This window comes from Microtus pennsylvanicus, chromosome 5 (genome assembly GCF_037038515.1).
Source record: "Microtus pennsylvanicus isolate mMicPen1 chromosome 5, mMicPen1.hap1, whole genome shotgun sequence".
NCBI lineage: Eukaryota > Metazoa > Chordata > Mammalia > Rodentia > Cricetidae > Microtus > Microtus pennsylvanicus.
The window spans coordinates 49,420,287-49,492,375 of NC_134583.1; the positions used below are offsets into that span (position 1 = coordinate 49,420,287).

Genomic DNA, 72,089 nt, shown 5'->3' on the forward strand with positions numbered 1-72,089 from the left:
TGTTTAAATTTGTTTTTATCGTGGAAAAATTTATTTTCTCCATTTATAGTGAACGAAAGCTTGGCTGGGTATAGTAGTCTGGGCTTGCATCCATGGTCTCTCAGTTTCTGCAGTACATCTATCCAGGACCATCTGGCTTTCATGGTCTCCATGGAGAAGTCAGGTGTAAGTCTGATAGGTTTACCTTTATAAGTAATTTGGCCTTTTTCCTTTGCAGCTCTTAATATTCTTTCCTTATTCTGTATGCTTTGTGTTTTGATAATTATATGGCAAGGGGATGTTTTTTTTTTTGATCCAGCCTATTCGGTGTGTAGTAAAATGAGGCGGCGGCGGGGCTGCGTCCCCAAACACCCCAGCCGCCTGGCTCTGCCCGGCTAGCTTATGCCCCGAAATAATTACACGGACACTGTATTCATTTAAACACTGCTTTGGCCCTTAGCTCTAGCCCTTACTGGCTAATTCTCACATATTAATTTAGCCCATTTCTAATCATCTGTGTAGCGCCCCTAGGTGCGCTTACCGGGAAGATTCTAGCCTAAGTCCATCCTGGGTCAGAGCTTCATAGCGTGCGTCTTCCCTGGAGCAGGTAGCATGGCGTCTCTCTTGCGTCTGCTCCGGAGAGGAGAGCTGCGGAGTCTGACCTCACTTCCTCTTCCTCCCAGCGTTCTGTTCTGTTTACTCCACCTACCTATGTCCTAACCAATGAAATGGGCCAAAGCAGTTCCTTTTATTTTAACCAATGACCTTCCTCCATCATTTCCCCTTTTTCGGTTTAAACAAACAAAAAAAAAGGCTTTAACTTTAACATAGCAAAATTACATATAACAAAACAGTTATCAAGTAAAGGTTACATCAGAAACATTTATACATATAACAAAATTGACCGTAAATCTCTATCAATAAAGCAAAATCTATACTAATGCAAATTATTCATGTCTATATCATATCCCCCTTTAAATGTAAAAGAACATTTATAAACCATATTTGGGAACATGGGCGCAGTTTTTTCTCTCCAAACTGCTTCCTGCTGAATGGGGGCGTCGTTAATTAGGTCTTTCATGGTATAACCTGTGTGCTAGTTTCATCTCAGTTGGCAGTTGAGCAAAGCAATTTTCTGAAGATGTTCACAGCAACCCTTCAGGAGGACGTGGTCCATCATACCAAATCGGAATAGAAGAAATCCATAGAGTCTCATCCTCTGTGAAAACAAAAGAAGACTCTCTCCAAAGCATCATATCCTTAGACCCAAATTCTGAAATCGTAATACCCTTATATCCATTCTGGTTTAGCTTGGCAGCCCATGTAATGAAATGTCTCTCTGTACTTAGCTCCTTCACAGTCAAAAATTTTAAAGAAAACACAATAATACAAAGAATCCAGACTCTCTGTGAATTTTTCATCTTTACGCAGCTTATTTTTACTCTATCACTTTACTTTATTCTGTCTCTTTAAAGACTTTACCTTTTTTTTTAAACCATTAACTTTATTCTCTATATTCTTTTTCTTCTCTGTCCCAAGCCTACGTACATTCATCCAACAGTGTGACTCATTCAGTGGTCTGAATCTGTCCTATTGTGAATCTGCAATTTTTTACTATCCAGGAGCACTTTTGATTTACGCCTTTAAATCACTAGGTGCTTAAGAATCTAAGCTGTGACATTTCTAGGTTAACTTTTTGCTTTTTGAGCGTACATCTTTGACCAGGCTGTCTTTGAACTCTCAGAGATCCGCCCGTCTCTGCCTCCCAGGCATTGGGATTAAAGGTGTTTGCAACTACACCTTGAACTCATAGAGATCTGTTCGTCTCTGCCTTCTAGGCACTGGGATTAAAGGCGTGTGCTACCACACCTTTAAGTCACAGAGGTCTATCTCCCTCTGCCTCCCAAGTGTTGGGATTAAAGGTGTGTACACACAACAACTCTCTTCCTTTTTTTGTTTTTTGCTTTAAGAACTTCAACTTTCAGCTTGCATATATTTTTAACACACTTTAAACCATTCAGAAATTTACTCTGTCTTTGAATCTCTCTTTACTGTATATCTCTCTTTTTCTGACCACAAGAGCCTTTAATTTACCAAGCAATATCAGTAGGACTAAAGCCGTGGCTTTAACGGCTGGATCCTTAGCTTTCCAGCCTCATGGCTGAGGTACTGGCTGTAGCCATGTTTACTGCCATAACTGGCATTTCAAGGTCCCTGCCAGCCAGCCAGCTACAACAGACAACACTCAAGTCCTCTCTAGGTAGCCGGCCCTCCTGCCTCAAACAGTCAGAGTTTGCCCTGGCAGGATGGCCCAGAAAGCCAGCATTTTTAAACGGCGCAGCTTTTTTCCTGCTACGGCTGAAAACCGAAAAGCATGTGTTCAGCTTTTCGTCAACCCCGTTTAAGTGTTTCGTGGCAGGACCTCTTAATAAGCTGCAGGCTTTGCAGCTGAAGCTGAGTCAGGAAGCCTCTCTTATATGAGAGCGCTTGCTTGCCTCTAGCAAGCAGAGCAGACCCAAGAAATTGCCATAAGAAACATGCTTTACTCTATTCTTTTCCAAGCTTTCTCAGGCTTTCTGTGGACTCAGTTAGCCACACGTCTGGGCGTCATTTGTAGTAATAGGGGCGGCAGGGCTGCGTCCCCAAATCCCCAGCCGCCTGGCTCTGCCCGGCTAGCTTATGCCCCGAAATAATTACACGGACACTGTATTCATTTAAACACTGCTTTGGCCCTTAGCTCTAGCCCTTACTGGCTAATTCTCACATATTAATTTAGCCCATTTCTAATCATCTGTGTAGCGCCCCTAGGTGCGCTTACCGGGAAGATTCTAGCCTAAGTCCATCCTGGGTCGGAGCTTCATAGCGTGCGTCTTCCCTGGAGCAGGTAGCATGGCGTCTCTCTTGCGTCTGCTCCGGAGAGGAGAGCTGTCGAGTCTGACCTCACTTCCTCTTCCTCCCAGCGTTCTGTTCTGTTTACTCCACCTACCTATGTCCTAACCAATGAAATGGGCCAAAGCAGTTCCTTTTATTTTAACCAATGACCTTCCTCCATCATCGGTGTTCTGTATGCTTCTTGAACCTTCATAGGTATCTCTTTCTTTATGTTGGGAAAGTTTTCTTCTATAATTTTATTAAATATATTTTCTGGACCATTGAGCTGCACTTCTTCTCCTTCTTCTACTCCTATTATTCTTAGGTTTGGTCTTTTTATTGTGTCCCATATTTCCTGAATGTTTTGTGATGAGAGTTTGTTGGACTTGCTGTTTTCTTTTATCAGTGTGTTTATTTTCTCTATGGTATCTTCAGAATCTGAGATTCTTTCTTCTAACTCTTGTATTCTGTTGGTTATGCTTGTTTATGTAGACTCTGTTTGTTTACTTAAATTTTCCATGTCCAGCTGGCCCTCTGTTTGTGTTTTCTTCTTTGCTTCCATTTCAGTTTTCAAGTCTTGAACTGTTTCCATTATCTGTTTGATTGTTTTTCCTTGGTTTTCTAGGGTATCAGTCACTGATTTATTCAATTCTTCAAACTTTCTGTTATATTTCTCATCCATTTCTATAAGGGTGTTTTTTACATGCTGTTTAAGGGCGTCAATCACTTTCATGAAGTCAATCTTTTCTACTTCTTCTTGATTAAGGTGTTCATGTCCTCCCGTTGTGAGGTCGCTGGTTTCTGGTGGCTTCATGTTGCTTTTCAGCTTGTTGGGCAAATTCTTGCCTTGGCGTCTGCCCATCTCTTCTTCCAAATGCTCCCTTAAGGATCTTCTTTTACTGGATCAGGTCTCCTTGCCTACCTAACGCTGGCTCTCCCCAATGTTGGCTCTCCCCAATGTTGGCTCTCCCCAACGCTGGCTCTCCTGGCACCCCAACGCTGGCTCTCCCCAACGCTGGCTCTCCTGGCGCCGAGAGATCAGGCCTCCGTGCTGATGGAGCAGCTCGCAAACAACGCGCCTACCCTGCTTGGTGCAGGCAGGCCATAGAAGCTAAGGAACTTCCACCTGCTTGGGTGCCCTGAGGATTTGGACCCAGTGCCCAGACAGGCTGGGCTGGGTGATGTTATGTGCCAAAAGAGGGCGGTGGGGCCGAAGTGGGGAGGGTTCTGGATGGAAGCTGGGTGGGCTAGGAAGAAAGAGGCAGTATGCCGGGAGTAGAGGCCCTGCAGAGAGCCCAAAAAGGATAGGGGGCCAAGGAACCTCTGAGCTCCCTGTCCCAGGCTGGCGCCGGGTGGGGCCAGAAACTCACCCCAACGCTGGGTCTCCTGGCACCGAGAGATCAGGCCTCCGTGCTGATGGGGCAGCTCGCAAACAAAGCGCCTACCCTGCTTGGTGCAGGCAGGCCATAGAAGCAAAGGACCTCCCACCCGCTTGGGTGCCCCAAGGATTCGGACCCAGTGCCCAGACAGGCTGGGCTGGGTGATGTTATGTGCCAAAAAAGGGTGGTGGGGCCGAAGTGGGGAGGGTTCTGGATGGAAGCTGGGTGGGCTAGGAAGAAAGAGGCGGTATGCCGGGACTAGAGGCCCTGCAGAGAGCCCAAGAAGGATAGGGCTCAGTTTGCAATTATTTGATTGTAAAGTTTTACATCTGTGTTCATGACGAAAATTGGTCCATAAGTCTCTTACTTCATTGGATCTTTATTGGTTTGGGTATCAGGGCAACTGGCCTAATAAGATAAATTGGGTAGTGTTCCTTCTGTTAAAATGTTAACTCATCTTTGAAAGTCCAATAGAATTCTACAATAAACATCTGGCCGTAAACTATTTTATTTCAATGGTCCCTTCTATTTCACTAGGGCAGATGTAGATCTGTTTAAAATGCTTATCTATCTTTATTTCACCTTGGTAAATGGTACCTATACAGAAAATTATCATTTCCTTCAATTTTCCAACTTGATGGAGTACAGGTTTTTAAAGTATTTTGTCTGGATTGTCTCATTGTTTGTTGTTATATCCTGCTTTTCAACTCTAATTCTGACCATTTTAATAGATATACTCCAAGGTCATTACCCAAACCTCATTCAAGAGATTTATTGCTAGGGAGGAACCCAAGAGAGTGGCTGCCTCTACCAGGGTGGGAAATGGTAGCCCCAAACTGAATTATAGAGGACTTATATAAGGTTTCTTAGTGGTGGAGTTCTTCCAGGATGAAGTATTTCAGAATGGGAAATGATCAAATTTCAATTCCTGAGCTTGGACAAGATCAGAGATTGGCTGGATTTTATACTTAGGGATTGGTTGATCGTTTCTTTGGCTCTGGATTCAGAAACAGTATGTTTCTTTCACTGGCCCTTTTAAATCCTTTGACTCTGGTTTCAGGGTCAGGGTGTATTTCTTTGGCTCTTGTTTCAGAATTAGGGTGTGTTTCTTTGGTTGGTCTTCACCCTACTGTCCTTTCCTATCTCTTCTGATTAGTTTTGTTTGAACTCTATTTTGTCAAATATTAAATTGGCTGCACCAGCTTGCTTCTAAGGTAAATTTCCTTGGAATTTTCTTTTCATCCTTTTACCCTGAAGTAATGTCTATCTTTGATGGTAAGGTATGTTTCTTAGCAGCAGAAGGATGGATCCTGTTTTCAAAACTACCCTGTTAGTCTCTGTCGTTTTAGAGAGCATCTGCTACCATTGACATTGAGAATTATCAGTGAGGAATGTTTGTTGATTCCTGTTATTTTGTTGTAGGGTGGTGATAGTGGTGGTGGCAGTGGTGGCAGTGGTAGCAGAGTGTTTGTTGGTTCCTGTTACTTTGTTGTTATTATAATGGTGGTGGTGGTGGTGGTGGTGGTGGTGGTGGTGGTGTGTGTGTGTGTGTGTGTGTGTGTGTGTGTGTGTTTCCCTTCTTTTGATTTGCTGGTCTGGATTTTTTTTTCCTCCCTGTGTTTTCTTGGGAATGATTAATCTCTTTTGGTTGGAGTTTTCCTAGCCCTTTTTGTAGGGAAGAATATCTAAATAAATAATTGCTTGAATTTAGTTTTACCATAGAATACCTTATTTTTCTCCACCAATTATGATTGAAAGTTTTGCTGGATATAGTTGTCTGGGCTGATATCTGTGCTTTCTCATATTCTATAGAACATCTGTCCAGACTGTTCTGACTTTTAGAGTCTCTATTGAGAAATCGACTACTATCCTAAAAGGTCTGCCTTTATATGTGTCTTAGTTATGGTTTCTATTGCTGTGACCAAAACAATGAACAAAAAGCAAGTTTGGGAGTGAAAGGCATTTTTTTGGCTAACACACATTGCTGTTCATATTAAAAGAAGTCAGGACAGGAACTCAAACAGGGCAGAATCTTGGAGGTGATAGCTGATACAGATGCCATGGAGGGGTGCTGCTTACTGGCTTGCTTCTCATGGCTTGCTATGACTGCTTTATTATAGAATCCAGGACAATCAGCCCAGGATGGCCCCACCCAAGATGGGCTGGTCCCTCCTGCTTTGATTACTAACTGAGAAAAAGCCTTACAGCTGAATATCATTTCCTCAACTGATGACACTCCCTCCTCTCTGATGACTCTAATTTGTGCCAAGTTGATACACAAAACAAGCCAGTGCAATATGCTGCTGTCTTTTTCCCTTTCAACTTTTAATATTCTTCCTTTGTTCTGTATGTTTAGTGTTTTGATTACTATGTGCCCAAGGGCCTTTCTTTTCTGATCTAGTCTATTCAGTGTTTGGTATGTTTGGGAAATTGTCTTCTAAGACTTTGTTGAGAATATTGAGCTTGTTTTCTGTCTTTAATCTATGCCTATTACTATTCTTTGGTTTTCTCTTTTCAGAGTATCTTAGACTTCCCAGATGTTTTATGCTGGAAAATTTTTAGATTTATCTTTTTTTTTTAACTAAACTATCCATTTTTTCTATCAGATCTTCAATGATTGAGATTCTCTCTTTCATCTCTTGTACTTTATTGATGAGACTTGCCTCTGAAGCCTTAGTTAAAGTATCTAAATTTTTAATTTGCCAATTTCCCTCCATTTTGTTTTGTTTTGTTTTGTATTTTGAGATAGGTTTCTCTGTGTAACAGTCCTAGCTGTCCTGGAACTAGCTCTTGAAGAACGGCTAGCCTCGAACTCACAAGAGAGAGATCTGCCTACCTCTGCCTCCTGCGTGCTGGGTTTAAAGATGTGCACAACCACTGCCTGGCTAGTTTGGGTTTTATTTACTAGTTCTATTTCTATTTTGGAAGTTGGATTATTTTATTTACATTTTTCCACTGTTTGTTTTTCATACATTTCTTAAAGGATTTATTAATTTCTTCTTTAAGGGTAACTATCATATTCATAAAGGCAATTTTAAGAACTTTATCACATGCTTCAGCTATATTACATTTCTCAAGGCCTTCTGTAGTAGGGTTGTTGGGCTGCAGTAGAGATATATTGTCCTGACTGTTAATATATGCGAAATCCACACTGAATATTTCTGATCTTGTATGCACATACTTTTGATTTTCTGATTTTCTGTAATTATATACATTTCAAATATCTCATATCTTTAATAAAACTAATATATTACAGACTATGTTCATTCTTCCCAATATCCACAAAATGGTACTAGTTTTATTTCTTTTATATATTGCTTTCATTAACTTCCATACTTAGTATTTCTGTATTTCTTTTGGCTTGAAAATCTTTTTCTGCACTTGATGGGAAAATTTGAGCCTTGAGTGGTTTGTTCATTTTCAATTTACCTCCATATATCCCTGGGTTTTGACTACACTGCATACAAGTTCAATCCTAGAGCTCTCTTGGCTGCTATCTACTCATGGCTTGCTTTCTTGTATTTCCTGTTCTCCTGAGCATATGTGTGATGTCTATCAACAGCATGTTTCATAGGAACATGCCATAGTTTTGTCTTTTGCCCCTCCATTAACCCTCAGTGCATGTTTGTAGTACTTTCTTCTAAATTATCAAATACCTTATGTTGGAAGAGAATATTTGAATGTTAGGTCCCCCTATCTCTGGTTTTCATATGTTCTATAGATGTTCACAGAATTCTTATCCTGTAATCTCTAATTTGATATTGAACTTAGCATTTATACTTGTTTGGGTTGTGGTCCCATGGGTTTGATTAAACTGACCAATGCTGCCACTGTTGCAACTGAAAACTCTAAAGTTGATCTAATTCACATGTGTGAGTACTGACTTCACACAACTAACAGATCAGAGAGAGCCCTCCATCCGAGGTGAACGGAGGACTTCCTGTGGTCCTTGCTGGGGCATTGAGCTCTAAGAGATAACTATGGTGAGCATTCTATGCCCTAGTACATCAACCTCTTCTACTCAGTTCTTTTTCTTTTTCTTTATTTTTGTTTTGTTTTGTCAAGTTTTTGTCTCACAGTATCCAACCTAAACTCATAGACAACATCACTTACTTTTAATTTTTGTTCTTGGAATCCTATTGTAGAAGATAAATTGTATTTTGACCATTTCTCATTTGCAACACCAGAGACATAGAATAGAACTATTATATGTAAAAATTCTAAACTGTATTTCTAAAATATATTCAAAGATGGAATTTTCTTTTGAAGCACTCAAGCAGAGATAGGAAAGGGAATGAATAAGTGTGGTAGCCACCATCATCGGAAGATTGCCTGAATCTCTACTGAAGGTAATCACAGCTTCAGGAAAAGACAGCAAGAAAGCCCCAGCATGCAGAGCAGGGTGTGTCTCTGACCATGAAGTTTTTCTAAAACTCCTTTTCTCAGTCTCATGATCGAACATAGAAGCTTGACTCTTCTGGAAAAGTTTTTTAGTTTGTTTCTCTTGGCTCTTAGAAACTTGGGAACCTTCTCATTTCAGCACAAGAACTCCTACTTTTGTACCTGGTATAGAACAACACAGATTAGCCCAGGCAAGAGGCCAGAGCTGGGCAGGGGCACATAGGAAGAAGTTCAGGGAGGCAGGAATCATCATCCGAGAGAAGTTTGTGTTGCTCCCAACCTTGGTCAGACATGCTTCTCTATGCAGAGGGTAGAGGTTAATACCAAGCGTTATAGCTGATCAAAGTACTCTGTGTGTTCACTTGAGCATGAGTCATCAATACCAATATCCACCTTAACAGTCCCAGAGAACTTGTGTGATAGCCAACATCAGCTGAAGATTTCCTGAATCTCTACTGAAGGGAATCACAGCTTCAAGAGAAAGACAGCCTTTGGGAAGGGGAACTGGAAAGAATGTAAAAGCTGGCAAATTGAGAAAAGTGCTGTGAAATGCTGACTTCTAGATATAACTTAGCTGTTGTACAATGAATACAGTTACCTGTGCAAGATAAGGCCAATCAAAATTCCAGCAGGAATGGAAGAAGAGCCCTGTCCCACCCCTGTCAGAGGAGCTACTGGCAGTAGATTGTTCTTCAGGAGGGAGAGTACTGGTATGCTACTTACCCTGTGGATATCCACACACACACATGTGCATAACTAATCTAACTCAGATGTTATTAATAAAAGCAAAAAAACATAAGCTATGAACTATAAAGAGCAAGGAGGGATAAATGGGAGGTTTTGGAGGAAAAGGGGAGTGTAATCATATTATAATCTCCCCAAATAAATGACAAAATTTAAAATATTTAGAAGAGGATTATTAAGTTGGAAGTGCATTGCATGTGGGTACTATGTGAAGTTTCTGAAAGAGAGTAGTTAGTGGGTATGATCAATATACATAGTATAATGTATGAAACTTTCAAAATGTAAAAAATTATTAGAAATGTAAATCCACAGATGAATTAGATGTAGATACCCTCCTCTTCTCTACAGACCCCACAATTAAGCTATGACCAGTAGCTAAGACCACAGATCATAAATTTTATAGGTCTAAACAGTCCAACCTTACAGATAACCTTTCTACAATATTCCTAGATATTTTAGTCTTTTGTTGTTTCTCATCATGCAATCGGATGGATAGATGTAACAGATTTATCTCAAGATAACTTAGTGTTTAAAAAACGGAAAACATATCCCAAAGGACTGAAGACTCTATTAACCAGCTTTCTGTTACTATAACGAATAACTAAGTTGATCAACCTACGAAAAGAAAAGGATTTGCTGGAACAGAATTTTAGAGGTCTCAGTCCCTGGTGAATTAAGGCCATAAATATGGTCTCTGTTTGTACATCATGGTAAAGATCTGTGATTGAACAAAGTCGCTCACCTCCTGACCGATAAAGAAAATAGACAAAGTTCTGAGTGACATCACATGTATATGGCATGTCTTGAGTAAAATAAATATCACAACTATTCTCAGTTTATAAATATTTCTAGCATTCCCCTGAGTGCCACAAATAGGTAATAGGCTTTGGCCAATGACATGAGACTCTGGGGAAAATTAAGATCCAATCTGTAACCTGGTTAATGATGAACAATGTTGAAAAATATTAATGTGGCTTCAAAATCATTTTAGCAATTTATATTTGTATAAATAATTTATGCCCTTAATTATAAAATTGATTTAATTTTTGTTAAAGAAACTTCTAATTTTCTATGTAATATAAAATTTGAACCCTCCTGTTTATTGAAAAGCTCCTCACAAACTAACATGTCATCAAGCTTTTTCAATCAGGACACTCACTTTAGTAATATATCAATTAGGCATTATTAATATATCAAGTCTTAGAAATAACAGATAGCTCTAAGAAGAGGGTTTCCTACCAAGTTGTCTCTTCAGAGCACCCTTGATCTCATTATTCCTTAGGCTGTAGATGAGTGGGTTCAACATGGGGATCACCACCATGTAGAAGACAGACACCACCTTGTTCTGGTCTGTGGAGTAGCTGGACTTGGGCATCACATAGATGAAGGTGATGGTTCCATAGAACAGAGTGACTGCAGTGAGGTGGGAGGTGCAGGTGGAGAAGGCCTTCTGGCGGCCCTCAGTGGAGCGCATCTTCAGGATGGTGATGAGGATGTAGATGTAGGAGACGGCTATGACAAATACTGTCACCACAATGATGGAGCCAGCAGAAAATGAATCTAGAACTAGAAGGATGCTGTTATCAGAACAGGAAAGTTCAACTACAGGAGTAAAATCACAGAAAAAGTGATTGATTCTGTTTGGTCCACAGAAGAGAAAAGAAAAAAAGGACATAGTGAAGGAGGAAGAATTAAGAAAACCACCAACATAGGATACTACAAGCAACTGGACACAAACTTGTGTGGACATTTTGGTTGAATAAAGCAGAGGGCTACAGATTGCTATAAAACGATCATAAGCCATGGCAGCCAGAAGGAAACATTCAACTGTCCCAAAGAAAACAGCTGAGCCCAGTTGGATGGCACATCCGAAGTAGGAGATGTTATTTCTCTCCACCAGGAAGCCGACAAGCATATTGGGTGTGACGGAAGATGAGTAGCCTATGTCAGCAGAGGCCAAGTGACTCAGAAAAAAGTACATGGGGTGATGGAGCTGGGAAGAGACTCTGATGAGGAGGATGGTGCTGAGGTTCCCAGACACAGTCACCAGGTAGATGCACAGGATGATGGTGAAGAGGACGACTCTAAGGACTGGGTCATCTGTCAATCCCAGTAAAATGAACTCTGTCACTGCAGTGTGGTTCCCTTCCTCCAGGAGAGCCATGGGTAAGTGTGGCTGCTTACAGAACAAGGCTGTGAGGAAGACATCACAGAAAGGGATTTATAAATGGGTAGTTTTACTATCATTAATACACAAACATTTGCATTTAAAGATGCCCAAGCAGCCATATTTATTTGCCTGCAGGGATGAGTCACTCTGTAATATTAAAGTTCTTTAGCAGAATCACATAAAAATTTTCCCTCACATAATATGCCCTTTTCTCTTCACATTATATTGTTTAACCAAGTACACCTTAAAGCAAAATATAAAAGTAAAAGATGAGAGTAATAGAAATAAATCCTGGGCATGTTAAGAAAGATGAATGCATAGAGTTTTGTAGGAAATATTCAGATAGCAACTAATCTTTTAAATGCTTCTAAAAAAACAAGCATTAATATAAGAATTATGCATAGATGCATATAAGTCATTTATGGAATTGCAATATTGTCATAATTTTTTGGTTTTATATAAAATCTTACATTTTCATAAAATATTATTTTAGTAACTATATTTTAATAACTTTAATAAGATTCCTTAACTTGCATGTGATACATAATAGTAAAATCAGAATTAGATACTCAACCTGCCCGAACCATCCTACTTAATATCAACATAATAAAAAGTCATATAATAAAAATCTTAGACTCCTATAAGCCAGAATTGATTGGAAAAATGTTTTTAATAGATATTGTATGAGTTCCCTGCATAGATAAGATTATTAACTCACACACCTACTAGATAGGAATTTTAAATTATCAATAAGATTATTGTAAATTTGTTAGATTTTGTATATATTTGAAACAAAAAGTATTTTACCACATAATTTGAAATATCTATGTAATCACTATGAAAAGAACATGCTAAAACTTAACACACAACTAAAAGAGGTTTATTGAGAACAAATGACTTCTTGATATAACACTAGTTTCTAACCAGATTTTTATAAGATGACATAATGTTATTCTCAGCATGTATGCAATTGCATAAAATATGGTAAACTTTTTCTAAGCAAAGTTAACTCCTCATGCACAGTTTTTAACAACCTTTAAATCTCTTACTCTAATCCTTAAATATCAGTAAATGCCCAAAGATTTCAACTCTTTTAACAGTGACACGTTTAGATAATGTTGAAAAGTAGGTCTTGCTGTGTTGTGTGTAGGTAAACAGGAACCCTGGTTTTCTGATTGTGACTGCTTCCTCTCTCATAAATGGGTGGTAGAAACACATCAAACAAGCCAAGGTGGCACACAGGCCGACTGCTTGATTATACCTGCCTTTTTAGTGCTATGACTGACTGAGTACATACATGTTGTTCTCAGATGATAAATGAAAACCAGTCAGCCAGATTCATTACCAATAGCCAAAGTCCTACGTCTTGAAGTGAGCATGCATTCATCTTTCAGTGAAGAGTCAAAGTTGTGGTGGTTATAGCCGTCTTTTCTAGTCACCTTTGGGCATAAATCTCTGAAGATGCTAAAGACTCAAGTGTGAATTCTGAAGTACCACCGAGCATTCTTTTCTGTGAAGGATATTGAGTGATTCAATTCACAGGAAAAACAATTAAGCTTCCAAATCATGTCAATTCTCTAGTGGTCAATTTATTATTTTGTTCTCTCTAGGTGTTCATGTATAGCCATGTAGGATTTAATATTTACTACATCATAATAAAACAAAATTTTTATGAACAATTAATTTCATGTTTACTTGGATGTTTGTGAGAAGTAAATACTGCTAAACTTCAAATATAAAAGCTAAACCCATTTTTATCCATTCAATATTTTTATCAATCAGTATTTTTATTTTTGCTGTTGTTGAATTCATACATGAAGTTGGTTGCCAAGTGCTGTATGATACTTCCGACCTGCTACTAGGTGGTGGTGTAGGCCAAGTCAAGGGCTGAGGAACATTCAGGGTTTCTGCAGTCATGGTTCAAAGAATCTTAGATGCCTTCCCTGGGATGTGTCCAGGACAACAGGTCGCGAGACAGATGACATTCCTCACTAACAGGCTCTGGGCACCAGCCACGTGCACAACTCTGGGCTGGCTAAGCAGACTGACACCATGTATAGAGGGTGTGGTCTCGTACCATCCACCTTTTTCTTATCTGCTGTGCTGTGGGTTAACTCACTTCTGTGACTACAGCAGCCTGTGTAGAAAGTGTGCACTTTCCTTAAGGTAAACTGAAAACCTTCCCTGATGCCCAGCTATTTCAAGACAGTTTATTTCCAAAATGGGTCAGAACATTAGCTTTTGGCCCATTCTACCAAATGCACAAGCTACAAATGCTTGCTCAGCAGCTGAGGGGTACACACTAGTATCATATTCAAAAAGTGAAAAAATCCATATAAAACAAATATTCAAAGTTTCCACAGAAACAGAGGAAAGTGGACCCATTTCCTAGCCTTCTACACTGCATCCATGCCAACCCTACTCTTACAAAGACATTTCATAACTAGGGGTAATTAAGTTAAATGGTCTTCCCCAAATCCCTTAATTCAAGCTAACCATGCAGGTAAGAGCTATAAGAATGGCACCTACAGATTGATGCTAGCAGAAGCACAGGCTACATCCCACTCTCCTGGACACAAGATGTGGGCAGAGTGCCAACATTCTGTTCCTCCTCTTCTGGTGGGATGCCAAGGCCCTGGATCTGCTTCATGAGTTTCCACATCAGCCTCGACATTACATAGCAGATAGAAGGCCTCTGGAACCCATTGAAAGTAGATGCAGCAGCAGAGCAGCCACTCACTCTCATGCATGTTAGGCAGGTTACAATGCTCAACTCTCTGAACAAGGCCATCACATGCTGGTCCCCAGATGTCTCATCTGGCTTGGGTCTCTTCGGCAGCAGGAACTTCACATGTGCATGATCATAAAGGATGCAATTAAATGTTCCATACATTCCGTCCCTCACATAATACATGAAGGTTTGTTCATTTGACTCATCTTCATCATCAGAGTTGGTTTGCTCCTTCCATACCATTTTTTTGGCAATGATATTGACTGCCAGTGTGAAAGCTGAAATGGCAGGGTATCTGCCTGGCTCAGTTGTGACTCTCATCCCAGTCTGGTAGGAAGTACTTGTCCAGAGCTGGTGATCTCTTCAAATTTAAGCTTCCTATCCTCAGATACAGGAAAGCCACAAGCAATATCAAGCAGATACATGCTAAAACCAACTTCTGTTCCCATGTCAAAGACACAGCAGTCATGAGACAGGACCATATGAAGGTCTCAGGGTCAGCAAGCACATCCACTCTCCACATGGAAACTGACACCAATGACATCAATATTTAGCTCTTTTGCCCATTACAAGAGAAGCTTGCTGGTTTTGAGTGTGGCACCAAACTTAACACTTGTTAGAAGAAGGGGCTACTTGTTGGTCCCTGGCTGCTCAGAGCCCCAAAATAAATCACACAGAAACCATATTATTTAAATCACTGCTTGGCCCATTAGCTCCAGCTTCTTATTGGCTAACTCTTACATATTAATTTAACCCACCTCCATTAATCTGTGTATCGCCATGTGGCAGTGACTTACCGGCAAAGTTCCATCCAGCATCTGTCTCTATCAGGGGCTACATGGCTTCTCCCTACTCTGCCCTTCTTTCTCCCAGCATTTAGTTCCGTCTTTCCCTCCTACCTCTTCTCCACCCTGCCATAGGCTCAAGCCAGCTTTCTTTATTAACGGATCATATTCATAGCATACAGAAGGGAATCCCACATCTAACACTGAGGTGACAAACTGCTTTGGAATCATCAGTGGCAATCCACAAAACCAACTTTGCCTTTGGATGTGCTTAGGCGACCATCATCAACTCAACCTCACTGGCAAAATCACCATCTGGACTCCATTACTGGCAGCATACTTGATCTGAGACACTTGTTTAGAAGGATTTGGAAAGATAATCTTCTCTGGAGGCACTCCAAGCTCCAACTGGATTTCAGTCTTGCTTGCACAGTCAAAACCTGTCCCAGTGGCAGCTAAGGTGGTCACTATGGCTCTGCTGTCATTACTTTTGACTGCATAAAAAGGAGTGACATGAAGAAGAGCTTTTAGCCATCTTAGTTGGTCCTTCAGAGTATCTCCCAGGTCCAACATAGAAAGCATCCTTGTCATCAAAGGAAGAAACTTCATTCATTTTTTGGTCCAGAATGTCCTTGGCAGTAAAGCCTTCATCAAGGATATGGCTGTCAAACTCTTCCTTCTTAAAACTATTCATGGTTCTCGATGTGCCCATAAAAAAAAAATTTAGAAAAAAAAAACAACCTGGAGGTGGAATTAAATTATTGTCAGCTCCTCACAAAGCAAGCTATTCAGGAACTCTGAACGCTGTCTCTTTGCAGCGGTAGCAGTGTTCTCACGGTGCACTGACGCTGCTGGCCAGCCCCACGAAGATGCAGAAAAGTGCTCTGCCACCCATCGCCACCCCAGTTGAACCCGCAGCAGATGCCGGCCCAAGGTGGCACTGAGCTGCTGGCTGGGGGCAGGCAGACAGTGGCGGCCGCTGCAGGGACTGACCATCAATAAGTATTTCTAATTTTTCCATCTTTAACATATGCCATCAAGTACTCTGGAGAGCGTGAAGTGGAACTTCACATAAAGTTGAATTTTAAATAACAAAATGTTTTACACATTTCCATCACTGTATAAGAAGACAGAGCAAGAATGTCTTAAACTTGCATGAAGAACTAGAATTTTAAAATGACCTGGATGCCTTCAAAACTGGAAATAGAATCAAAGTGTCACCTCTTGAGTACTCCCCTTGTGTAGGTAGGTCATGGCAGAACACTAACTCTTTAGCCCAAAGACTCAATGATACTTTAATTCTCTTGATAACCTTAATTTCAGAATCCCTTGTAACCCTGTTATTTCAGGGTTGGGTTGACAAAGACTACAATAATTACAAACAAAATTTCCCTTTATATGGATAATTATGCTAAGAACTTTACACGTAGTAAAAGTTCACAGTGCGTTTTGGAGTAGATGCTTTTATTGTTCTCATGTTTTTATTGTATAGAGAAGAGACTAAAGAATTTAAGCAATTGTGTACTGTGATTCTGAGCCCTATTTATCACCCAGTGGATAGATATCTACAATCTATAAAGAACTAAAAGCAAACCAAAACAAATACAGACACAAAAAAGATTATCCATACATTAATGAATTAAGCAATCTTGAAATAATAATAAAAACTGCAAATAAGTATGTAAAAAAGGAAAACGTGTGTTCACTAGTTTTAGCCGTTTGGGAAATAAGTATTAAAATGATATTGGGAGTACATTATGAAAAAAAATAAATGGCCACAAAGGTTGGAGAGAATATGGATAAGGAATTATTATATACTTTGTAAGTCTCTCTCTCTCTCTCTCTCTCTCTCTCTCTCTCTCTCCCTGTTCCCTTTAAGACAACACACACACAATATTTAAAAAATGGAGTTACCATATGATCTGTCCATAAGACTCTCCAGTATAAACTCAAGGGAGTCTAAGTCCGAAGACGCCAGAGATACTTGCGTCCTCATGTCTATTGTTGAACTGTGCACAGTGTCCTAGACATGTAGTGGTCTGGAGATTTATCAACAGATGAGTGAATTAGGAAAGCATGAAACATATGCACAATAGAATTTTATCCCTCTGTTAAGAAAAAAATAGCTAATTGATTAGAAAATGAATGGAACTTGTGGCATGATTGAGCCACAGCAGAAGAAAGGATAGAGAAAAGATGCATACACCATGGGCTATTATTCAGTTATTTAAAACCCTGTGGTGTGCAGGACAAATATATGCAATAATTGAAATCTTTTTTTTTCAGATTTTTTGAGACAGGGTTTCTCCGCAGCTTTTGGTTCCTGTCCTGGAACTAGCTCTTGTAGACCAGGCTGGCCTCAAACTCACAGAGATCCACCTGCCTCTGCCTCCCGAGTGCTGGGATTAAAGGCGTGCGCCACCACCGCCCGGCAATAATTGAAATCTTAATGAGCCAAATATATCATATAAAACATCCAATGATCTTTTTTATATTCAGAAACTATTTTTTAAAGTAGCCTGAAAATTGAAGAGGGACCATAAGGGACTGAAAAGAGCATTGAGGTAGGGGAGAAAAAAGTTAGACATCAGAGAACGCAAAGTGGACATGACCAAAGCATGACATATGATTATACAAATTCCATCATGAAGGCTATTAATTTTTTCAGTTGATAATTATTTTTGGAAAATACGTGATGGATGTTTGAGGCACTATCTATGTTGAATTACTAATTACTATATACATTGTGTATTAGTACCAAAAGATCACATATGCCATAGTCATGTATTATTTTGCTTCTCCATATTTGTTAAAAATTAATTCAATTTACATTTTTAAAATAAGTGCTTTAAATATTTATATGCTGTGTATTAGTTTAAAAATAAACCTAGTTTAGTTGTATGAGTGTGTTTGTATATGTGTGTGTGCATGTTCACTTATGTAGACAAAAGGACAACCTTGGGCACTGTTGCTAAAATGCGATCCAATTGGGTGAAGGGTGCTGGTATCTCTCACTGGCTTGGAACTCTCCAAGAAGGCCGGACTAGCTGCCCAGTGAACCCTAGGGATCCTCCTGCCTCTGTCTCCTCAGTGCTAGAATTACAAGCAAGGGCCACCACATGGTTCTTCTCACAGATGCTGGGCATCAAAGTCAGGTCCTCGGATTTATGCATCAGGCACCTTGCAGTCTGAGTTCCCTACTCAGCCCTAGAATAATGTGTTGGCTGTTTTGCTGTAGTGTCTGAAGTTATGAGAGTAAATATTGAAGAGAAGGTGTGATTTACCATAAGTGGTAAAGAGTTTGAGATACAGATACCGAGATGATCATTCAGAAGCCATTTACAGGAAAAATCAATGTCAGCGCACTAAGCAGGGATTTGTATGAAAGTCAATGTTCTCTGTAAACAGCATCTTCTCAACAAAGCCGCCTTATGAGAAATGAATGACACAGATTATATTGCATGTTCCTTCTCTTCCTGTCCGGCTCCTTCTGTTTCCCCAAGCAATAATCTCATAACGCTCATTCTTCTACCATGTAAATAGAGTAGCAGAAGACTGAAGGACTTGGCAAAGTTCCAAAGTCATAAAACAAATGGTGTTATACAAGAGGTATACACCCCCATAGAATCCTTTGCACCCCAAGATATTAACACGTTAATCTTAAACCATTTCCAGATATTCATAAAAGTAATAAACAGAGGAAGTCCCTATCACTTCTCAAGAATTAGAAAGCCCTGGGTGGATAAGACATTGGATAAAAGCCCCATAAACACATAATTTCGAGTACCAAAAGCAGTCTCAAGATAATCATCTCCAGTGGCCCCAGGACTCTCATTAAAACCTTGAGTGTTCTAAGCCCCACCCTTAAGGAATGCGGAAGACATCTCCTTAAATTGTAAGAGACTAATTTCTGCAACTGGTCACAGGCATCCACGTGACAAAAGCAGCTTCGCTTCTCATCCCTGCATTATGGGATGTATAAACTCTCAGAGAAAGCCACCCCTGAAGGGAGAGATGAAATTCTTCAGATGCTCTCACTTCTTGGTTTTAAGAGAGTGGAAGGTGACTCTTCTCCTTGAGAAGGTGGGGGGGTTGTGGAGGCTTCACGTTGTTGTCGTTCCTTACAATGAGTATGTGCTTGGCTTTTGATTTTCAAAATCAAGATCCAGTGGCTGTTTATTTCTTGGTAGAAGGTATTAGGGGAAGTGTGGACACAGATGACAAGAAGTTAATAATGTTGCCATTTTCTTGTTCCTCATAGAGATGAAGCCAAGAAAAGTACACAGGGAAGTGATGGATGGAAAACAGAGAACAGGATGGGAAATCCTGATGCAGGTCCTGATAATCTCCAGAGGGAAAAATATCAATTAATGCAATATTGTAAGTATCTTGTTGTCTAGTGGCAGTCATTGATAATGGAGGATTAAAATGACATCACACTGTCCTTGTCCCACTCTATTTCAATAGATTGGGGAATTTATCCTCACATACGTAAAAATCATTGTGAGACCATCAGTCAAAGTCATTGACAAAGTCTGTAGAAACTAGACATCCCCTGGTACTATGGTATTACTCTCTTGAAAACACCAAGAACTTGTAGTGAGTATGAGGGGCTACTGGTCAATCAGCGTTTTATTAAACCAATACAAGTGACAAATCTTTGCAGTGTACATGAGCATTATCCCACTGTAGGGTTTTTGTTTATTTGTTTTTGTTTGTTTTTCACAAATTCTACCAATTTTAACATTCCCTTAATAAAAGACCACTTGTGTAAACCAGGTGTGATTTCATACTGCATCAAGTAGGGATAGTGGCTAGGAATGCGGAGATAATTTCTTTCTCCCAGGCTCTAAAGCAAGAACTCCTGCACTTGACATTTTTGTCGCCTTGCTAGCTTGTTTATCATTCATGAATGCAATTAAGCAAAAAGGAGTGAAACACCTGCACATTCATTCACCGTGTTCAGTGTACAGAGTCCTGAGAACACTGGGCAATTGCCAAAATGAAGCAAATACAAATATATTAAAGACTGTGTTGTAAATGGATTAGCACATGCACATGGATGTTAGCTGGGAAAATGTATCTGGAGGGTAAAAGAGATTTTTCCTATAGTTGCTGAGCTAGTCATGGTCAAAAACCTATATTCACTAGACTGACACAAAACAAAACAATTTAGAAAGCTCAAAGAAATGATTAACACAGAAAGGGAAGTTTAGGAAGCTTTCCCAGGGCAAGTAGCATCTGAACGTTCTGTCAGAAAGGGCATTGCAGGTGAGAGCAGCAACACACAAAAGTGGAAGATCAAAAAACAAGTAGCTGCAACTGGGATTCTTGAAAGCTTTCTCACAAAGAGAAGTTTGGCAGCAGGAAATGATGATGGACAGGCAAGACCTTAAATCCATACATATTGGGAAACTTTACAGTCAAAGAGACAAGCAGAGGTTCCCAGACTCCTGTTGCCCTGCTGTGACTATGCCACACAGGTGCACTAAGTACCTGCAGAGCCATCATTTCCTTGTCACAGGGCAGACCACTGCAGTAGCTCTTGTCTCTCATGACAGCTGTGAGGATACAGAAATATTTAGTAAAAATTACAGAAATCACTAGAGATTAGTAAAGTTCCACTTTACACCTCTGGGTGTGTCTGTGAGGAATTTCCAGAGAGCATTGAACAAGGTGGAGGAGCATCCCCTGATTCTGTGGGATCATCCCACAGGCTAGACACACATAGATGGAATAAGAGGCACAAGGTGAAGAGAGACTAGAAAGCAAAGGCATTCTCTCTGTGTGTTTTCATGAGGCAAATAGCCTCCTCTTGTTTGAGTTTCCATGTCACCACCACCTCAGACCCGAAGCAGTGGAATCAGGCAACCACGGACTGGAACTGTGATGCAAACAGACAGTCCTTCCCTTTGGTGTTCCCTTAGATTTTGGGTCCCAGTTTTGGAAAGATAACTATCACTGAAATTTTGGAAGCAATAGTTTCTACAAAAAGGAGGAGTACCATGATGGGAGATTTGATACAGAAGAGTATAGGAACAGGAAAACAGATACTAGAAACTACTGTAAAAAAAATCTAAATGAGTGAGAAAGTAAAATGGAGGAGGCATTTTAGCTTAGATTCCAGAGCCCAGAGAATGGCAAATGAGTAAAGGCAAATAAATTTAAAATATGTAGGACTCTAATGAATAGGGGAAAGTTAAACAAAAGCAATACCATATACAAAGTAACAGGATTGGGTTGCATTTGGAAAGTAGAGCACATCTGGTGTGCGCATAGCATAGGTAGGGCTAGAGTAGGGCTGAACCAAGACATTTTCTATTTGTTTATAAACAAAACTGAGATTCATGCTGACCCGGGCATTTATGTCTAGTTCTATGAATAGTGGATACCTACATACTGTTTTTGACACTATCAGCAAATTGATTAATATGTCCTGTCTAGAATTCTAACATCTGGTCACAGTGTGAAGAATGAAGTGTGTGTGTGTGTGTGTGTGTGTTAAACCTAAAAGTTGCAATTTACTCTATGGGAAATGCCCAATGCAATTAAAAGTACACCTTATATTTAAAATAGAATATTAAATTTGGAATGTAGGAAGTAACTTGTTGGGCATAAAGATGAGAAACAAGTTTAAAATGGAACTATTAAATCTCTCTAATGACTATAAATAACTTTTAAAAATACAAGAGACATGATGTGGCCAGATTAGCCATAAAAATTCTGCTTTCAATACTTGGAAGGTGTTGAATCATGTTCAAAGAAAACTGAACATCTTTTTCCATAGAGGTTAGACTTATAATCACAAAAGGTTGAAGAAATTTTCATGGAAAGGGCTTTCCTTTAGAAATAACTAAGCTGAGAAACCTTCAGAGGAAAAAATTCTGATCTTAAAGATAAACCACAAGAGTTTCAAGGAAGATTACTGGAGAACGTTTTGTTACTCCCAAGAAGTCCTTTGTTAGGCACACCTGTAATATCCTTTCTCCTGCTCTTCACATGGCATTCTGCAATCCGCCTAAGTATCTCACCTCCTCACACAGGCCTTTGCTGATCGAACAGACAATAGCCATGCACTACCACATGATAGATATCTGTCCACCTGGATCCATACTGTGTGTCTTGGGCAATGAAATGCACATGGTGGGTGTTTGGTCGATATAAAGTGAATGAAGTCATGACTGTTACTAGACATTCAGCCACTCTTTGTAAAATCTGAGTGCTGATACCTACCACATATGTTTATGAGGGTTATATGAACACTGTCTAACCCCAGCATACTTTGTAGTTCATCTTCTGTGTTGAGAGGATGCTGTTCACATGGCTGAACTCATATTCTGTTCCTGAATCTTCAGTACTGATTAGAAAATAGGAACTCTTCAAAGAGCAGAAAGATATATCATCGTTTACATTAATCCCTGTGAATTCTATATATTGATTTCCAGCCAGTATCTCTTTTGTTGTCTGTATTCCTCTTCCTTTTTAATCACTGTCTTCTATGATTTAACAGTGATTGATGTTTAAATCAAAATAATATGCACAGTCCTCATGTCATTCTTGCCCATAAATTTCTGTATGGACTGGAAATTTAATAAACAAATGATTTAGAAATATGTAAAATTTGATGTCAGGAATTTAAAGTGGTTCCTTCAAGTCTCTACTGCAGAACCATCGGAGTATAGCAGCTGGAAAATAATGCTGATCAAACGCCTATGACTAAATTTGACTGACAGTCTAAAATGACATTGTTCTCAAAACTCACTCCCACCCCAGATGCTTTCAATGCAATGTTCTCAACAACTACAAAGTCATTGAACTAGCTCACTAAGAACTACTAATATTATTATTATTGTATATTTAAAACAGTCTGAAATTGCCTGGTAAATTGCTTATCTCATCTAGTTACTTTCAAAATTGTCACTGTTATAGCTAATCTTGGTTGTCAGTTGGACTGCATCTGTTGTCAACTAACACCCAAGTGGCTGGGCACACTTGTGAGGATTTCTCTTGACTGGATCATTTGAGGTAGGAAGACCCATCCTAAATCTGGGCTATACCTTCTGGTCCAGGCTATCTGAAAGGACATTGGAGAAGGAAGCTCTGCCTGCTTGCTCTCATTCTCACCAGCAAGTTCATCTATCCTGTTGCTGATGCATTGCTTCACTGGTGTTAGAACCTACTTCTCTGTGGTTCCAGTGAAGACTGAGGACCGGCTGAGGTGTCCAACATCAAAAAACTCTCAGATTCTTGGACTTTTTGATATGAGCCAGACACTGTTTGAGTACATCGTCCACAGCCAACAAGCCTTTGCCCTAACCTATGGAGTTTGAACAGACTTACTTACTAGAAATATTTGTGTCATTTAGACTCCTAACTTTGTCCTTGGTCACTGGCATCCAAGACTCTCCTGTGGTTATTAAATTTATTTCAGGGGACCTTGATGAAAATCCTGGTGACGTCATTGCAGAATCTCTTCACAATTGTCTCTGAGTCTTCACCTGAAGTATACATTCTGCCTGGCCAAAAGTGCTGCCACCAGGAGGATGGGCAATCACACCACAGTGACCACATTCCTTCTGTGGGGATTTTCCAGTTTCCCAGAACTACAGAATCTACTCTTTGTTGTGATTCTCCTCTCCCATGTGACCATTCTCCTAGCAAATGCATTGATCATGTCAGCCATCAAGCTCAACCATAACCTTCACACTCCCATGTACTTTTTCCTCTTTGCTTTGTCCTTTTCAGAAACCTGCACCACTATGGTGATCCTACCCCGAATGTTAGTGGACTTGCAATCAGAGAGCAAGGCCATTTCTCTCCCTGAGTGTGCCACACAGATGTTTTTCTTCTTTGGGTTGGGAGGCAACAACTGCTTCATCTTGTCTGCCATGTCCTATGACCGTTACACCGCCATCCACAACCCCCTGCATTATCCAATCCTGATGACTCAGAAGATCTGCTTCCAGCTCATCATGGCTTCTGGGGTGGTTGGCTTCGCAGTTTCTCTGTGCATTGTCATCATAATATTCAACTTGTCTTTTTGTAACTCCAACATCATTCAGCACTTTTTTTGTGACATCGAGCCTGTGGTCTCCCTTGCCTGTAATTACACATTTTATCAAAAAGTGATTCTCCTTGCATTCACTGCCTTTGTGTTGGTGGGCAGCTTTGTTTTGATCATGGTTTCTTATGTCTTCATTGTCACAATAGTTGTGAAGATGCCCTCTGCCAGGGGGAGGTATAAGACCTTTTCAACTTGCTCCTCCCATTTCACTGTGGTTTTCATACACTATGGGTTTGCTTGTTTTGTCTATTTGAGACCCAAGAACAGCGACTCTTTCAGGGATGACACACTATTGGCAATGACATACACCATTCTGACACCTCTGCTCAACCCCATCATTTACAGTCTAAGGAACAAAGACATGCAGACAGCCCTGAGAAAGGACCTAGGCAACATAATCAAGTTTTTTCCTAAAATGATAAATAAAAGATCCTAAAAGACTAAAGTGTATATGCTCTTATAGGGGAAATGGGATAAAATAGTCATTCATCTGACTACAGAGCAAGGCCAGTTCAGGTACCCTCTCCACAATTGTTTAGAGTCTTAGCTGGGGTCATCCTATATATTTCTGGGAATTTATCTAGTGCCAGGTTTCTTGATAGTCCCATATGGCCCCCTCAATCAAGATATCTCTTTCCTTGCTCTCCATCTCTGTCCTTCCCCCATTGCTAACTATCCCGTTCCCTCAAGTTCTCCTCCCTCCTTCCTTGCAAGGTTCAGTAAACTTCCAGGACTTCCAGAAACCGTATATTGGCAGGTTCAAGTGCTCCATAGGACTACAGAGCTTAAATAATTGAAAACAAGGTTTCCTGGGGTGCTAGGATGGTGGAATCCAGGGTGCCAGAGTGAGAGACAGACAGACAGAAAGACAGACAAACAGACAGACAGATAGGAATTTTTAATATACTAGAATCTATAAAAACTGTAGAAAACTCTGTCAAAACCTATCCTTCCCATTCCTCTACAAAGTATTAAATTAAATGGTTCAAAATTGACTTCTTCCCATCTTCAAACAAGTATTTTGTTTTAGGGATATAGCTTAATGGTTTTGCTCTTGCCTTGCATGAAAGAGGGTCCAAGGTTCAATCCCTAGCACTGGGAAAATAATAATCCTACTATTAAAATTGATACAGACCATAGAAAACCAAACAGTATGTCATTTATAAAACCCGGAGAGTTTAGATGTGCTGTATTTAACTACAATCTTAGTAACAATATTGCAGTAAGGTTCTCAAGTGAATTATGAAGAAATTCATATTATGAGGAGGTCTAAGATTCTAGGCTTTTCCAGGTCACGTTAATGGCTCTCCACAAGATGATTCTGGAGCAGAGCAAAGGGCTTGAGTAGGGTAAAAGATCTGGACCTGGACAAAGTCTTTAATAAGTGAGGAGAAGAAAATGGTTGCTCAGTAACACTCTCAGGACAGTGGTACTAATTGTACCAACTAATACTGATATCAATGCTTTGCCATGAAGATGGCTGATAAATGGTTTGGAAATGGGATGAGGAGCCAGGAGAATGCCAACACTGGGTACTAGTGCTTATAGAGTATGGAATGCAGCAGTGTCCCCTCAACAGAGCTTTGAAGACAGTGCACTTTGCTCAGATACCCAGATTTAATTAGTTTGAGAGGCACAGAATAGGTGGTGTGAAAGAGAAAAGATTTCAGAATAAATTAAAGAGTTTTGGGATGGAGCCTAGGCAGTTTGGATGCTCACCTTAGGAGACCTGGATAGAGGTGGGCGGTCCTTGGGCTTCCCACAGGTCAGGGAACCCTGATTGCTCTTCGAGCAGATGAGGGAGGGTGACTTGATCGGGGGAGAGGGAGGGAAATGGGAGGCGGTTGTGGGGAGGAGGCAGAAATCCTTAATAAATAAATAAATTAAAATAAAAAAAGAGGGGGAAAAATAAAAAAAAATAAAGAGTTTTGGGATGATGCAAGGAAAGAAGAAAATGTCTAGAGAGAAAAAGGCAGGGGCCATCCTGGACAGAAGGTCAGTGAGGAGAATTTGTGAGGACCAGAGGTTGGGACCTGAGCATAAAGAATGTCAGAGCCTGTAGGGACTACAGATCTCAAGCTTAGCTCAACAGTGGATCACAATCTGCCAAAGGTTCTCTCTGTCCAACCATTTTACGTTCTGTTTTCCTGAACACCCCCACTTAAGTGTTAGAGAGTGTGCTTCCTCATGTTAGAACTTCTTGGCTTTCTTGTGTAATGATTAATAATACTCAGTTTGCAGTCTGCCAAGTTCTCTTCTTCAACCTCATGATGATCCATGTCCTGGCTAGTTTTTTGTTGGTTGGTTGGTTGGTTGGTTTTGATTTGTGTTTTGTTTTGTCAAGTTGACAAAGATAGAGGAACTCTTAATTGAGAAAATGCTTCCCTACAGTCATTTTGTAGAAAGTCTATGAGGCATTTTCTTGACTTACGATAGATGTGGGAAAATACAGCTCACTGTGGGTGGTGCTAGCCTTGGGCAGGTAGTTTTGGATGACAGAAGAAAAATGGCTGAGCAAGCATGGGGAGCAAGACAGTAAGCAAAGCTCCTCCACAGTTTTTGCTTCAGTTCCTGTCCTGACTTCCTCCCTTTGCTGACGGAGTATGACCTGAGAGTTCTAAGTGAAATAGACCCTTTCCTCCCCAAGCTGCCCTCAACCATGATGTCCCATCAAAGCAATGGAGACCCTAACTAAGACAATTCATCTCTCAGGAACCTAAGTAAACAGAGATATGAAGAACACAAGTCCATGGTGGCACTGATTTTTCACTCCTTAAAGAGGCTCCTGCTAAAATGGAAAGTCCAGAGTTGTGCAATTAAAAATATCATTGACACTGAAACAGAACTATTTTCCATTTTAAAAACTATTTTATTCTTTGATAATGTCCCTTTTTCCTTTTACTGGAAATGGATTCTTTTTCTTACAGAATATATCCTAATTACAGTGTCCCTTCCCTCTACTCCCCCAAGACCTCCCCACTTCCCCTCCCCTCAGATCCACTCCCTTTTCTGTCTCATTAGAGAATAAGCAGGCTTCTTTGGGGGAGTATTGCTAGCCTAATTTTTATTTCTTTTTTTATACTTTAAATTTTTTGAGGTTATAATATAATTACAGCATTTGTGTCTTCCCTTGTCTCCCTCCAAATCTTTCTATGTACCCTTCTCTCTCCTTCAAATCTGCGGCCTCTTCTTTCATTAATTGTTATTGCATGCATATATGTTTAAGTACATATATATTTCTAAATATAGCCCACTCTGTACATGTAATGCTGCTGCTGCTGCTGGGGTGTGTGTGTGTGTGTGTGTGTGTGTGTGTGTGTGTTTTTTCCTGGACTAACAATTTATGCGTTCTTCCTGGGGAGGACCACCTCTCCCACTCCCAGCTTTCCTCAGTAACTTTTGTATAGGTCTGAAACCTTCTGGGCTTTTCTCTACCCATGTTTGCATATCCATTGTGGTATCATTGTTCTTCCCACCTTCTAGGCAGTCATGTTGGTGAGACTTCCTGGGTGTGCCTTCTGATATTACTAGAATATACCATCTTATAGCAAATTTCCTAATCTCCTATAAGCATAGAGAATAAGCAGGCTTCTAAGGGATAATAATAAAATATATAAAATAAGATCAAACAAAAACAACACATCAGAAGAGGGTTGGAATTCATGGCTCTCTTTTTCTGTATCTTCTATGTTTCTGGTGCCTTCTCTTGGACTCTTTTCCTTTTTTTGTCCTCTTCTGATGTGTTGTTTTTGTTTGATATGAAACAATAAACCAAAGCAATCATGCATATTGAAAGTACCTAAATGGAGACAGAAAACATATCTATAATAAAATAAAAATAAGATTTAAAAAAAGAAAAGCCCTGACTAGTTTTATGAGACAATAGCCTCCAAAGATGCCTTTGAGTTCATTTTCTTTTTTTATTACTTTATAAATAATACCAATCAAAATTTCCACTTCCTCCCCTCCTCCCACTTCCCTCCTGCTCCCCCACACAGCCTCCCCTCTATGCCCCCTCCAGTCCTAAGAGAGAGCAAGGCACCCTGCCCTGTGGGAAGTCCAAGGCCCTCCCCCCTACATCCAGGCTTTAAAAGGTATGCATCCAAATAGGATAGGATCCCAAAAAGAGTTGTTTGGGGATTTCCATGGGACACCTATGGACAAAAGCTCAATTAGAGGTAACCTAATACTAGAAGATCATTTGGTGACAAATGATGGTCAGCTGGGGCTCTGTATCCCCCATTAATTGATGATTTTATTTAGATTACTGTATTCAGTTTCCATACTACACCTCAAATGGCCCTTAATTTTAGCTGTCTTTCCTTGTATTTCCTTCCTTGTCCCTCTCTTCCCTTCCTCTCCTGATTTGATCCTCCCATCTCAGGTCCCCCTTTCCATATTTATTCTATTTCCCTCTCCTCCTAGGGAGATCTATCTGTCCCTGTGCCCCAGCTAGTCCCTTAAACTACACCTAACCACAGATTGCATCTTGGTTACCATCGACTCAATAGCTAACATCCACATGTAAGTGAGTACATACTACAGTGGTCTTGTTGAGTCTGAGTTACCTCACTCAGGATTATTTTTTCTAGCTTCATCAATTGACCTGCAAATTTCATAATTTCCCTTTTTAACAGATGAGTAATAGCCGAGTGTATTTGTACCACATTGCCTTTAACCACTAATCTGTTGAGGAACATCTGGATGGTTTTCAGCTTCTGACTACTATTAACAGAGCAGCAATGAGCATGGTTGAGCAAGTGTCTCTATGGTAGAATGAAGTGTTCATTGTATATAAGCCCAATATAATATATCTTGATCATATTCGTCTCCTCACTCCTTCCCAAAGTTCTCCCAGATCCACCCTCTATAGCACTATACCCTCTTTTTTTCCATGACCTCTTTTAACACTACTTTTATTCACTATAGCACTACATACAAAAACTTCAGTAAGACATTGAAGTGAGTTGTATTTAGGTACATTAAGTGAAAACTCAAATATTGAAACAGCCATTCTCTGAAAGATGCAACATTGTCATTTCAGAGTAACAGAAATATCATTTTCTCTACATCTTCAAAAGACCTAAGTATAAAGCTCATCTTGGAAAATAACTATGAATTTTACTTCTATCCATTTCAAGGAAGCCTATAACCTCTAATGAGTGAAAGAGTCACTAGGGTAGACTTAGAAATGAACTGACTTTAGAGGTGAGAAACTTCCACAAAGATGCACACAAACAGGAACTAAAATTGGATAATGCTTCTTGGTGATCTTAATGGATAATAAATAATAAAGTGTGCAAGTCAGTCAATAGTTGTTTCATGTATTTCGATGTCCCAGAGCAGATGATGTATGTTTTCATGGATGAGTTAAAAGCCACCATTAAGACCTTCACTGACACTGATGTTCTCTCGTTGTGGTCTAAATATGTTTGTTGTCTGTGTCACAGGTTTCTTTACGTTTCTCTCCTCACTAGACTGATGACTCCAAATAGTGAAGTAGGACCAGACTAGTGACTAGTGAGTCCCACCTTCACTGTCACCAATATCCAGATTTGTCCCAGTTACATATCATGTGTACCAACCAAGTATGGTGAGTTCCCTAAACCCTACATACACACACACACACACACACACACACACACACACACACACACACGATTCCCAGACATAGTTGGATATATGGATATCCTTGGGCTGATTGCTGATTGCAAGCTGTGCTGAGTTATATCTGGGAGTGTGAGGATGGCATGGGTGGCTAGGGTCTTAGGCACTCAATAAGCTGGGCCAGCATACAGGTTGTCCAACCTAGGCTACCCCTAAGTGTTGGGAATAGCCTGGGCATTGAGGTACTAAGAACTCACAAGGCTGAGCCAACTATGCCTGAGTATTGAGAAGGCATTGGCCGGCTAGCATCCAAGAAACTCACTAGACTGAACCAGAGCAAAGAATGTATGACTTTCCAGGGATAAACCTGAAGTTTAGGTATAGAAGATGCAGGCTAAAGTCAGGCGGACTCGCTAGACTGGGATGGTGTGTATAATGTGTGAGCGATACTAAGCTCAGAGAGGAGGTATCTTAGTTAGGGTTACTGTTGCTGTGATGAAACACCATAACCAAAGCAACTTGCGAAGAAAGGAGTTGCTCGGCTCATGCTTCCACTTCACAGTTCATCATCAAAGGAAGTTCAAACAGGAACTCAAGCAGAGCAGAAACATGGATGTAGTTTTCTATGTTACTTCTTGCTAATTGGGGGTGCTAATAATGTTATGAGGACCCAAAGAAAATTTAGGATTATGGTCAAGTCCTAACTGGAGTATTCCGTAGACTTGACCATCTCTGCCAGCAGCCTTGAAGCTGTTCTGGATGCAGAACTCAGAAGAAACTGCAACAGAGGTGCTCTGAAACATTGGATCATCTGGGCCATCCATTCCCATTGGAAATTTTTCAAAGGTCTTTCTCAATCAAACCTTATTTTTCTTAATCCAGAACGAATCTACAGCCTCTCATTTCCTGTGAAAATAAAAGAAAAACCTCTTCTTCAAAGTAATATATCTTTTGACTAAAATTTTGAAGTTAAGGAATTTTCAAATATATAAATTGAAATAATCCAGCAGCATTTATAATCAAATGTCTTTTAGCAACTGTTGCTCCCCCCTCAGCAGTCAAACAATTCAAAGACAACACAATAACCTATAGTATCCAGATTCTCTGTGTATTTTCCATCTTTATGTGGCTTTTATTTTTTTAATTCTATCTCCTTTATTTTTATTTTTTGATTTTTTGAAACAGGGTTTTCTGTATCTTTGGCTGTCCTGGAACTCACTCTGTAGATCAGGCTGGCCTTGACCTCATAGAGATCTGCCTGTCTCTGCCTCCCAAGTGCTGGGATTAAAGGCGTGAGCCATTACACCTAACTACTCTATTTCTTTTTTTAAGGACTTTCTCTATCCTTTTTCCTTTCTCTTCCAAGCCTATGTATATTTTAAATACACTGTAAGCCACTTAGAGTTTCTTTTGTCTGAAATTATCTCTATCTTTTTCTGACCACATGAGTCTTTAATCTGCTAAGCAATGTAGCTAGGATTAAAGCAGCAGCTTTGCGGATTGGCTCTGCCTATTCCTTGGCTTCCTGAGAGTATAACTTCAGGGCATAAGTATTGGTGGAAGCCATGTTTACTTCCACAATTCTGCAGAGTTTCTAGGCCCATGCCACCACCAACACGTATGCTGCTGGCTCCTCATAAACACTGTTTAAGTGTTTGTTCGCAGAACCTCTTAGAAGAGTTGCCATATGGTTTTTGCTGCTAACTCTAAGTCAGGAAGCAAACAGAGGCTACTGGAGTAAAGACAGTTACCAAGAAACTGTGTTTGACTCTTTCTCATCTGTCTAGAATCCTTTTTTATAAAGCTTTCTTGGTCTTTATGTGGAAATTCTTACAAGACAGAAGTTTCTGCCCCAACCCCGGCCCACAGCCATTCAGTTCCAAAGAAACACACAGAGGCTTATATTAATTATAAACTGTGCCGGTTGTGGTGGAGCACGCCGGTAGGATTTGCTGAAGGAGGCAGAGGCAGGAGGATCACAAGTTCGAGGCCAGCCTGGGCTACACATTTGGGAGGGAAATGGGAGGCGGTGGCGGGGAAGAGACAGAAATCTTTAATAAATAAATAAATTAAAAAATATATAAACTGCTTGGCCTATTACCTCAGGCTTATTATTAACTAGCTCTTATAACTTAAATTAAGCCATCATTCTTATCTATGTTTAGCCACATTGCTTGGTACTTTTTCCTCAATAAGGCATTCTCATCTTGCTTCCTCTGCATCTGGCTTGTGACTGACTCTCTGCCTTTTCTCTTCCCAGAATTCTCTTAGTCTGGTCACCTCATCTATACTTTCTGCCTGGCTACTAGTCAATCAGTGTTTTATTAAACCAATATGAGTGACAAATCTTTAAAATGTACAAGCATTTTTTTTACAATTCCACAGTAATAGTCTATACTGTAGGTAGAGTTGAGAAAAGTCAGGTTCACTCCTGAGAACAGCACACTGATTTGTGGGAATAAGAGAGTGTGTGTGTGTGTGTGTGAGAGAGAGAGAGAGAGAGAGGGGGAGAGAGAGAGAGAAAGACTTACATATCTGAAGCTTCATTAATTTTAGAAAAATAAAATGGAACTATACCAAAGGAAAATAAAAGAATTAGGCCTTGAATTCATAGTGCCTGTATTTAGAACTGAGAACGAAGCATAGAATTGAAGACAAAACTCCAGAGGGCTCATAGGTGAGATGTTATCTCTACCTTTCTCTTCCAGAAGTCAGGCTGCTACAGATATATATTTGTCACCCCTTGGTATCCACTTGGTTTATTTTATGATCCCCCATGGATACCAAAAACCATGGATGCTTATGTACCTTATATAAAACCATGTAGTATTTGTGTACAATCTATAGATACCCTTCTGTGTACTTTAAATCAGTTCTGTACTATTCATAATACCTAATGCAATATAAATATTATATAAATTATTGTTTAGAGAATAATAAGAAAAAGTCTATATTTGAGCACAACAAGTACAAGTGTTATTTAAATTCATTAAGATGGGAGAATTAGCTCAATGGTGGAGTGCTTTCCTACCATGTACAAGGCCACGGGTTCAACATCCAATACTACCAAAAAATCAGTTTATAGTTGATTAAATCCATGGGTGCAAAATTAAAAATAAAGGAAATGAACTCCAGATGTACACACACACACACACACACACACACACGGGGGTGGGGGGAAGAGAGGGAAAGAGAGGGAGAAAAGTTATAAACTTTAAAAAAAATAATTTTCTACCTTTGGGTGCCTGAACTACATGACTCTTTTAAATTAAACAAATCTTACATTATTACATTTCTAAACTCCCTGCTGAGTCTTTATGGATATCAACTGAATCTTTAGCTTACCCTACCCCAGAAAGGTACATATAATTAGATTTCATTCGTAAATCAGTGTTAGGCTTGAGATAAGTTCACCCACATTCTGAGCAAATGTGAGAAATCTGGAAGATTCTAGAAGTGATAGAGACCATATTTCTAGCAAACAGATTCAGATTCACCATAATGAAACCAGAATACTATGAATGAGACAAGAAAGTATGTTTTTATTTTGTATGTGAGTGTTTTATATGCACATATGTATGTATTGCAGCACGACATTCAGTGTCCAGAAGAGGACACTGGACTCCACTGGAGTAGACTTACACGTTGTTCTGAGACATCATGTAGATGTTGGGAATAGAAACTTGGTCCTCTGAAGAGTAACAGTGTGCTTAAAAGCTGAATCATCTCCCTATTTCAATAAAGAAATTATTGTTAACCTCACCTTTTAAAAATTCTTCGTAGAATTACCTCCTGACTAAAAACACATCAAAATACTTGCTTTCTTATTTTATAGCAAAATACTCATGCCTGAAAACAAGTTGCAACAGCCCTTCCGCTACTCCAGGGCAAACACAGTGACTAGAAAGCCCAGCAACGCATCCCTTCGCAAGAACCGTCAGATTCGTATGAGTTCATGATGGTAGCATAATAAAGCCTGGCACGTCCAGTGGTCTCCACCACAAGCCTCGGGATGGCTCTGGAGAATGTTCTTCCTCAATGAGGAACCATAGTTATGTATGAGAACCACGTATGCATGTTCCTTTAGTACAACGCCTTCCGAAAACTAAAACTAAAATTCACAATCCGTGAATGCTTAAAAACACCTTCCCTTTCTTTAGAATAGCCCAGTGTCTGCTGAGACTGAAAGGTGCTAGCTGCTAGCATTGTTAGAATTTTTCTATTAAAATTATTTATGTAAATTTGTTCTTTGATAATTTCATATGTGTATACAACACATTCTGACCACTCTTTTTAATCTCCCCCAATTTTTCCAATTTCCTATAAAGCACTTTCTCCTGCACTGATTCCTTTTTATTTTATTTTGTGACCCAATGAGTTTAACCAGAGCCACCTGTGTGATGTGGTTTTTAGTATAATTCTATTCCTTAATAATTACTCCCTAATTTGATTCAGTGAGAAATGCATAATAATAAAAGAAGAGATTGCTTTTCTCCTATATTATCTCTTATGATAAATATGAAAACCAAGACTGTTTTTCCTTTGTAGCCAAAAGTGTCTAGGGTATGCATCTGTCTTAATTACATAACATTTTTCTAATCTTAACAACTGCTCCACAAAGCATTCGCTGAACCTCAGTGCAGCTGCAACTCCAAGGACGCCTACTTCGGACGTCCTCGCGAGAGTAAGAAGATTTCATCTTAACATTACACCAAAGGCTCTGGACTTGGGAATCATCCCGAGGGCAAGCACCCATGTATGGCAACCTGAGTCATCATTATCTACTAGAATGATTCAGGGATTTTCATTCCCAAAGGTGATTTAGTCGTATGCAAAATACATCATAGAAACTTTCCCTTGAGACATAGGAAGCACCAGAACAACAGGAGATAATGGACTCACTGCACTTTATAAACCTCCCAGCCTCCTGAGTGTGGAATACAGACACCTACGATCAGAAGCAGACAGACATGAAGAGGTCTGTTTGTCCGGCTGAAAATACACTCAGTGGACACTTCCAGGGCATTGGGAATCCTAACTGTCTACCCGGTGCTTGGTAAGTTGTACTTACTGCTAAGACTGATGTAGTAGAAGCCATGAAGCAGCCAAGGAAAGGGCATTGTTGGTGCTGGGACTGGAGGGAGACAAGTGCTTTGTTCCTGCTGGAAATGGAGTAGGAAGAAAATGGGCTCTTACTCACTACCTCACTTGCTCTTTTGATTAGCGCATTATTTTAGGAGACCATGGCAGGGATCTGACAAACTCAAGAAGGTTCCCAAATCACATCCCAAAATTTCACACAAGCAAAAATTTCCTCAGAAGAGAAAATTTAGCTTTCATAGATTTCCAAAGTATTTCACCTGCCCCTCCTCCCCAGGGGCTAAGAATATCTCCTGAATTAATCAACATAGCTGTCTTATTTGGTCATACATAATGAATTATCATAAGGAATAAAACAACATTCCAAATAACCAGATGTTGTTTATTCGTATAAATACAATAGTTAAATCTGAACAAACTTTTAGAAAGTGTCATTGAGCCATCACTGCACGCTTAAAATATTATCAAAGGAATCTAACTTTACAAGAAAAACTTGCCAGAATAAATAAATACTTGGAAACACTAATAGAGAAACTGTATCCTTTGGGCAAAGGAAGACGGAATCATTAGCCAACCTGGCTTTAAATCCTGGTCCTACCACTTTATACGTGGCACACTACTAAAGATTGCTACATCAGTTTATTTGTTGGGAAACTGGAAATGATAACAAGTTTGTGCTAAACAGAATGATATAAGTTGCACCTGGGGCAGTAAGATAGCTAAGTGGGTAACAGTGCTTGCCAACAAGCCTGCCAACCTAAGTTCAGTCTAATTTATGGGAGTCATAGGGTAGAAATAACCAGCCATAGCCAGTTGTCCTCTGACCTCCACACATGTGCCATAGTAAGCGTGTGTGAATATGCACACACACACATAGACACATACAACACAGACACATAATTTAAAATATTTAATTAAAAATAAATATGAATCTTAATGGAGCAAACCTTTTCAACTCACCACTAGCTTTTATCAAGTTTGAGATTTAATTAAATCTCATTAACATTTTCTTTTTAAAGGAAACTACAAATATTCTCCTAGATAAAAATTAAAAATCAAATATTTGCTATTAGAGATTGGTTTTTTCATTCCTAAAATTTGTAATTTAAACACAAAAACTGATACCATCAGTAATTCTAAAACTTAAAGATTAATTCCAGTAGAAGTTTGTAGGAATGGAGAATGATATTTCAATATGATAGATGATTGATAAATACTTAGCTAATAAGCCATTTTAACACTTCAGCTTAACATTCATTAACCATGCTTGTGAAACTTTACAGGCAAGCAGTATATCATGTCCATAGCAGTTAATAGTAAATATCTTTGATCAAGCAAGAGCTGTTAAATAAAGCTGTGGTCTGCACACTAGCTCTCAGGATCTCCTGAGAGTGCTAAACCCCCCTACGTCTGTTTGGAGTAGGCGCTGCCCTAGTTTGGACCCCAGTGGGAAGACTTGATCAACTCCAAAAATAAATCCAAACAGATTTTTGCTACTGCACAGAATTCTCAACAAGCATTTAACCAGCAACAGCAAGATAGTTTAAGTGTGATACCTGAAGATCCCAAGGTTAATTTGATCTTGAATCAAGCTATAATTGAGAGCATGTGACCACACATAGACAGCCCACATCTACCATAAGCCAGGGATATCAAGAATGCCTGTGTTTAAGGGCTCTCCACTATTCCCTGATAGGAACCAGCCTGAAGATCTTGAGACAACTTTTTCCTCTGCTGACTCTTCTGGTTAGTTTTTAAAAATAAAACCAACCCTGAAATCCTTGTTTTCACCCATTTCTCTCTCCCTGTGTGATTTCGACCATCACATCTCAACCCATCATCCAAAGCTAAGTGACTCCCATACCATCATCATATTGACTATATCTTCCTACATTCCTTCACACTGCATCCAACATTCTTTCCTCTGAATTCACTGCTAGTGCAGACTCTGTGTCTACTAAAATTATCCACACCTACATGATTAGGCAGTACACTGAGATATCTGCTTCCTTCTTTCATCGCTCAATTGCATCTTCTATTTTTGAATTAAATGGTGTTAATGTTGGTGAGTTTGTGTAGACAGTGTGTGTGCGCACGTGTGTGTGTGTGTGTGTGTGTGTGTGCATGTGCTTGTGTTTCAATATATTAGATCTCCTTACAAAACACTAGGGCTCCGTGTAGTTTTCTGTCAATACCTCAGTTAATTTTAAAACCTGCCTACTACCCACAGGTTATAAACCAAACTCTCTAAAATGGGATATTATGACTAGAATGATGACTCGGGGATTAAGAGAGCACACTACTCTTGTGGATAGCCAGAATTCAGTCCCAGGTCCCATTCAAGTAGCTCACAACCACATGTAACTCCAGTTGCAGGAGGACCCAAAACCTCTGGTCTCTGCAGGCACCTAAACTCGTGTTCACATATCCACACAGTGATAAATTTAAAATAAATAATTGGATATTTTAAAATGGGATCATCAGGCTTTCAATTATCTAGCTAAGGCATGCAATTTTAGCCATATTTCCAATCTCCTACCCCAGACAGTGCTGAGATCCAAATGTAACAGAACACCTCCCTATCCTTGCTTTCAGAGTTATTTTCGTGCACGTTACTCTGCACCACCTCCTATGATATGAGACCCATGCTATTTATTCCTTATAGACTACCTTCTTAGCAACAGGACTCTTGCATGACTCCAAGAATGCTCCTAGGATCTTCCAGATAACTCTTCTTGAGCAATGCTACTAGTGTTGTCACGACAGGCCTTATAGAGAGCTAAGGGTTATCGGGTGTGGAAAGAGTCTTATTCATCAACTGTGCAGCTACATGTGGGAACTGAACGCAAGTTCTATGGAAACTCTACATATAACCCAATACTCCAATCATCTCAAAAACTCTGTTTTCTAGGGGGTTATAAATGTATAGTTGCCTAAGAGAAATAATAGAACAGATTTTATAATTTGCTGTATTGCTTTTTAACTTTCAGATGTTTTCTTACATGAAGCTATATGGGCCTGCATTTGTTATGCTTGCCCTAACCCTGTAAAAGACAAAGGCCAGCTTGCTTTCAAGGTGTCCTCTTAGCCACATGTCTTTGCAGTTGTTTAATGTGTAGTCTCTCTTACCTCAGCAGTTCTGTGTCTGTTATCCCCGCTGTCTACAGTACCGTGGAGTCTTCTCTGTCATTCTGAATCACTCTTGAAGAGGATGGAAATGGCCACAATTGTCACCATAGCTTAGCATCGCTGTGGAAGTACAAGCCTTTACAAGTAGACATGGGAAAGAAAGGAGAGACAGTCCACAGAAAGATAGGGGAAAACCACATCTGGTTCATAGTATGTAAATGTGTATTTGAAAAACCCAAAAGAATCAACTAAAATTTGTTTGTAAATGATGTGTTAAAGAAGATACCTATAAAATTAATTCACAACATTCAATAGCTTTCCTATATGTAAACAAGACTTTAACATGCCACAGAATGAAAGATAATATTTCACTTACAATCGTGATGAAAAAGATAAAATGCCTAAGAATAGACTTTAAAGAAATGTATACCATATGTATTTGGAAAGTTTGACCAATTATCAAAGTCTTTGATGAGTATAATATATAGGCTACTTACAGAAAGAAGATCCTCTTATAAATATGTCTGTTCTCCCCAAATTAACATGTCCATTCAGTCAAAGGAATCTGAATGCAAACAAGACTTTTTAACTGATAAAAATCATGCTAACATTGTTGTAGCATGAGCAAGCCAGAAAGCGTGCTACTAGACATGAAAATTAACTCTATTAGATTTTTTATTTGGTCTTAGCTTTAGAAGATATTGGGAAAAAAACATTAGAAACTGATGCAACACTGAAAGGGTGTTTGGTATGCCGTAGGCTTGAACTTCAAACCAACAGAATCAGCAGGAAAATGACTTAGCCAATCAGTTGTATTAGAATCCTTGACCAACCACTTAGAGAAATAGAGGAGTTAATTTACCAAAATTTAATTCCAAGCATATCAAAGATTGTAAAGTAAAAAATAAAATCTGATAAATACATAGAATAAAACAAGAGATAAATTTTGTGATATTAAATTTAGAAGTGTTTATAAACCATGTCACAAAAATCAGAATTTAAAAAGGAAAAAATTAGCATAAAACTACTGTTTAGCACAAAGAAAAAATAATGTAGCAACTTTAAAGTACAAGCAGAAAACTGAAAACTAGTTATAATATATACGTAAATATCAAAGAGTTTAATTAATTTGTTAGCTACCATCAAAAGATAGATAGAACCTGTAAATTGCACCTTCACCCGAGCACTGAGCATGTACATAACCCTAAGTGGAGCCCAAAAGCATATATTTACTGAATTGGGTGGAAAATGTTTCCAATAAGAGGGAACTAATAAGCCACAACAGAGCTATGAAAAGGAATGGCATGACATAATTGCTGAGTTTATGAAGAGGCAAAGCATAAAACTGGGATCTCATTTATACACAGAGATGAATCTGTGTTTATATTCACACATAAGCATCATTAAGCAGTTATATTAACAATAGAGCAGAAATCAGGCTGGTTTTTTGCTTGCTTACTTTTCTGTTTGTTTGTTTCATTTATAGTCCTCTCTGCTATGAAGAGTACACCAATGTTTCAATGCTATGTTGTGTTAAGATTCAGCCTGATGTCTGGGATAATTCAGAATCCCCTCTTTAAAAGCTGTTGATCCTCCCTCCATACACAACACTCTGCCAGAAGGCAGGTTGATGTAAGACATAAGTCTCTTTATGGCACTGTCAGACATTTTCTTGATTGATGATTAATGTGGAGGGCCCAGCCCACCCTGGGTGGTGCCATCCCTAGGCTGGTGATCCTGGACGGTATAAGAAAGCAAACTGAGCAAGCCATGGAGGGCAAGTCCGTGACTAATACTATTCCATGACCTCTGCATGAGTTCCTGCCTTGAGTGACTGTCCTTACTTCTCTTGGCAATGAATTGCAGGCTGTAAGATGAGATAAACCCTTTCCTCCCCAAGTTGTTTTGGTCATAGTGTTTTATCATAGCAAGAGAAATCCTAATGAAGGAAATCACTGTCCACACTGAATTGAAACTAATTATTTACATACATGTTTCTCCTACCAGCCTGTGAGCACCCTCTCAGCAGACATACTTTCCTTCATCTTCATGTCCACTTCATTTTCCATAGTGTCTGGCACAACAAAGATGGGCAGTGGTCATTTGACCCATGGGTAAGAATCAATAAGGAGTGATCCATTTCCACCTTCCAACTCAGTCTCTCCCACAGGTGTCCGAAGTACTCAGTGAACCTCTACCCGTCCGTAGGTCATTCTTCTTTGTGAGCCCTTCCAGCAGACCCACAAAAGCAAGAGCGGCGTGGTACTCACTCTCCATCCCAGAATCAGATGTGCTGTCTGGCCCTAGGTGGAGTCCAGAATTAAACTGAAAGCATCCCCACTGTAAACTTGAAAATACAGCCGAGGAAACTCATACTGTGGTTCTTAAAAGAAGCAAACTCCAACACTTTGGGTATTTATGAAACGGCAGATTTTTAACATCTGGTGCTAGGATGGAGACACAAGGAGATTGTGTTTTTATGTATCTGATCATTTTAAGTCATATTTCTTCTCTTCACACCAGGTAGAAGAACAAAATGGCAAGAGGTAATCGCACCACCGTGACAGAATTTGTTCTCATGGGATTCACAGATCGCCCTGAGCTTCAGCTTCCCCTCTTTGTGGTGTTTCTGGTGATTTATCTCATCACCCTGGTGGGGAACGTTGGCATGATCCTGCTCATCAAGGCAGATTCGCGGCTTCACACACCCATGTACTATTTCCTCGGTCACCTGGCTTTCATTGATCTCTGTTATTCGTCTTCCATTGGGCCCAAAATGCTGCAAAATTTATTGGTGAAGAAAAAAACCATCTCCTTTTCAGGCTGTTTTGCTCAGCTGTACTTCTCCGGTGCCTTTTCCACTACTGAATGCTTCCTCTTGGCTACCATGGCCTATGACCGCTACATGGCCATCTGCAACCCCCTGATCTACACAGCCATCATGACACAGAGGGTCTGCAAGGAGCTGGTGGTAGGAGTCTACACCTACGGTTTCCTGAACTCTGTTATACAGACAGTACTGACTTTCCAACTGTCTTTCTGCAACTCCAACGTGATCCACCACTTCTACTGTGCCGACCCCCCTCTCCTCGCACTCTCCTGCTCTAACACCCACAACAAAGAGAAGCAGCTCCTGATCTTCTCGGCAGTGAATCTTACTGGATCCCTCATGACCGTCCTCGTCTCCTACATCTGCATCCTGGTCTCTATCATAAAAATCCAGTCTTCCCAGGGCAGGTGTAAAGCCTTCTCCACCTGTGCCTCCCACCTCACCGTGGTCACCATCTTCTACGGGACGTTGTTCTTCATGTACCTGCAGCAACCAAAAACAGGGAATTCATGGAGGTATAGCAAAGTGATCTCTGTGTTTTATAGCCTGGTAATACCCATGCTTAACCCCCTCATTTACAGCCTGAGAAATGCAGAGGTAAAGGATACCCTGAGAAGAATGCTAGAGGGCAAAGCTTCACACTGAGCAGGGTACTACGATGCCGGCACTGTGGACAGCAGTACCCACCAAGCTGATGGAAACGGAGCATCTCAACTGCTGCCCAGTTAGGAAGGAGCTAATCCAATTGAGGATTTTCATGGCCCAAAGTAAAGAACCGCCTCATGGACATGAGTAATATTTAATCCAAGCAATTGTCATGAATTACAATTTATTTGTTTGCTAGAAAAAAATATGTGAGTAATTATGTGTGTCCTTCATGTGTTAATGAAGTGGCTGACTATCGTTTCATAACAATTTGAGCTCCACAGTCATGAAAATCCTCAAAGCCCATATTCTGAGCAGAGTTGTGCATTAGCGATGATGGATATAAACTGCCCTTATGAGCATCTTGTTACTAAGCATTTTCCAGTTTGATGCAGTCTGTATCAGAGCAAGCTATTTGTTAGTCTCAAAAAGTACTCTTTCACAATGAACTTCTGTAGGCCGTGGTTAGATTACAAAGAACGTCTCAGAAAAATCTTACTAACCCAAATGTAGTTGTAATCTTCTGGGCTTTAAATAAACAATATAAATATCAGTGTGGTACTAAGGAAAGGAAAAATGGGATTCAGCTTTATATGGAATGTCTTTAAGAAAAGAAATCTAGTTAGAGGAGATAAGGGTGGGCATCGGGGGACTTTTAAAGATATTAAAAGTAGTCATTATTTAACAAGCAAGGTTTAATTTTTCTTATCTCTGGAAAGTATATCTACAGTGGCTTTCTCTTTCCTTTTTTCACACTTTCTTTCTAGATTTCTTTCTTTCTTTGGGAGTTAGTGTATTGAAAAAGCAGAAAAGAAAAGCTTCCTGAGGAAAAGTGAATTATGGCATGCATGTTTCTGAAAAAATAATTTTATTAATTTAGAAAAATATGATAGTTTTATAACATTTTATGTATTCTTTGTTTCCACAGATCTGAAATTCCACTTTCTTACAGATAAGTTGTGCAAACTCTTGGTGTGTCTAGGGGTAGGTGAAAAAACATATTTTGTCATTTCTTAGACAAGAAAATGATTGTTCTAAGTTTAACTCTAATACTTGTTTCTGATAATTCTTAAGACACATGAATCTGTCACAAACCTGTAGATGGTCCCCTGAGCTGTTTTCAACGATGATTATGATTTCAGTTAAAAATAACTCACCAATTAGCTATGAGTAATTTTTTAAATCAATCAAGAAACAAAGGGGCCTAGTTGTGCCCAAATTAGCCACCCAGATAATAATGCGTATATGTGATCTCTGTTGCACTTGTACTTGTGCTTGAGTAATTTAGAAAATAGAATTAATTATTTTAAATTGCTTTTCTTTAATTCAGAAGTCTATCTGAAGTAATGAATTACACCTTGCATTCTTAATTGTAGACAAAGTGTTGACTAGTTACAAAAAAAAACACTAGCGTGATAACAGAAAGCAAGGAGAAAGGGCAAGGCATAAACAAACACACAGGAGAGGCAGCACAGAGGCCGATAAGGAGAGAGAAATCACCTGGTGGTTCTAAAGTGGGATGGGAGCCAGGGTGGAAGGCCAGGAGCTCCTGGAAGAGAGGCAGCAGGCAACCTTCACTTTTCACCCTCACACCTACCATACTCATGGCTAGGAGCTACAGCTGAACTGCTCTGCTCTTATTCCTAACTCTAAAAAAAAAAATCCATGATTGAGGATTGAGATGGAAGAGGAGGTTCCTGGAGTTCAGTCAGGAAGACTGGTCTTCAATATCCCCAGTAAGACTAATGTCAAAAAGACATTAAAGGCACAAGAGTTAACAACACAGCTTGGCCACAGAGAGGGCAGCACTTGAGAAGCTGAAGATGAGATGATGGTCCAGGGGCTGCTTGTAGCAATGGACCATGACACACAAGGGGCCTTTGCTGAACAAGGACCTGACTTATTGAGATAAAGATGAACAGGTACCAATGCTGGGTGGAAACTTGTATTTTCAACCAAAAGCTACATTTATTTCCTAACTTATTTTTCCCCTCAAACTATGTTCAAATCAGTTTAACCTACAAAAAAAGTATTTATCATGTTTTAGTACATGCCTCTCAAAAAATTAATTATACTCAGCTTTACAAAGTGATATTCTGTATAAACAAATTCTCATAAAACTGAAGACAGATCATGAAACCTCCCCAGACTGTGCTAAGCGCTAAGAAAATGTCTTCTGAAGATAGAAATGCGACCAAATAATGGAAATCACCTGGATTTAAGAGTGTAATGTTTCGGTGGCTGGAGAGATGGCTCAGAGGAATAGAGCACTGGCTGTTTTTCCAGAGGTCCTGAGTTCAATTCCCAGCAACCACATGGTGGCTCACAACCATCTGTAATGAGATCTGCTGCCCTCTTCTGTACTGCAGGATACATGAAGGAAGAAACCTATATACATAATAAATAAAAATCTTTTAAAAAAAAGAGTGTAATGTTTCCTTGAAAGTAAAAATAAAAACGTTCTCATATATATATAAACAAAACGTAAGTTTATTTTTTTTCCCATGGGAATTCTCCAATGGTTTTTATTTGTCACCTTTTACCACACAAGCGTCTTTCCCCAACTGGTCTAATCTGTCACCAAGGGGTTACATCTGCTCGCGTAAATATGAATGCTTGATCCTTTGAGCACAAATCACTAGACTTTTCAGTTAGGATAGATTTTTCTTACTTATCAACACTTATTTCTCCATTGAGTTTCCATGCCTGGAAATATGTCCAAATTATTTCTTTTAAGTCAAGCACCGAAAAGAAACACAAGAATACCAACAACTCCTCTTTTCCGCATCCCTTCACACGAGTTGATCTGAGGAAATTCTAACACTCTTACGCCTTCAGGTTCTCTGCTCCTATTATCAGCTGGGCCCTGGATGCACATCTCCTGCAGAGCGAGGAAAGACTACCTCAGTGCTGACAAGGGGCTCTGCCTGCAATTAGCAGTGCATCCACCAAAGATAGGGAGCCAAGGAGCTCAGAACTTAGGGAGTTCAGGCTCCTGGGAAAGGGACAGACTTAGCCTGCTCTTCCATTTAGGTTGCTATAAACATGTGACCATTTTATGAATAATCAGAATTTCTGTCTCACGTAAGATAGGTCAAATTGGAGAAAGGATTTATATAATGCATGAGTATGTTTTATGCCTCTGAAGCAGCTCTAGCCCCCCCCCAAAAAAAAAAACCTCTATGATCTGAAAAAATAAAATTTTGTTCATACAAGCTTCCATTCCACGGTTGAGTGTGTGGCCCACTGGCCCTGGACACCTGTCGGCCTGCAGTTTCCACTCCTCACTGCAGGGATGTACTGGGTGTTGTGACTCAGCCAAGCTCGGGCGGTTTACAGACCTCAGGCAAACCTAAGCTCAGGATGTTTTATGACCTCAAGTGTCTCAGCTTTGGAGAGGAACTGGAAGAGCCCAGTCCATCTTCTAATCCCCAGAGAAGCCTTTCACTCTGCTCTTAGTGCCTTTTCTCTTGTCTCTATCATTCTGTTTTGAGAGTTATTATGATAAAAAATAATATTTTATTCATCATTTTCCCTGCCAAAACTAGCAACTAGCTTTCTGTGGGAACCCTTCAGATGTGGAGTTTAAATGGATGGAAATAGAAAACACTATCCTGAGTGAGGTAAGCCAGACCCAAAAAGAGGAACATGGGATGTACTCACTCATATTTGGTTTCTAGCCATAAATAAAGGACATTGAGCCTATAATTCGCGATAATAGAGAAGCTAAATAAGAAGGTGAACCCAAAGAAAAACATATAGGCATCCTCCTGAATATTATCCTTCATCCGGCGATGAAAGGAGACAGAGACAGAGACCCACATTGGAGCACCGGACTGAAATCTCAAAGTCCAAATCAGGAGCAGAAGGAGAGAGAGCACGAGCAAGGAACTCAGGACCGCGAGGGGTGCACCCACACACTGAGACAATGGGGATGTTCTATTGGGAACTCACCAAGGCCAGCTGGCCTGGGTCTGAAAAAGCCTGGGATAAAACCGGACTCACTGAACATAGCGGACAATGAGGACTACTGACAACTCAAGAACAATGGCAATAGGTATTTGATCCTACTGCACGTACTGGCTTTGTTGGAGCTTAGGCAGTTTGGATGCTCACCTTATTAGACCTGGATGGAGGTGGGTGGTCCTTGGACTTCCCACAGGGCAGGGAACCCTGATTGCTCTTTGGGCTGATGAGGGAGGGGGACTTGATTGGGGGAGGGGGAGGGGAATGGGAGGCGGTGGCGGGGAGGAGGCAGAAATCTTTAATAAATAAATTAATTAATTTAAAAAACGAACGTCAGTTATAATAATGCATCAATTAGGAAATTGGTTAATGATATTTATGTGGAGAAACAGTCGTTTATATGGAGAAAGGTTGAAGTTCGCTTTTTAAAATGTGAGGTTATCTTTCCTTCTTACATTTGATACAAGTCACAAATGGATCCAGAAATGACCACAGGCACAAGCTAGCCACCCTATCAGCTTTAGTCTAGGGGTACAGTTCTTTTCTCTGTTTAAATTAATTGTCCAAAGACTATCTGATAGGTTTTTTGTTTCCTGTACATTCAACCATTACATTGATCAAAAAGAAGTCTATGTCTATATAACCTGATCTCTCGCTGATTCCCGAGAGTGCTACAATCCACATTTGAGAAGTGTGTGTGTAAGACTACATTAATAGATACTTGCAGGCCACACAAGCAAAATAAATTATTGTGGGCCTGAAAACCAGGCATGGCTGAGGAGAGTAATAGTTTTCTTAGCAAAGCCGCCTTCTAAAGCGCAGGCCTGTGGGAGTGGTGATGGTGCAGTAAGAAGGGCCTCAGGGCCAGAGGCTGCCTTAGATTCGCTCTCCACCAAGTGAGTCAAGCTGCTTGACCCCTCTGAGCCTAAGTAAGGTAAATAATATCTCACAGAATTATGGTAAGATTAAACTGGTACAGAGAGCTAAACTACATTCCAAGCACTGAACTAGAACAAAATTTCATTTTAGGTAGTCAGATTGCAGGATTCTGATGCACCCTCAGGTTCTCTGATTCGAGGCTACTGCTCAGAAAAATCCCTGTCTGTAAAAAGTTCATACCTATCTGTATGACAAAGCATGGAAGTTGCATATGTCTTGACTAACGGACTTTATTTATTCCTGTGGGTCTTGGGAAAGAAGTGCAACCCATTATCTTCCCGCAGGAGCTCCTGTCCCAAAGTTCATAAGTCAGTGATTTCCAACACGGACCCTGTGCCCTAGAAACACCACTGTTTTCTGCACTCAATGAATCGATAATACCTTTTTACTGACCTTTCTTTGACCCTGAATCACTAAGACTCAACTTGTTCCCAGGGACAAAATCCTATAGTTCCAGAGGGGGCCGCTAGGCGCTGTGTGCCCTGTAGCTGTGGAGGGTCGCCTTCCCCTCCCCCATCTGTGACTGCTCTGAGCTGCTGACTCCGCCCAAGCCTGTGAGAGAACAGTGAGAGGTGAGCCAGCGGTGGATCCAGGTATTTTGAAGGTCAGCAAGAGAGGGCATCTCACCTTCCCCTGCTTCTTTTCCATGATCTCCTCTGGGACGAGCAATAAGCTTGGAAGCATTGACAAGAGTCAATAATGCCTCTCCCTCCACCACCGCCTTTCCCTTCCGGTACTGTCCCCCATCCCTCAGCCAGAATGAGCCCACATCTGATGCTCAGAGGAGGGTAACAGGAGCCTGGTGTGGGCCCCCGAGGCTGGGAAAGAGAATAGGTAAGAAGGCAGGGAGAGGAGCCGGGAGGATCTGATAGGCCCTGCTGACTCTCCACCAATGCACTGGCCGCTGCTTCACTCGCATGTTGATGAGTCATACATGAAAACGCAGTTTTCCCTTTTAAATATAGAAGATGCCTAAGAAAAAAATAACTAAACTGCTAAATAGTGTCCCCTCGCCCCTTTCTCTTTTCTCCCTCACACACATCACCATATCAATGTTCTGCTGGAACCACGAACTCAAAGCTGTACTTCTTGATTCATTCATTTTACATGTATTTATTTGTGTGTTTGTGTGTGTGTGTGTGTGAGAGAGAGAGAGAGAGAGAGAGAGAGAGAGAGAGAGAGAGAGAGAGAGAGAAAGGGGGGACCACACATGTGGAGATCAGAGAGCAATGTGGAAGTCAGTTCTCTGCTTCCCCCATGTAGATTCTGAGGATTGAACTCAGATCATCAAACTTGGAGACAGTTGCTTTTATTGGTTGAACCATCTAGCTCCCCTTTAAAAAAAATCAAAAATTTAAAAGCTAAAGTGATGGAAATCGATAATTGATAATCACTTACTTTGCAGTCTGCTTTTTCTTCTCCATTTCCACGGAGCATACCTTCCCCAGTCACCTCTCTTTATATCTCTGGCATAAAACAGAGGACAAGATTACTCAGTTATTCACCTATGCATTAACGTAGTCTTACATTAATCCTTTTCCCTTCCATTTCTATGGTGTTGTGGTAACTCTGTGCCTGGCCCTCCCTCACATCTCTGCTTTCAATCTCCGACAACAAAGATACATGGTAGAGTTACATCTGCACTAATAAATAATAATATCAGCATTTCAAATCAATTAAAGATGGATTTAACAGTTAACTAAGCAACAAATATTAGCATAAATGTATACATATCTTATAGTTCACATCCACATAAATCCAAGAGTGATCATATCTTAATGTAATAACTGAAATCTCAAAGAGTCTGAGAAGAATATATGTGAATATTTTCTGGCCTATTTTAAGGGAAGCATTAAGGCCAGAAACTGTAAAGAAAACATGTGACAAATTTGATAAACTCAAAGTTTTAAGTTTCCATTATAAACCCAGAAAAACATTCAGTGGAAAAATAACATATACTCAACAGAATTAATAGTCACAAAAGAGCTAACAATAGAAGCATAGAAATAAGATATGAGCATATAAATGTACAAAAAAAGAGAGATGAGTGGCCTAAAATGTGCAAAATATGTGCCACACTATTAGTAATCAAGTTGATACAATAATGAGACAAATTTTCATATTTTATTGGCAAAGATAGTAACAGTTACTACTTATCAGAGGGTTGATAGTACCAAAGCAGAAGAGACACCATGGATAAGCTTTGGGAGTGTTCATTGGCATAAAATTTTCAAAGTTTAATTTGATAATGATCACTAAAGCCCTGCAGTTAAACGTCATTTGATTCAGTAATTTCCTTTGTAAGGGCTTTATTTCATGATAATACTCCAAGAAAGTAACAATATCTATGTGTTTAATAATACAATCGTTTTTACAGCAGTTTTAAAAAATCATCAAGAATAAATATGAACCAATGAAGGACTGGTTAAATAAAATACTTTTATGACATAGCAGTATATAATGTCACAGATAAAATGATGCTACAGACATCTTATTTTCCTGAAAATGCTCAGAATGCATGCGCAAAAATTTTCTACTCTGCTAATGATACCATTTTATTTTAATTACATATGTGAAATATTATACATTTAATGGTAATATATAATAGTATTTCTAGATTACTGTATCCCAGATGTTTTTAGAAATAAAACTAAGAAGTCAACCCCATAACAGTGTCAACAATGTTACCACACACTATCAACTCCAAGTTCTCTTCCCACTACCCAGTACCAGAGCTAGGGATATATAAACAGTGAATACTGTGGGAAGAGAAGGGGAAAAAAGACATCAGAGGACTGATTATAGTCTTGATATTTCCTACCTCTCCTGGAAACCCAAAAGAAAGAAGGCAAAACAGAAGGATCCTAGACCTTTAAATACCCTCTTACCGAGCTGAGAACAGGCATCGCTCGGTAATTTTTAACTGGAGGTGAAGTTCTACAAGATCTGTGAGGTGAGTTGTAGCCATGCCTTACTCAAGATGTGTTTGACATGTTCCAAGAAGGCACCAAAAAAGCAATTTGAAGCAGTAAAGAGAAGTCCAGAAGCAACGTGGGGTTAGGCTTGTTGTAGGTTCCTGGGCAAGATCCTCACCTTTCCTCTGCCGAGAAGTCCGCTTATTCTCTGCATAAGGACATGACTATCACATTCTCAGAAATGTCTTCCATGAGTCCCAGCCTCAAGACAAGAGAGAAGTAGAAGCCCAATGTTCTGACTGCTCTGATTGCAGAGATCCAGCTAGTACCCAGGAGTCCGCAGGTGTCTGCCCTTGTCTGAGACTGCTGCAAATAGATTTTTACTTTTTTGTTGTGCTTTAGACTTGCCTAGCATACAGAATACAGGAAGGAATTGCTCAAAGTATTTCTAGATATAAATGCAAGCAGTCTGGGCTTCTCTAAACAGTCTTAGGCTCTGTAGTTTGCGTGCTTGGGCTCTCCAGACCCTTCTGGGGCTGTGCTAAGCACTCCATACCCTCGGGTGTTATCTCCCTTAATATTTACAGTAGTAAACATCATTATTACTAACTATACAACATGTGAGCAAATCGGAACTTTGACTAAAGTGACATGTCCTAAACCAATCACTGTGCAGCGGTGGAGAGGACAGATTCAGACCTAAGGAGAAGGAGGGATTGCCTCCCTGCCTTTCTTTACAGAGGTGAGGAGAAGGAGGGATTGCCTCCCTGCCTTTCTTTACAGAGGTGAGGAGAAGGAGGGATTGCCTCCCTGCCTTTCTTTACAGAGGTGAAGTCACTACCTCCAAAAGTGCAGGTTCGCTTGAACTCTTCCCTTTCCCTCACTTTACGTATGGTACATACATACTCACATCAACAATACGCACATCTCAGCTACACTAAAATCCTAGTTTCAGTTAAATATTTAATAAGACTAAAAGAAAGAACGGGAATTGCATTGGCCTGGGTAGCATGTTGCTAGAATGGAGGCTTGATACTGTGCAAGTCCTCGGTTTCCAGCTCTGTCTATGATGGGGGTGGAGGTCGCAAATCACTTATCTGCGTGGTGTGGTTGACTCCTGTGTGCATGGGGTCAGAACTGATTTCCTGTTGTTTTTATCATGAGAAAGCATAGCTGACCTAGATGTCAGCTGCTCTCAGAGTTGTCACAGTACAGCCGAACCTGTCAAACACAGCCTGCCTGTGCACCTGGAATCTGTCAAACACAGCCTGCCTGTGCACCTGGAAGCCTGGCTTCCCTTTATCCAGCTGTTCTCAGCCATAAAAAGTATACAAAGGAACTAAAGAAAGCTCCTCCGTATATTTCTGCAGCCTTCCTAGATTTTTCTCAAAAAAAAAAACATACACTAAGGCATTTTAGGATAAATGGTAACTTGCTTCCCCTGTGTGGAATAATTCGCTTCAGAGTGGATGTCTGAACCCTATAGTTCCTTTATTTCCATCTCGATATTCTAAAGCCACAGGATCGAGTTACTGCCATGGTTTAAAAGGCATTAGAGTGGACCCAATTTTTTTGACAATTTAAATCCCATCTGAATCTCTCAGTTTTACAGAGAAAACTAAGTTTTGAGATGTGATATATGAGGTCCTAATAAGTGCTTAAATTATAAAATATAAATAAAAAATAGAGAAGAAAGGCCTCTGAGGCTTCCAAACCTGTGCGGGCTTAGTAGAGGAGCTGTAAATGCCATAAAATCCCCATCACATTGTCAGGATCTAGAAGGAATGTTTTCATCAGGACCCCTTCATAGCATCATGCTAAATTCTCAATTAATACACCGTTAAAAGTTTGGCACACTCAAGCACATTATAGGAAAATATTCATTTAACGGGTCAAGTTCAACTAAACTGCCAGATGTCTTACATATGCTGGTGTATTTGTCTCATTTTGTTAAGTTTTGCTAAAGTTGAATGCAATACCTGAGAGTTATTCTTAACATAACGTTTTTAGAAACCAGAGACGTTCATGCTGAAAGTTACTTACTCTGGTGTCCTTGCTACCTCGAATGTCTGTTACCAGGTATGCCCCATTCTGCAAATGAGGGGAGTTTGTTGAGTCTGGGTTTTAAATAACTTGAGAAAATGGGTTCTTGCGACCTTCCCCCGGGGTTTAATACTAATCCTGCTTTTGAGAAAATTGGAAGGATATTATTAGGAAAGTCACAGAACGTGCAGCCCCTACAACACAGGAGCATTGCATGCACATGCAGTTCAGCCTTTCCTCTCCTGTGCAAACTCTGCAGGATTCGCCCATTCTTTTTATTCTAACCAATAGTTTCATTTGCACATCTTTCTTAATCCTAAATACAATGTCCTCCTGAAAGTACAAACTCAGCAGAAAAAACACAAAAATAAGATGCTAAGTCAAGAGAAAAGGAAGTTACAGTGTCCTTCCCAGGCCTCCCCCGCTGTCCCCACAGCCTGTATTGACGACAGTTGTTTATGTGCTAAGTTCCTTGAGGGCATAAGGGCACCTTCATCCTCTGGATGCTCCACTTTGCCTATTTTTCTTAGTGTAGAGTTCTTTCTCTTCTCAAATGCTATATCCCTGGTACACAGAGATGCCATCTTCAGAATCTGAGTATCATTCAGACCAGGTACATGTAAACAGAGGAAGCAGGAAGATCACCAGAGGTGGCACTCAGTTTCACCTGGAATTCTTCATGGAAAAGGGAGCCTATGGGTCCAACCCAAACATGCAAACCCTCCCCATTGACATGGTGAAGGGATACACCAAGATGCTAGAACCAGCTGCCGTTCAGCCTTACATCACTCCTGGAGAGCCTGACTGACTGAGTGGGTGGGCGTTTCAAGGTCATTTCAACTTAAACTTCTAATATTTCATATTGTAACTGACTAATTGTCGGGCCTTAACTATTAATCAGTTGTGAGTTTTATCAGGGTACTTTAGAATGCCTGAACAACAGATCTGAGATCAAGACTAAAACTGTCTCTGCACGGAAGACTGAAAACCAGATCGCTGGACAATGATGAACTCCCAGACTGGCTCCTTGAGCCACTATGTCCACTTCCCACAGTGTTCTCTTTTGCCCTTTCCATGGCTCCTAGTTAGATAATCAATAAATATAAATATGGTTGAAATAGATTTCTGACTTTAAGAATCACAAAGAAGAATACACAAACCCTAATTTCCATGAGGGACAATGTGCTCACCTGTAGTTCCAGTTTCCCTCTAGCGTTTCTTCAGGTCCCTGGAACGTGACGAAAGCTCCATGCTTATAAATGAGTTCTAGTACATTTTAAAGTGACATTACTATTATGTTATTCTTTATTGACAGTTTGGGGAGAAAATCAGTTATAGATAAAAAAAAATATCTTCCCTCAGAAATGTGAAAGCATTATCCTATGATGTTCCAGAGACCACTGTCCCATTATTTTGGTTTCTTTGATTTTATTATTTTTAACTGTGTGGTGTGTGTGTGTGTGTGTGTGTGTGTGTGTGTGTAGGTCTGTGGCCATGAGTGTGATTCCTGTAGAGACTGGAAGAGGATGTGGGATCACCTGAAGCTGAAATTACAAATGGTTGTGAGCCATCCAACTGAGGTCCTCTGCAAGAGTGGAGTGCTACTCCTAACCTTTGACCCATCCCTTCAGCACTGTTTCTTTGCTTTTGAGATGGGAGCTTACTTGTAGACCAGTATGGCTTCAATCTCATGGCTATTCTGTGCCAACCTCCAGAGTGCTAGGATCACAGACATGAAGTAGTCCAGGCAATGCATGTTCTTTTAAGGAAGGGGTTTTTTTTCTGTCTATAAACTCAAAATTTTTTTCTATCCTTTGTGTGCTGAAATTCTATGATTTTATTGTAAAGTGATATATATATATATATATATATATATATATATATATATATATATCCTACAAAGATATATTTGGTTTTCTTTTTAATCTGTAAAGACATTTGCCTAGTATTCTCTCGTGATAAGTTCATTTCTAGCATTTGTTTGAAATGACTCCCCTAGTAAACAACTTACAATTTTGCTTTTGGTGAAACTATAGAATATTTAACTTTAATAATGAAAATTATTCACATATGTTTTGATAATTATAGCATTTGGACAACATTATATTTTTCTGGCAGTATGTTTTTATTTCCACAATTTTATACTTTTCCTTTTCTTTTCCATTGTTTTACCCTGGTGATCAAATTACAAGCATACACAATAAGTAAATAATAAATATCAGTAGCAAGATGGCTCAGCTACCTGGTGGTGCAAGTCAGATGAACTAAGTTTGATCCCTAACCTATATAAGAGTGGGAGGAGAGAACCAACTCCACAAAGTCGTCCTCTGACCTCCATCCACATACCGTAGCATGCATGCCCCTCCACATACATCATATTCCCCCTCTCTCTCTCTCTCTCTCTCTCTCTCTCTCTCTCTCTCTCTCTCTCACACACACACACACACACACACACACACACACACACTCACACACACACAGTTACACACACAGACATTCCAAGGCTCAGAACATGTCTTAGTTACTATTCTAGACACCATAACAAAGCAAATTTAAAAGAAAGCAAAGCATGCCATTTTGGTCTTGTTTACAGTTTCAGAGGGTTAGTCCATGACCATCATGGTAGAAAATAAAACAAGCAGGCAGGTATGGCACTGGAACAATACCAAAGAGCTCACATCTAATCTACAAATTACAGACAGAGAGAAAGGTTGGGCCTGGCATGGACCTTTGAGACCTCAAAGTCCACCCCAATTAACACACTTCCTCCAACAAGGCCACATCTACACTAACAAGGCCACACATCCTAATTCTTTCCAAAAAGTTCTACTGACTGGGGACAAAAGGTTCAAATACATAAGCCTATGTTATCTGTTTTCCTTCAGTCCGCCAAAGCACACGTTAGAGAATGAGAAGAGCGAAGCAAGGAAGAGCTGGAGGAAGAAGTGCTTGTGGAGTATGCCCTTCAAGGCTACCACACTCTTTTATTTTTAGTCTTTTATTATTTATTTATTAAAAATGTCCACCTCCTCCCATCCTCCCATTTCCCTCCCACTTCCCCCACTCCCCCTCCCCCCACTCTCCAGTCCTAAGAGATGTCAGAGTGCCCTGCCCTGTGGGAAGTCCAAGCCCCCCCACCCACCCCCACCCCCTCCACCCCCCACCCCCCGCCACCTCCATGCAGGTCTAGGAAGGTGTGCAATCCAAACAGACTAGGCTCCCAAAAAACCAGTACATGCAGTAGAATCAAAATCCGGTGTCATTATCATTGGCTTCTCAGTCTGCCTTTATTGTCAGCCACATTCAGAGAGTCTGGTTTGATCACATGCTCATTCAGTCCCAGTCCAGCTGGTCTTGGTGAGCTCCCAATAGTTCAGCCCCACCGTCTCCATGGGTGGATGCACCGCTCACGGTCCTGACTTCCTTGCTCATGTTCTCCCTCTTTCTGCTCTTCATCTGGGTCCTGGGAGCTCAGTCCAGTGCTCTAATGTGGGTCTCTGTCTCTATCTCCATCCGTCACCAGATGAAGGTTCTACGGTAATATGCAAGACATTCATCAGTGTGGCTACGGGAGAAGGCCGGTTCGGGCGTCCACTCCTCTGCTGCCCACGGAACTAGCTGGGGAAATCACCTTGGATACCTGGGAAGCTACCACACTCTTAACTTTCAGCATCTCTGATTATATGCACAAGACCTCTACAAGGCTGAGACTATCAACATCTTGTCATGGAGCAGGGGAAGGCAAATGAGGACCCACACCTTCCGAAGAATTTATAAGCAGTCAGTGGTTAACAGGAAGGGAGAAACATTTTCTTCATGGTATAACTACTAATAGATGCCCACACTCCTGTAAACAGACTCTTACCCATGTTACCCTAAAGTAACATTAATAAAATTCATGGGTCATCATAAAATATAAGAAGGAAGAGGAAGGCTATCAACATGTGTAATGGGGGTCAATATGATCAAATGCAGTGTGTGTGTGTGTGTGTGTTTCTCATTTCAATCCAGTCTTCTCTTAACATACAGCTGTTTCGAGAAGATGACTGATGTATGTAGAATCTCATCCAATGCTTTGTTAAGTCAGAGGACCTCTTGACCAATCAGAAAGACATTTTCAGTGATACTTTGTTTGTGTTTTAACAAATAAAGCTTGCCCGAAGATCAGAGTACAGAGCTAAACCACTAAAGACCAGGGAGTGGTGGCACATACTTAAATCCCAGGACTCAAGAGACAGAGGTAGAGGGATCTTTGTTAGTTCAAGGCCACCCAGGGCTACACAAGATTGAATCTGTCTAAAGGACAAACAGAGCCCACACAAAGGTGATCCCAGCACCCAGGAGCCAAACGTCTTTAATCCCAGCACCACAGAAGTGGAGACAGGAGTGATATGGCTGAGCAGAGAGAGGAATATAAGGCAGAAGACAGTTGCTCATTGCAGTCTGAGGCAGGATCATCACTTGGGTCTGAGCAAGGTAGAGGTCAAAGGTCTTCTAGAGTCTGACTGTACTGCTTCTCTTCTCCTTAAGCTTTCAAGTCCTAATATCTGACTCTGGGTTTTTATTATTAAGACCAATTAGAATTCGTGCCACAGACATTCAGGAAGTTTCCCATATTACCTGAAGAGGAACACCAGACTGTTATTATGTATTGCTAATCTGGAGGCCATGAATCCAATGAGACTTGGGGTGAAGGATTGAGGTAAAGGATTTGTCTTTGGAAGATGTTCTGATGTATCCCTGTAATATTGTGTTTAGGAGGCTGAGACAGGAGACCCCTGAGTTCCGAGACACTCTGGCCTACATCAAAGGTTTGTTTATTGAAGTGATATTTTGTTTGTGTTTTAACATATAAAGATTGCCTGAAGCTTAGAGTGAAGAGATAAACCACTAGAGACCAAGCAGTGGTGGCTCACACCTTTAATCCCAGGACCCTGGAGACAGAGCAAGAGGGATCTCTGTTAGTTCAAGGCCACCCTGGACTACACGAAATTGATCCAATCTAAAAGAGAAACAGAGCTCCACAAAGGTGATCTCAGCACTCAGGAGTTACTTGCCTTTAATCCCAGCACTAGGGAGGTGGAGACAGGTGTGATGTGGCTGGGCAGAGAGGGGAACATAAGGCAGGAGGAGACAGGAGCTCATTGCAGTCTGAGCAGCAGTCAGTCTGAAGATACAGTCTAGGCAGTCAGTCTGAGGAGGCAGTCTACGGGCAGGATCGCTCTTTTGTTCTGAGTACTGGCAGGGAAAAACTCTAGTGCCTGATCATTCTGCTTCTCTGATCCCTCAGCTTTCATCTTCTGATAGCTGACTCCGAGTTTTTATTATTAAGAACAATTAGAATTCGTGCTACAGTTTATTTTTTATTCTTTGTTTAGTTTCTTTGTACTTGTGAAAAGTAAAGGTTGTTAAAAAATAGATACATATGGTTTCCAAATCCCATGCACTATAATGTAATCGTGCCGGTGTTTACCTACTGCCTAGGTGATCATAGTATGTTTAAATACTATTGGCCATGGGACATCTGATTAGTTCAATCAGTGCAGCATGAGATTCTTAAATACCAGTATTCAAATCCAGGTTTCCCAACTGATTCCTACATGCTTAAGCGGTTACTATCAGATTCTGTTCTTCATCAAAAGAAATATGCTTTGGATATCTTTTACATTTGCTTATTTACTGGGGAGCCATGCATCCCATAGGAAGCATACGGGTCAGAGGACAACCCTAGAATAGAGTCTCTCCTTCCACCATGTGAATTACAACACTTGAACTTGAGTATGAGGCTTGACAGCAAGCATCTTTTCCCACTGAGCTATCAAGTGGCCCTGTTCTGCATAATTTTTAAAGAAAGTGTATATGAGAGCATATCTCTTCTCTATCATTTGAATCTTCGCTCATGAACACTTCCTAGAAAGTTATCTAAACTTCTTGGAACGACAATTTTTATCTCTTGGGATATTGTGTAAGTTCACAGTCTGTCTCCATGTGAGTCTCTTCTCATGAATTTTCTGGAATGCAGGAAACAGTCAATTCTGCACAATTATATTATTTCAGTTTGTAGGTTTTCTTTCTTGTCGTTGTTGTCATTAGCTGTTTGTGGGGTTGTTTGTTAGCGTGTTTGTTGTGCTAAGGATTGAACCTACAGCCCCAAGTGCTCTGCTGCTGAGCTCTGTACCAGTCCTCAGGATTTTCCTTAATCTCTAAGACAGGGTTGGGATTTCTCAGAAGATGACTGTCTCCTCGGAGCCACTCCTGAGTGTGCTGGGTCATGGGACTCTTGCTCCTCACCTTTCCTCACCTCTGTCTCTCATTGCTTTTACTTCCTTGTTACTTTGTGCCGTATAGAAGAGTCTCATATGTTTGCATAGCCAGCACTTCTTATCCTTCTCTTTCTTAATACAAAAGAAATGTTTAATTTTTAGATTATTTTGCTGACATTTTTCTATTTGTCTTTTACTTAGCAGGGTTTTTTTTCAGTTTTTTAGACTAAATGTCACATTTTGTTGGTGGAATTTTTATTTTTTTATAAAAAAAATCAGCATTCATGTTACTTCATCTTCGATGGTGGACACAGAAATACTGTGTGAATCTGTTTCTGTTCTTACAGCTCTCCTTAGTGGGTCATGCTAAATATTACTGTCCAATCCAGACTTCCTTTGAAAACCCCTGGGAATAGGAGAGCAAGCTGTGAGGCAGGTAAGGCTCAATAATACTAATGGCAGCCACATGTATTCAAAGTGTTCCAGGTAGAAGCACATGAGAAGAGAGGAGAGTTATGTTAGCTCCAAGAATATGTTTAAGAAATACACAAAACTCGAATTCCTCTTTCTCCATGCCTACTGCTGTTTTTCAAAATGGGATGTTACTACACATAGAATAGAATAATTCTACCATGAATACAAAAGTCAAGCAAGTTGCATTTGAACTTTTCTGCCCTTACTAGGCCCTACTGGAGCAAAGACAGCTATATTATAGAAATAGGAAACAAACAAACACCTCTAACCAGAAGTGTCATCAGGAAAACCTCATGATTGTTAATGCCATTATTATTATACATATTTATTTCAAAACCTATAAAATTAAAAAGCCTTATACATTCCACTAGAAAATTTGGAAAACACAATTAAACATGGGCTGTTATAACCAGGTGCGGTGGATACCTGTAAGCCTGGCATTTGGGAAGCTGAGGCAGAAGAATTGCCATGAGTTCAAGGCTACATATGGAATAGCAGGCCAGCCAGAGACACCGAGAAAGACTCATTCTCAAAGGAGAAAAATACACATAGGAAGTTAAACTACGAGAAAATACCTAGCTAGAAAATAAAAAATGGTGGAACATAAAGACTTTGGTGTGTTTTATTATTCAATAAATAGGAAATTTACCAAAAATATTTAATGGCGGAAAACAGCATCTAAAAGCACGATGTTAGATACAGGAAAGTGATACAGAAGACACTGAACTTGAACACAGAGACAAAAGTCTCCAGTTTGTTTTGTGCCATTTGAATTCAGTAATTATTCAACAGCCCAATCCACACCAAATAAGATCAAATATGCATAAGAATGTTCATATAGCTAATTAATTAAGAACATAGAAATCACGATAATTTCAAAATTGAAATAGAATCATTCTCAAAGTGTAAGAAACAGGAAAGGCTACCACAGCTGCTAATCAGCTCAGTTCAGGTGAGGCCGTTTATTGCCTGGCATGAGAACAGTAGCTTTCTCAGTGTTTGGGGAGTTAGAGCAAGACATACAAAATTATTGCTTTAAATATGAAAAGTAAACAAGCATAAAGAGTCCTAAAATGACATCATTCAAGAAATAACAATCACTGATATTTCTTGTACTTTCCTCAATTAAATTGGTTCATTTACATTAATAAATACATTGATATTAAAACTAAAATATCCTAAAGCATTTGGATAAAATTTTAAAACTCTCATCCATATCATTTGCTCTATAGAAAAAGTTCTCTAAGTTTTATATTTCTAAAACTCTTTTATACTTTGTACATATATATGGTATACAATTTAATATATTTCTTATATTATAACTAATGTAATCTATATATGTAGATTTATATAGTCATCATATATATACATACATGCATACATTTTTCTGCCTTTTTATAAGTACATTTTTTTATTAATTAAGAATTTCATATATCGGCACTGCATTTGCTTTATTCCCCCTCTGATGGAGGAAGGTCATTGGTTAAATTAAAAGAAACTGCTTGGCTCTCATTGGTTAGGAGATAGGTGGGAGGAGTAAACAGAACAAAACGCTGGGAGGAAGAGGAAGTGAGGTCAGACTCGACAGCTCTCCGCTGGGGAGCAGACGCTTCAGAGAGACGCCATGCTACCTGCTCCAGGGAAGACACACGCTATGAAGCTCCGACCCAGGATGGACTTAGGCTAGAATCTTCCCGGTAAGACCGGTGCTATACAGATGATAAGAAATGGGCTAGTCCAGGTGTGAGAGTTAGCCTAGAAGAGGCTAGATAGGAATGAGCCAAGCAGTGTTCAAATGAATACAGTGTCTCTGTAATTATTTCGGGGCAAAAGCTAGCTGGGCAGGCGGCTGGAGTGTTGGGCACATAGCCCCGCCGCCGTCCATATTACTACACCCCTCTCTTTCCTCCCTCCAACTTCTCCTCTACCACCCCTGATATTTCTCAAATTCATGGCCTCCTATAATAATAATAATTAATATTTGCCACATACATATGAATTTCTAAGTACAACGGCTAAGTTCATTTAGTGTTGCCCATAACTGTCTAGGGCTAAACTCTTGGGATTAGAGGACCTATCAATCAGGGAACTCATCCCTGGAGAAGACTTCTCCCTCTCTCAAAACCTTGTAACTCTTTATTGTGGGTGGAGCCTTGTGTAAGTTTCATATGCATATTGGCATGTCAGTTGGAGCTGTCATTTTTCAGGGCTTCTTTAGGCAGCCACAGTGTTGCATTTCCTGGGTGCGGTCACCCATCATGTGTAGAAAACATCATCCCACAGAAGACTCTGGCTCTTAGAATCTTCTTGCCCCCTCTTCCAAGATGTTTTCTGAGCCTCAGGAATTGGGCTTGTGACTTAGTGTTTTCTTTTTTCTGTGGGGATGCAGTGAACTTTATTGATGTGTTCAATACAGTAGGGCTCCCCAAGCCCCTCCCCTTCTTCTGTTAGTCTGGGATGGGAACTGAGGGGAGATGATCTGTGTCAGGGGCTGAGTTGGGACAGGGACTCCTCAGCAGCTAAGGGCCTCTCTCTCGCCTTTGAGTTGCTGGGCCTCAGCCTTCTCCGTGGCGGTGAAGACACCAGGAGACTCCACAACATACTCATCTCGCTCCTGAAAGACAATGGTAGCCTGCCCATCGCGACAAGCTTCCAGTTCTCAGCCTCGACTATGCTGTGGAACTTGCTATGGGTGGAGTCACACTGAAACATACTGTAACTGAGGCCAATGAGGTCACTGATGGCAACAGTAGCCACTTTGCCAGAGTGGAAAGAAACCCTGGTAACCAGCTGCCCAGTACAGCCAATCCGTTGGTTCCAACCTTCACCACTGCCTCTCAGAGACAAAGTCGGCACAGCATGAGATGTGGCTGTCTCCTCTGGAACTGGGAGGAGCAAAGACATGACTTACCTTCTTCAGTTAAGTTGTTTGCATCTAAATTGATGAGATAATGTTGCTGAGTCAGAAAAGATCCTTGCAAGTCTCTCCATCATTGAAGCTCTAGACAAGTGAAAACATAGACCCAGAATACACCTTTGATTAAAGAAAAGAAAAAAAATGAAGCCAGCCTTTTCAGCACTCACCAATCAGGTCAGTCATAGCGTCCGTCCTGTCATATCCAGACATTTCATTGGAAGATAGAGTGAAATATAGAAATCATTTTCCATACTTCTAATTTGCTTGTTTCTGTGATGTCAAGGATCAAACCAAGAGCCTTGTGCATTCTATACAAAAAATCTACTATTAAAGCTGCTTTCCTGGCTTTCTTGTGCCTCTAAAAGAGTGTTTCTGTCCCTTGTGCCTGAAAGGAAAATAGAGAGGGGAGAGAGAAAGAGAGAGAGAGAGAGAGAGAGAGAGAGAGAGAGAGAGAGATCAGAGCATGAAGGGCCACACTGTTTAAACATTCCCAGACCGCAGCCCTTCCATTGTAAATGCTGCAGCAGCAAACAGAAAATGATGGGACTGGGATAAAACGGCAACTACTATGTCCAAGAGTGTGCTTAGTTTTTGAAGGCGTAAGTCATAAACAATGCCACACCAGTTTGGAATTATGATTAATAGGGTGGTATTTATTTAAAGGGTAAAAAACTTACAGATCACCAGGAAGGAAGTCTAGTTGCCAGCGGAGCAGGAAGTGAAGAGAGAGCGGAGAGGGAAGTGCCGCTTTTTTAAAGGGAGAGAGACCACGCCCCAATGGGCTGGTATCTCAGCAATGATAGGCTGGAGGAGTGGGAGGACCTCCTGTAACAAGTTTTGGTTTGTATTTTGTTTGCTTCTTTCTTGCTTTCTTTCTTACTCTTCATCACCTCTGTTGGAGGGTGGTGCATGCAATTTTCTGGAAACTGAACTCAGGGCTAGACCTTTCATATGTTAGACAAATACGTTGCATTGAGCTATCTCTAACCCTAATTGCATACAATTCCACACTCAAGCATGCTCTTGCTTAAAGAAGTTCCAAAAATACAATAGAGAAGAAAATTGTAAGGACCCCCTTGAACATTTCTACTGCCCACCAGAACACCTCTAACATTATCATCCTGATTTATTGATCTAAGGCCCCAACTATTATCTTTCAACTACAAAAAGCTAGAAAGGCAGTTCACTTGCTTTATAATCCATTTTTGGCACACAAACGCCAAAATCTATCATCAATCTATCTCTCTTAAATATACCCAGGGTGCCATGTCACACTGAAAGGGCAAGGATGTGCTCAATGGTCAAGACCAGAACAGAAGTACATCAAGGTTTATCATGCTGCTTCATCCTATACAAAGGACATGATACAGATATTGTAAAATTCTTAAGAAGTAATGAGAACAGGATTATTAGTAATTATAATTATCTCACACCTCTGAATAACTCCACAAAAAACTAAAAACAAAGAATAATTCAAATCAAAAGCTATTTTCAACCTAAAAATTCATAATTATCCAAACGTCAGGTAAAATGCAGACATTTTCAAGCAATAAATACTTGGAAACTTCTAAACTTCTACTCTTCACACAACCTTTTTCAGAAAGCCAAATTAAAATGCCCATTGAAATGAGACAGCAAACCACAATAGACAAAGGCAGAAGATACAGGAAACATGAATCTAATGGAGAGAACATTCCCAAGATGAATACAAAGAAGATTCTAAAATATATGTTGTAGCAAGCTTTCTTGGACCGCCAGTCCCCAAATCATTACACAGAGACTTATTAATTATGAAAGCACTGCCTTAGTAGTTTAGGAAATTAACCCATTTCTGTTCATTTATGATCTGCCATATGACTTGTGGCTTTTACCTCTCCTCCTGCAAGCCCTGCCTCCTCTCCATCTCCTCTGGCATCTCCCCTGTGCCTAGATTTATTTCCTCTTCTTTTCTCTCTTCCTGGAAGTCCCACCTAACCTCTCCTTTCCTACCTTTGGGCACTCGGCTCTTTATAAACCAATCAGAAAGCACCTTAGCACATCTTCACAGAGTACAAAGGGTTATTCCACAACAGTCAGGTCCATCTCAGACAACTGAGGATGGAAAGAAAAGAGAAGAAAACCCCTGGAGGAACTTCTCCAAAATGAAGAAGCTCATAGAATAGCTGGTGTGAATAATGTCTGGTGAGAATTTTTAGTCAGCTAGAAGAGAATCTACAACTAGACTAGTAATGTCATTTCCTACAATTAACTGTGTGTGCATACATGCATATAGATGTCTAAGTGCATATAAGTGTATGCATATATAGAAAGTTGCTCTGATAACTTGACTCAAGTGAAAAGCTATACATTTCAGTTATAATTACAAATTTTGCCATAAAGATTAAATGTTGATTTTTACCTAAAATAAAGGGTAGTAGTAGAAGTGTGGATTAATGGAAAATGAGTGTATGCATACAGTGGTAGGTGGGAAGAGGGGCCAATACTTTCTACAAAAGAGTTCAATGGAAGCATTGAGAAACACCAGTTCAAGCTCAACTTTAAAAGCTATATAAAAAAAAAAGCACCAGAATTTCCAACTAAAGAACCTGAACATGATCGTCTCTGGGGAAATAGAAAAGTTAGAAAAGTGAGACCAGGCACACTGCTATTCAACTTTTAAAAATAATTTTTTCCTCTGACTGGTGGTGACAGCACTCAAGAGGTTGAGACAGGAGGATCATTTTGAGTTCCTGTCTCAAAGTACAACAAAAATATCTAAAATGTATAGTTTTAATTTTCTTTAACATACCATAGTTTTTCAGTGCTGGAGAGGTGGCTCAGATGTTAAAAATACTGGCTTCTCTTCCAGAGGACCCCAATTCAATTTTCAGCATACACATGGCAGCTCACAACTATCTGTAACTGCAGTTCCATGGATCTAATGCACTCTTCTGGTGTGAAGACAAAACAACCATACACATCATCTTAGTTAGGGTTTCTATTGCTGTGATGAAACACCAACACCAAAGCAACTTGGGGAGGAAAGTGTTTATTTGACTTACACTTCTATATCACTGTCCGTCATCAAAAGAACCTGGAAGCATGAGCTGGTGGCCATGAATGAGTGCTGATTACCGGTTTGCTCCCTGTGGTTTGCTCAAGCTGCTTTCTTATAGACTTAGGACTACCAGCCCAGAAATGGCACCACCTACAATGGGATGGGCCCTCCTCCATCAATCACCAATTGTGACAGTTTGAATGTAATTGTCTCCCATAAGCTCTTAGGGGGTGACACTATTAAGAGATATGGCTTTGTTGGAGTAGGTATGGCCATCTATGTAATATATGCATAAAGATATAAAAATAGAAAATATATGTTGATAAGGGGCTTATATTTATTCATAACAAAAACAATGCAAACAAAATCATAATGAGGTATTATTTTCACCATTCAAGTTAGCCAATATTTAAATTTTAGACTGGAAATCCATAGGAGCTGTAGAAGGCAAAGGTAAGGGTGATATCAGACACAGGGATACAAATTTTCTGAAAGGTTATCTGGCAACCTTTATCAAAGTTAAAATATTATTTCTTTTCACACAAAAAATGAACTTCTTTTTCTGAGAAAATGATTCTACAATTGAAAGGATATTCATTTCGCTATTCCTTTAAACAATGGGGGAAAACTAAAAACCACTAATTGTTCATCAAAAGAAAGGTATATAACTAAATGAAGGGATATCATATACAGGAATATTTTCTGTGTTTGCATGAAAAGGTGTCCAAGGTTTTTTTTTATTAAAGTATAAAGAAAGGATTGAGAGAAACACACATGAGAAAATTTATATAAGCAAAAATCATGCATAAAATTTAATAATAGGGATGGTCACTACTTGTCTTGGTTGAGAGAAATATGGGTACTACCAACGTGTTTGCTACTAGTCTTCATATCATAGCTTTGAAAAATAATTTACACACATTTCTCTGTTAACTTTACAAGATACAATTTTAAGCAGAAAAGGGAAAAATGGAATAATTCCCATTATTGCATTCAGAATACATCCTAATAGCAATGAGGTAATTAAAATAACATAGTGCAATGATACTACATGAGTAAAAAATATAAATATATGCTTTATAATAAGTACACATGGTTGTATTAGGGTTCTCTAAAGGAACAGAACTAATAAAATGAATATATGTGTATAAATACACACACATTTATATATGTATATAGAAAAGAGATTTGTTAGAATGGCTTGCAGGCTGTGCTCCAGTTAGTCCAACAATGGCTGTCTACTAATGGAAAGTTCAATAATCCATAGATGTTCAGTCTATGACCCTGGATGTCTCAGCTGGTCTTCAGTATATACCAGAAGCCAAAGGTAAGCTCTAATATCAGTGAAGGAATGAATTTGTCATTGAGAGTTAGGCAAGCAAGTAAAAAGCAAAAACTTCCTTCTTCCATGTCCTTTATGTAGGCTGTTACCAGAAGGTGTGGCCCAAACTAATGGTGGATCTTCCCACCTCTGAACATCTGGATAAAAGGTATGTCTTCCCACTTCAAATGATTTAACTAAGAAAATTCCCTCATGGTAATAGGTATACACAGCTGTTTGGGTTTTAGTAGCCAAAATGACAGCAACGAATAGCCATCAAAAGTCCATTCCTTATCCACCCTAACTTTACACAATCAAATCTTCTTATGTCATGCTTAATTTCAAAATGAAAACAATAACCAGGTCATAATTACCTCTAACATGATATAACTATCACATGTACTACTACAAACACTATAAATTTTGAAATAGATGTGAATGTCCCTTGAAGGACATTTTTTTAGTGTCTCAAAACTTAAATGTGGAAATCAATGATATTCTCCAAATTGATGTTTGGTGTGGGAGGTCCTTTTTTCTATGTGTTGCTTTTATTGGTTAATGAATAAAGAAACTGGCTTGGCCTATAGCATAGGAGGAGGAAGGCAGAGTAGAGAGAAACCACGTCATCTTGGCGGAGACAGACACCAGAACCTTAGCCAGTAAGCCATAGCCACGTGGCAATACACAGATTAAGAGAAATGGGTTAAATTATAAGAGTTAGTCAATCAGAAGCTAGAGTTAATGGGCCAAGCAATGATTTAATTAATACAGTTTCTGTGTGGTTATTTCGGGGCTAAGTGGCTGGGAACCAACAAGTGGCCCTCCTCCTACAGATTGGCGCCCAACATGTACAGAGAGACATTTCATTGTATGGGCTGCTAAGGTATATTATAAAGGTATCTTGACTTCCAAAATTTATTGAGGATATGTTGCTTTGGAAAAAAAGGTTCTTCTTTTGTTTCCACAGAGGATGAGAACCTGTGGATTCATTCCAGGCTGATTTGGTTTGATAGACCACAATCCCCCAAAAAGTTACCATGAACACCCCTCAAAAAACTACTTCACCCAATAAACAGCAGGAAAAAGTCTAAACAAAACTATGTCCACTTACCAAATATTGTTTGTAAATGATTCTTTACATTTAAAGGGGGATATGCTATAGAGATTTGCATTGGTATAGATCTTGGTTTATTGATACAAATTTAAGATCAATCTTGTTATATGTATATTTCTGCTCTTGATTAAGGTATTGTGATTGTGTAGTTCCTTTAAATATGTAATGTATGATTAAGAAATATAAGTTAATAGATCTATAATAGTTAAGCTTGTAGTCATGTTAGTTTTTCTAGATGTCTAGAGATATATTTCAGTTACATAGGTATTCTTCAAAGTTTTCAGAGACCTTCAGAATATGGCATTTAAAATATTTCAAAACTTAAGACTTTTCATGACAGTGAGACACATCTGCTCCTGGCAGCACCACGCTACTTCAAGAGGATGATGGGCACTGAAGAGGCTCCTTATGGAGTTGGTTGACCATTTGGCAAGAAACTGCTCTTACCTAGTCTGCTTGATAAACTGGACATGAAGGACCCACAGAGAAATGACTGCTAAACTTGCCTAAAAATGAGACAATCCTTTGGGGTTCCTGCTTTATGAAAGAGTCTGCTAGACATTCTGCAGGACACAGAAAAATGTGACAAACTGCCAGTATAGACAGAACTACCTTTGAAATTTTTTGCTTTTGTGGAGAAGTCTGCTGGATACAATGGGCATGTGGGCTGAAGATGGATGCTCCAATGATGCACAAGAACTTTGGGTGACTGTCCAGGTAGCAAGATGTCTCTATGAATTCTAGAATTTTGAAAGTTGCTTGCAATGCATTTCCTTTTTACTTAAGTAATATTATATCCTTCTGGATTTTTGATGGAGTTAAAGAATAGATATAGTTTTTCTTAGTTATGATAAAAGATAAAGTAGATATTGATGGAGGAAGGTCATTGGTTAAAATAAAAGAAGCTGCTTGGCTCTCATTGGTTAGGAGATAGGTGGGAGGAGTAAACAGAACAGAATGCCGGGAGGAAGAGGAAGTGAGGTCAGACTCGACAGCTCTCCTCTCCAGAGCAGACGCCTTCAGAGAGACGCCATGCTACCTGCTCCAGGGAAGACGCACGCTATGAAGCTCCGACCCAGGATGGACTTAGGCTAGAATCTTCCCGGTAAGCGCACCCAGGGGTGCTACACAGATGATTAGAAATGGGCCAGAGCAGTGTTTAAAAGAATACAGTGTCCGTGTAATTATTTGGGGCATAAGCTAGCCGAGCGGGGCAGGTGGCTGGGGTTTTGGGGACACAGCCCTGCCGCCCCTATTACTACAAGATATAAATATTGTAACTGTAATCCTTGCTTGATAACTGTTTTGTTATATGTAATTTTACGATGTTAAAGTTAAAGCTTTCCTTTTTGCTTAAACAGAAAAGGAGAAATGGTGTGGGAGGTCCTTCTGTCTATGTGTTGCTTTTATTGTTTTATGAATAAAGAAACTAGCTTGGCCTATATCATGGGAGGAGGATGACAGAATTAGATAGAAGTCATGTAGCCTTGCCAGAGACAGATGCCAGAACTTTAGGCAGTAAGCCTCAGCCATATGGCAATACACAGACTAATAGAAATTTGTTAAATTAATATATAAGAGTTAGTCAATAAGAAGCTAGAGCTAATAGGCCAAGCAGTGATTTAATTATGATTAAATCAGTTTCTGTATGATTATTTCAGGGCTAAGTGGCTAGGAACCAACAAGAGGCCCTCCTCCTACAGATGTTCAACTGTCTGATAAAGAAATCAAGAAAAGAAAACACAAATATCTGCATAAACACATTCTTAAGAAAATAATGACAGAAACACTAATAGCAATTATATCCTAATTTCTGCAACTCATCACATGGCCTCTCCTGATATTCATAACTACCTTCCTCTACTACCTATTCTGTATTTCCTCCAGACTCAGCAAGCACCTCAGCAGGAGAAGTTATCCATCTGAATTAGATTGTTGTAGTTTCCCATTCACTTTAATCTCAGGCCACAGTAGCACCAAGAGATGCCCTAAAGGATTTTCTCCACTCCAGACATAGCCTTTCTTAGCTCCATGGTAGAGAAACAATCCAATCTATCCTTGGTAATCTGGACCAATCACACTTTCTAATGCTTATTTTTTTTCTTACCTTGCTGCCTTATGGACATCAGAAGGCCAGGGAGACATCTGAGCTTCCATTTCATTGAAATGTTTGTTGTGTACACACACAGAGAAATACATAGATATTTCGATAATTAGTGCAGTAAATGTTTTCTTAGAAAAGTCATATAGTACCAGATCACTGGTGAAAACTTAAATCATTAAAGCCAAGAAAATATTTTTGGTCATGGCTTCAAGGGAAGAATCAAGAAAGTAAAATTTATAGATTAAATACCAAAGTTAATAAAAAAATTCTGTATGCTAAGGAATGAAAAGTGTAAATGCACTCAAACACAGAAAGTTCTCATAAAATATCAGTACAACTATGATTATACCTTCATTGCCCAGTGTCATTCATACCCACGGTCCCCATCAGACCAGCTTAATGGCCAATTTGACTGCTTTGACTTTAAACCTCATCTTACACCTGGCTTCAGCTGTTTAGAATAGACATTGCGTATGTGCTCCTTATTCTCCTGAACTCCAATAAAGCTTTCTTTGCCCTTTTGGCCTCCAATAATCAACTCCACTCTATGTCTCAGTCGTTTATGGGAAACACATGCACATACATTCATACCACTCACACATGCATACACACAATGTCACCTAGGCTCTAAGTCTCTGCCTGCTGGTTGCATCCATCACACTTATGGTACCTACAGAAAATTAGAGGGAAGCAAAACCTAGGTCAAGGTAGGTGTTCTCTGGCTTCCTGCGTGTCCTTGCACCTTGGTTCTGGATGAGACTGGCTTCTCTACCACTGCTGATCCTCCCGGGCAAGCCCCTGCTGCGACCCCTCTGCTCTCAAGTAGTGCTTGTTCCTCTTTTCTGTGTCAGATCAGGTGGATTAGCATTCACTTTCATTTAATGATGTTTCTAGTTTCTGAGTGCCTCAATCTCCACTATAGATCCGCCACAGCTGAGGGAGGTACCTGTGCCCTGGTAGAAAAGACTCTCAAATATTGTCTCCAAAATTCCTTCCAGTGTTTCCTGCAGTTCCTGGTTGAGAAGAGTGGTGAAACTGGAAGCTAACACACATTGAGAAGAGACTGTACCCTCCCAGGAATCTTAGCAAGAAACCCTGCCTATTCAGAGTGTTCTTTCTGGGAGGCATCTGTCTGTCTTCCATTTGCATCTCTTTAGAAGTGGTCACTGTACATTAACCATATCTGGATGATAATGAACTATTGTATTTTCCACAGTCCCAGTGTACAGGAAACTCTAGGACCCAGAAGGGCTAAAATGCCCATGAAAGTCAACTTTAAAAAACTTCTAAAAATAATATTTTCATGGGCTGTTAAATTCCATAATAATTGTAAATCATGTATTATCTTTTATTCCTCCCCCCTTCTGAAAGTTCTGTTGCCTACCAAGTACTAAGTTTTAGCAATTTCAATCATGTTTGAGTATTTCTATATGACATTTGTTTGTCTGTTTTCAGTAACCAATCACCCAAACTATCCAGGTTCCAGCAACAACCAGACCTCTCTGTGATGGAAGCAGCCAAGGACAGCATCCTGGAATCAGCCAAGAAGAGCAGACAAACTGTATGTCAACAGCCAACAGAAGCTGGTCAAATGATTAAATGTATTGATTGGTGGACACTGTAATAAAACAGAAAGTAGATGAATGGATGAACGCTTCTGTGTGTGCATGTGCTCAGCTTAAGGTACCACACTTGTAGAAATCAATCAAACATTAGACTACAGAGGAGAGGATAGTAAATTTCAGATGACAGATCGGTGCTTGCTGAGATGCCAGAGGTTTGTGTGGCCTCTAGAGCACAAAGGCTGACAGAAAACTTTATGAGGCATCCTTTGTTTCTGTGAGATGTTACTACAGGAGGAAACTCCACCCTGGGGTCCTATGCTGAACATTTACCTTCTGCCCAAAAGGATCAATTAAGGATGAAACCTGAAAAACATCCCAGGTAGAGAGCAAGCAAAAGAAAAACACCTCACTTTTTTGGTGGCACTTTCTTGGTGATCAGCCACAACAAGATGAAGCTGAATATCTCCTTCCCAGACACCAGCTCTCAAAAATTAATTGAAGCAGACAATGAATGCAAGATTCCTACTTTCTATGAGAAGCCATGGCCACAGAAGTAGCTGCTGGTGCTCTAGGTGAGGAACGGAAGGGTTGTGTGGTTGGAATCAGTAGTGGGAATGACAAACAAGGTTTTCTCATGAAGCGAGGTTCTTGAGCCATGGTCTACCATGCTTTCTGTTGAGTAAGACACCAGGAAAACTGCTGAGAAAGGAGAAGCGCCAGTCTGTTTGAGGATGCCCTGTATCTGCCCATTTGAATGCTGTCAATCAACTTGGTTGCTGGGGTGGGAAGGAAAGAATAGTCCTGGACTGACAGAAACTACTGTGTCTTGGCAGTTGGAGCCCAGAAGAGCTAGCAGAATTGAAAGTTCTTCCAATCTCTTAAGTTGATGTCTGCCAATATGCTGTCAGAATGCCCTTAAATAGTAAAGTCAGAACCAAAACACCCAAATTTCAGCACCATGTTACTCTCTGTGTTCTGCAACACAAATGCCAAGGAGATGCTCGGAAGAAACAATGCATTAAGAAAAACAAGGAGAAAGCTGCACAATATGCTGGATTTTGGTTTAAAAGATTGAAGGAAGCCAAAGAAAAATGACAGGAGAAGACTGCCTAAAGATGTTGCCAGTTCTCGCCACAAACTTCTCATTCTACGTCTGGGTTCAATCAAAATGGTTTTAAAGAGTAAAGAATAACCAGACCTTGAGAAATTAGAAAGACAACCTATTTTCAAACTTTCAAATGAAGAGGTGGCAGAGTATACACACACTTGCCCAAAAAGTAATATCCAAACTTGAAAAAGTAGAAATCACAGAGTAGTTTTTTACTGAGGTAAATAAAACTGTAAATTAAAATAACAGAAAATAGAAAGAAAAGTGCCTTATCACTTGAAAAGCAATATTTCTAAAAAATAGAAAATCAATTTCTTATGAATATCTTGACTTTATAATATAACCTCCTTTCATGACATAACTGGAAATGAATTAATGTCATCAAATAGGGCATATTGAATTGATCTGACTGAAGAGATAAATTAAAAATTTGTAGCCTTGATATTTATTTTTAAATGAAAATTATATGTGTAATTAAACATTTAATCAAAAGCACAAAATCACCTGCAGTAACAATAGGGTATAACTAGATTAACACATAAAAATTATGAATTGTAAACTACAGAAAATACAAAAATTTAGTCTTTTTTCAAAAGATTTTGTGTGTGTGTATGTGTGCGTGCACACACACGTGCATGTAAAATATAGGCATTAGATACTGGATCCCCTGAAGCTGGCGTTACAAGTGGTTGTGAGCCATCTGACATGGGTGCTGAGAATTAAAGCTCAGTCATCTGCAAGAGCAGTATGTGTTCTTAACCACTGAATCTTCTCTCCAGGTTTTCAGTGGACCCTTTCCTGTAATTCCCTTAGATTATACTAAGATCTGATGCATCTGGTTGTAATGTTTCTCTGGTGCCACACACCTATCAAGTTCTTTTCCTGGAG

The 72,089-nt window shown here is 39.9% G+C and overlaps 3 protein-coding genes and 1 pseudogene across 3 annotated transcripts; 2 read left to right on the top strand and 2 right to left on the bottom strand.

Moving 5' to 3' along the window:
- Positions 1-10,593: 10,593 nt before the first annotated feature.
- LOC142850913 (olfactory receptor 5P76-like) lies at positions 10,594-11,538 on the bottom strand. Its single transcript, XM_075974815.1, has one exon. The coding sequence runs from the start codon at positions 11,536-11,538 to the stop codon at positions 10,594-10,596; it is 945 nt and encodes a 314-aa protein (XP_075830930.1).
- A 2,531-nt stretch (positions 11,539-14,069) lies between these two features.
- Positions 14,070-15,754, bottom strand: LOC142850914 (ornithine decarboxylase-like; annotated as a pseudogene).
- Positions 15,755-23,603: 7,849 nt separating this feature from the next.
- On the top strand, positions 23,604-24,560 carry LOC142850916 (olfactory receptor 10T2-like). The gene has a single exon (XM_075974816.1). It carries the CDS (start codon positions 23,604-23,606, stop codon positions 24,558-24,560), a length of 957 nt encoding a protein of 318 aa, XP_075830931.1.
- Positions 24,561-40,496: 15,936 nt separating this feature from the next.
- LOC142851317 (olfactory receptor 5M5-like) lies at positions 40,497-41,435 on the top strand. Its single transcript, XM_075975189.1, has one exon. It carries the CDS (start codon positions 40,497-40,499, stop codon positions 41,433-41,435), a length of 939 nt encoding a protein of 312 aa, XP_075831304.1.
- Positions 41,436-72,089: the final 30,654 nt, after the last annotated feature.

Coding starts and splice junctions, on each gene's coding strand:
- LOC142850916 (XM_075974816.1), top strand. CDS start 23,604: ATGGGCAATCACACCACAGTGACCACATTCCTTCTGTGGGGATTTTCC.
- LOC142850913 (XM_075974815.1), bottom strand. CDS start 11,538: ATGGCTCTCCTGGAGGAAGGGAACCACACTGCAGTGACAGAGTTCATT.
- LOC142851317 (XM_075975189.1), top strand. CDS start 40,497: ATGGCAAGAGGTAATCGCACCACCGTGACAGAATTTGTTCTCATGGGA.